Source organism: Cyprinus carpio, chromosome B4 (genome assembly GCF_018340385.1).
Source record: "Cyprinus carpio isolate SPL01 chromosome B4, ASM1834038v1, whole genome shotgun sequence".
Lineage (NCBI taxonomy): Eukaryota > Metazoa > Chordata > Actinopteri > Cypriniformes > Cyprinidae > Cyprinus > Cyprinus carpio.
In genome coordinates, this window is record NC_056600.1 from 18,685,248 (window position 1) to 18,756,966 (window position 71,719).

At 35.8% G+C, this 71,719-nt stretch overlaps 5 protein-coding genes across 9 annotated transcripts in view; 2 read left to right on the top strand and 3 right to left on the bottom strand.

The window, feature by feature from the left end:
* Positions 1–22,038: 22,038 nt before the first annotated feature.
* Positions 22,039–36,353, bottom strand: LOC109066147 (alpha-N-acetylneuraminide alpha-2,8-sialyltransferase-like). 2 transcript variants are annotated; one of them, XM_042722310.1, is made up of 5 exons: positions 35,409–36,349; positions 34,456–34,600; positions 30,815–30,924; positions 24,748–24,840; positions 22,039–23,133 (listed from the first exon to the last, which is right to left on the bottom strand). In XM_042722310.1, exons 1-5 carry the CDS (start codon positions 35,585–35,587, stop codon positions 22,641–22,643), a joined length of 1,020 nt encoding a protein of 339 aa, XP_042578244.1. In that variant the 5' UTR covers positions 35,588–36,349; the 3' UTR covers positions 22,039–22,640. The 2 variants fall into 2 exon arrangements, with proteins under 2 accessions (XP_042578244.1, XP_042578245.1); XM_042722311.1 differs by lacking the exon at positions 24,748–24,840 and having other exon boundaries at positions 35,409–36,353.
* A 62-nt stretch (positions 36,354–36,415) lies between these two features.
* Positions 36,416–42,240, top strand: LOC109045803 (G2/M phase-specific E3 ubiquitin-protein ligase-like). Of its 2 annotated transcripts, XM_042722313.1 has the most exons (11): positions 36,416–36,457; positions 36,574–36,871; positions 37,198–37,250; positions 37,365–37,379; positions 37,533–38,052; positions 38,175–38,674; positions 38,816–38,994; positions 39,236–39,393; positions 39,523–39,537; positions 40,777–40,977; positions 41,732–42,240. In XM_042722313.1, the coding sequence occupies exons 6-11, from the start codon at positions 38,368–38,370 to the stop codon at positions 41,838–41,840; spliced, it is 969 nt and encodes a 322-aa protein (XP_042578247.1). In that variant the 5' UTR covers positions 36,416–36,457; positions 36,574–36,871; positions 37,198–37,250; positions 37,365–37,379; positions 37,533–38,052; positions 38,175–38,367; the 3' UTR covers positions 41,841–42,240. The 2 variants fall into 2 exon arrangements, with proteins under 2 accessions (XP_042578247.1, XP_042578246.1); XM_042722312.1 differs by lacking the exon at positions 37,365–37,379 and having other exon boundaries at positions 37,986–38,052.
* Positions 42,241–42,346: 106 nt separating this feature from the next.
* LOC122137047 lies at positions 42,347–43,518 on the bottom strand. Its single transcript, XM_042722315.1, has 3 exons — positions 43,153–43,518; positions 42,658–42,876; positions 42,347–42,568 (listed from the first exon to the last, which is right to left on the bottom strand). Exons 1-3 carry the CDS (start codon positions 43,416–43,418, stop codon positions 42,361–42,363), a joined length of 693 nt encoding a protein of 230 aa, XP_042578249.1. The 5' UTR covers positions 43,419–43,518; the 3' UTR covers positions 42,347–42,360.
* A 5,669-nt stretch (positions 43,519–49,187) lies between these two features.
* On the top strand, positions 49,188–54,615 carry LOC109091875 (troponin I, slow skeletal muscle-like). 3 transcript variants are annotated; one of them, XM_042722317.1, is made up of 9 exons: positions 49,188–49,413; positions 49,557–49,584; positions 49,815–49,818; positions 49,917–49,952; positions 50,045–50,086; positions 50,172–50,303; positions 50,420–50,509; positions 52,855–53,037; positions 53,957–54,615. In XM_042722317.1, the coding sequence occupies exons 2-9, from the start codon at positions 49,577–49,579 to the stop codon at positions 54,056–54,058; spliced, it is 597 nt and encodes a 198-aa protein (XP_042578251.1). In that variant the 5' UTR covers positions 49,188–49,413; positions 49,557–49,576; the 3' UTR covers positions 54,059–54,615. The 3 variants fall into 3 exon arrangements, with proteins under 3 accessions (XP_042578251.1, XP_042578250.1, XP_042578252.1); XM_042722316.1 differs by having other exon boundaries at positions 49,189–49,413; positions 49,521–49,584; positions 53,957–54,610; XM_042722318.1 differs by lacking the exon at positions 49,188–49,413 and having other exon boundaries at positions 49,541–49,584.
* Positions 54,616–59,802: 5,187 nt separating this feature from the next.
* LOC109091777 (beta-1,4-N-acetylgalactosaminyltransferase 3-like) overlaps positions 59,803–71,719 on the bottom strand; it is a 12,874-nt gene continuing 957 nt past the window's right edge. The window contains exons 2-20 of the mRNA XM_042722319.1: positions 71,300–71,385; positions 71,143–71,184; positions 70,584–70,673; positions 70,404–70,494; positions 70,202–70,302; positions 66,581–66,648; positions 66,399–66,474; positions 66,242–66,308; positions 65,792–65,935; positions 65,599–65,705; positions 64,922–65,022; positions 64,697–64,758; positions 63,987–64,167; positions 63,267–63,490; positions 62,297–62,447; positions 62,126–62,204; positions 61,841–61,994; positions 61,502–61,628; positions 59,803–60,421 (exon numbers count right to left, since the gene is read on the bottom strand). Coding sequence (XP_042578253.1) covers positions 60,319–60,421; positions 61,502–61,628; positions 61,841–61,994; positions 62,126–62,204; positions 62,297–62,447; positions 63,267–63,490; positions 63,987–64,167; positions 64,697–64,758; positions 64,922–65,022; positions 65,599–65,705; positions 65,792–65,935; positions 66,242–66,308; positions 66,399–66,474; positions 66,581–66,648; positions 70,202–70,302; positions 70,404–70,494; positions 70,584–70,673; positions 71,143–71,184; positions 71,300–71,385 — 2,054 coding nt within the window. The 3' untranslated portion in view covers positions 59,803–60,318. The remainder of the gene's footprint in view (positions 60,422–61,501; positions 61,629–61,840; positions 61,995–62,125; positions 62,205–62,296; positions 62,448–63,266; positions 63,491–63,986; positions 64,168–64,696; positions 64,759–64,921; positions 65,023–65,598; positions 65,706–65,791; positions 65,936–66,241; positions 66,309–66,398; positions 66,475–66,580; positions 66,649–70,201; positions 70,303–70,403; positions 70,495–70,583; positions 70,674–71,142; positions 71,185–71,299; positions 71,386–71,719) is intronic.

The window sequence follows — 71,719 nt, forward strand, 5'->3', positions numbered from 1 at the left end:
AAAAATGGATTTGCTGAGGTGCCATTTTATATGTTTTGTCGGAAAGCTGATGGCATTCATGAGACCTAACATATAATTGGCAATCTTTTTTTTTCATCTAAACTATGATAGCAGCAGTTCTGAGAGGGGGTTTCCAAGCCTTTCATTTGAGTCATTCCATATATAGACTAAAATACTGACATCACTGAAATACTATACTAGTATTCAAAACAAACTATTTTTTTTGGATGTTCCCAAAACTCTATGGACACATTAAGGACAGTTATTTAATCCACATTTGCTGTTTCAGGTGAAAACCGAAAATGATTCTTTGACAGCAACACACTTCTGTAAACATCTTTAAAAATCAGTAGCTGTGATTTTATAGAGGGCACAGACTGCTACTGTACTCAACAGTACAATATTGCATTATACACTGTCAGCTGTTTTGTATTATTGATGGCAATGCACCTAAATATTATTTTCTCTCTGGCACAACACAGTGGCCTAAAACACCCAGCTACCACATCGACAATATGAAAAATAGAGTAGAGAGAGACAGAGAATGCCTGAAGTGTGTGTGTTGAAGACAGAAGGATGTTTGTGCATGCAGCAGCACAAATATTTGCAATTATGCATGCTGTTTGTCTGTGAGAGGCCATGATGGTGCATAAATGCAATCCACTGTTGTAGGAAATCTCACTGGGTGAATATAAATGTGTGTGAAAGTATAACCAGATCTGTCTAATGAGGTCTATTAATATACCTTAGCTAACCTGCCTCAATTTTCCATATGCCTGTGAAAGTCACTCTCACTCACGATTTTTCCATCTCTGAATAGTGTGGTCTGTGTGATCCTAAAGGGTGTTATCCCTTGATCTTCCGAACACAAACACACACAGAATGTCATGAACATGAACATATATGCAACAAAGAAAAATTCTGTCATATTTTTCCTTCTTTGTCTGAACGAAATGCAAATTCTTACCACAGTCAGTGTTGCCAAATCAGCAGTTTTCCTGCACAATTGGGCTAATTTTACACTGTTGCCAAGGGGTTAGTCTGTGGGTTAAAGTGACCTTTAACCAAAGCTTCTGTTTACACTATGTAAAAATAGCAGTATTGTTTGTTATTTTTTTGCTACTTATTTCAAATAGTGGCACATATCTGCATCTCAGTATTGTAGTACATTATAAAACAGTATTCAATGAAGTATTGAGTTTAAATTGTTTTATTAAAATTATTAAACAGATTCTGTCTTATTGTGACAATAAAGCCCTCCCTACACCTAACCCTACTCAATACTTCATTTTCAAATTTTCAATTATTTTCCTTCATTTTTTATTGAAAATAAATGCCTTTCCAATGTAATATAAGTAAAAAGTGAAAAGGGACAAAAACGAGTTCAACTCGGGTCGATCGGCTCAAAAAGTCTGTGCTATGCATTTTACCCTTACCATTTTACCCATTTTACATTTCCACTTATGCCACTGGATCTGTTGTCTTTTGTAATGTTGTCTTGCCCAACCACATGTTGGTGGGCGAAGTTAGTGTAAATGGTCTCTGCCAACAAGACAGACTTTTTAACAGTTAGTGTAAATAGACACTCCGTTTAGTTTTTGGGCTTTTTTTGATTGGCAGTTGGGCGGTTTTCATTTTTGGGATAAAATTGACTCATTTGTCTTTGCTAATTTTAAGTAAAATATAAAAATTAGATTTAAACATTAAAATAATATCAAAATATCTAATTTTAATTGCTAATGCTAATTTCATAGCAAACACCCTTTGTATAATGCATCAAAATTACTGTTTGATTGGGAATTACACAGAATAAAAGTTCAAAAAGGAGTTTTGGTGAATTTTTAGCATATTAGTGTGAATTTCAAAAATGTTAGATTAAAAAAAAAAAATTCCTATGAAGGTCCACCTAAATGAAAACACATTGATATGGTAAATGTATGAAATAGATCATACAAATTCATATGAATTTTCCAGCAATTATTCAGTAGAATAAAATAGTTATGAATGAAGAGTGTTGAAAGTGATAAGTGATAAGTGAAAATTACGCCTGCCTTTTCTTTTTTCCTGTCTTTAAGGCTTTACCTTTTAGACATGTATGTGTACTGTGTATATTTATTATGTATATATGAATACACACACATACAGTATATATTTTGAAAATATTTACGTTTATACTTTTTATATATTTTATATTATATATAAATATATTTTATATATAAACATAACATATTTTTCTTAAATATATACATGCACATGTTTGTATTTATATAAACCTAATAAATATACACAGTATACACACATGTATTATGTAAACAAAAACTTTTACTTTGGATGCGATTAATCGTTTGACAGCACTAAAAATGACTAAAATTAAAGAAAAAAATAAAGGTTATAGAAATATTTAGGAAATAAAAAAAAATAACAAACAAATTAAAATGAAAATTGAAAATATAAAAATGAAAACTAATTCAGAATTTAAATAAATACTATTTAAATAACACTCACTAACCTTTTTATCACCAGTGTTTTTTAAAACACTGAACTGAGCTGGATATTCAGAGTATCTACAGACAGGGGTCTCTCTCTTTCTGTCTCAGTGGCAAGCATTGATTCAGTAGAGTGGGGCCCAGATTGTATTAGTCCCTGCAGCATTTGCTGATGCTTTTATGTGGATTGATTCCTGTGAGTGCTGGCATGGGAAGGTCAGACTCTATCTACACTCATGCACTCGCTGTTCTCTCTCCAGCACAAAGCCATTCCTTTGGCAGGTATATTGGCCCACGTCCACCACTGCTCGGCTTTCACTGGCAAAGAGCTTGTTGGGCAGGGACTGTGATTTGTTGCCTGCCAAATAAGGGCAATTTTTTCTCTGCATGGAGAGACAGAAAGAGAGAGTGAGTGAGCGGCACAGAGAAAGAGAGAGAAAATGAACATGTTTGGGGCTTAAGATGACAGTGCACCTCAGAAAGGGAAAGGTGAAATCAATAGAGGAGACTATGAGGTTGCTGGCTGTATCTGTTCACCATTAAAGACACAAACTTCTGTTTCACTTACAAGACAGATATTTGAGACACTTAAAGAATTGTTTCAATATCCCCCAGGGGATGCATTTAACAGACTAAAACAAAAGTAGTAATTGTACTGAGAAATAACAAGCACACCTCTCATCAACAAGTTTCAGAGATATTCACTGAAAATATTCACAATTTAAGGTATCATTCATGTAATCGTCACACAAAGGGTTAGTGACAAGATGAATAAGCAATAACAGAGATGCCTGACTTAGCAAACACCACTAATTACAATGAAATGCCACTAATTATGGTGTGAATCATTGTGTAAAATGGCTGGCAAAGACATTAAACTTTGAAATCATACTTGTCAACCTAAATTATATGGATGGCATGCATTTAGTAATGATAGGTATATCAAAAACTGTCTGTGCCACCAATGCCATAGCATGTACCAAGTGTACTGTGTTTCTGCATTAAAGCAACTGACAGTATTTGTGTTTCTATGGAATAAGGGATTAATGTAATATAATATAATATAATATAATATAATATAATATAATATAATATAATATAATATAATATAATATATTGGAAATTACTCTTAATCTGTACTTAATTGCACGTCATAGTGCAATTATTAAGGATCAACAACTTAATTTGTACTAAATTGAACTTTATTATTTAGGATCAAGACCTTAAAGGGTTAGTTAGATTAAAATTTGGTGTTAGTTGATGGGTTATTTGTTCTTAAGTCATCCTAGGTGTATATTAGGGCTGTGCGATATTGAAAAAAAAATGCGATATGCGATACCTTGTTAAAAAATTTGAAATTCAATATGCAATACGATATTGCTTAAAGTGTGAAAAATCAATTAAAATTATATTTTAAAATATTTAAAAATACAAATTATATTACCAATTTGTTTCACATTCTTTCTTGGAAAAGAAAGAATCACTATAACTTCTGAAAGTGAACAGCAGTGTTTTAGAAGTACATAAAAAGTAATGTCACAAATCAGAAAATGTAAATTTAACATCAATGTGAACATGCAAACAAAAAAATTAATGACACAAATTTTATATCATTGTGACTTTGCTTTCCATACACTTAAAAAAAAGTGTTTCACATGGCTCCAGGGGGTGAACAAAGGCCTCCTGTAGCGAATCGATGCATTTTTGTAAGAAAAATATCCATATTCAAAATGTAATAATCACTTTAATGTAATTACCCTCCGGAGCCATGTGAGACACTTTTTTTTTTTAAGGATGGGCACTTTTTATTTAACTTCTTTTGGACTGATGCACTGCAATACCCGCTGAGTGGCATTAAACAGCTTGAAAGGTCAAAGACAATTTTTTTATATAACTCCAACTGGATTCATCTGAAAGAAGAAAGTCATATACACCTAAGATGACTTGAGGGTGAGTAATTTATGGGCTTATTTAAATTTTTAGGTGAACTAACCCTTTAAGGTCTTTGCACACTGAGTCTGAAATTCTCATCCAAAATTTTTACACGTTAAAAAATAAATATGACCTTATGTTGTGTCAATCCCGTTTACACACTGCCTTCGAAACCTATGTCCGTCATAAAAAAATTGGACCATGTTTGATTTTCTGCATTTTCGCATCCATAGCAAGCATTTTGATAGGAAAGGTTGACGAATAAGAAAATAAAAACCCATACGAAAATTTCGGACTCAATGTGCAAGGACTTTTACTGTCCCAAATCCCTCAGCATTTTGTCTTTTGCCTGCTCTCAGAAATGACTTAATGTCTTTGATGCAGTAAAGAAAGACTAGCTAGTGTAGCCAGAGTTGATTAGTAGTGCATAAAAGAATTTGCACTTTCACAAGCCCTTCCAGAACAGTCAGACAGAGAGAGAGAGAGAGAGAGAGAGAGAGAGAGAGAGAGAGAGAGTCCTTCTTTGTAGTCCTGCTCAATCAGGACAATTGGTTATAATGGGTTCTTTCTCAATGACCTCTGTGACCTGGGACACTCCTCTGGAGAATTCACTCTGCTGAGTGCCAGAAGCTGCACATGGTTGAAACAAGGGAAGATGATGTAGGCAGAAGGCAGTTGGGGGCCAGAAAGAGAAAGTATGCCCAGATGCACCTGTCAGTGTCCGGCATAATGTTTAAAGATGAATGGCAGTGTGTGAATTGCCAGCATCTGCTCCATTGATCTCACTTAATGATCAGATACATTTATTTGCCAGTTCAGTATACTGCTGTCTGGTTTTTGCTTAGAGCAGTAAAGTGCTTTTATTAGAGATATATTCCTAGTCCTTTCTACCACCATTACTCTGTTGGGTAAATAAAACATTACTTATTACAAAAAAATTCCTGCGGGGTTCCTGTGCCATGCTTGACTCTTATCACATATTTACCTTACGACAAAACTTGCTAATATTATAATTGCAATATACAGTTTATTATTGTTAATTATTTAAACAAACTTCTCCCAATGTTCAAGATACCACTCAGACCACTCTAAAAATACCTAGCAATAAGCCAGAACATCCTAGCAACACCCTACCAATCTCCCAGAACACTATAGTTAGTATAACTGCACAGACAACCCAAAGCAATCAATTCAGCTAGAACACCCTTGTAACAACAGAGTAACGTTCTAACAGTCACCCAGAATACCTTTTTTTTTCCATTTTTGTTTTTTTCCGTTATTGAGCTCATGACTGTGATTTCATAACTATCGGGGTGTTTAAGCGACACAAATTTCAACTAAACCTGAAAACTTTTTATGCATTTTGGCTGTTGATTTACACAACAACAGCGCTTTGAGTAAACTACAAAAATGTGAATTTGCAAAAATTGTGAGGTCATAAGTATGCTTATTAGGTGTTCGGTCTATAGAAATGCATACGTGTGGAGACGCATAGTGTTTTTTACAGATTGACATCACCAACTACTGGCCTGGCATGCATAATGCATCGTTTCTAGTAATTTTCACAGATCTGTGGGAATGGTAATCATTTTGACACTGTTGTCTGTACACAAAAATCCATGGAAAAACTTTTCCATTTTTTTTAGTACATTGTTTCCGTGTAAACACACCTTAATGGCAAAGTATACTTAGGCCGTCAGTCATTTTTAAATCAAGCAGCTTTCTGTTGGTCAACACTAGTGGTCGCCTGAAATATATATATTTTTTTTGACAGCCGATGCTGATATCTTTGAAAGCAGGGTGGCTGTTGCCCAATATAATAATAAAAAAAATGTTTAATTAATATTTAAGAAATATGAAATCATTTGAAAATGGATTAAAAAATAAATGTGTAAAATAAACTAAAATTAATGTGTATACTTTAGATGACAAAGTATTTTTCACAAATAAATAAATATTTAAAAAAATATGTTTAAAAATAAGTTTTAAAAAAATATAAGTAAACACTGGAACCAACAGGGCACCAGGGCATTGGGAATCGTAAGTTTGCAAGGTTTGTGAAATTAAATGTTTATTAGATATTTAAAGATCTTTTTTAATGATATAAATGCGTATTTGCTGAATGCTGACGGCAAACGAGAAAGTATTATAATGTTTGCCTTTCTATTACTAATGATATAAAAGCAATCATTATAATACTTTTTGTATAAATTTTAATTCCTTTGTTTAACAGTTCTATTTAAAAAACTTATCGGCCAATGCCGATATTTAAAAAATGTCAAATATCGGCTAATATATCAGCCATGGCGATATATCGGTTGACCACTAGTCAACACAACAAATTTGTGTGGCCAACTAGAACACTGGAACTCACCATCACATGAAACTTCTGATTGCGTGGATTCCTGTTAAAATTACTTGATTTTGCATATGAATTTCCAGCTTGCACACCTCAAGGCCTGTATACACCACCTTTTTATGGCTCAGATTTTTGCTGTGATATGAAAAAGTCAATGCTAGTTGCTGTAAGTCAGAGCCAGTCTGCAGATTTTGGGAAGTCAGAGTAAAATTGAGTAAGTATATAAAGGGCACAGACTCTAATCTTTTACCTTCACACTATGATTTCATCCAGTCAGATAATATCGAACACATTTGCTACTTTGAGTCCATTTTAGAACACATAGTAAACCATGTATCATGCCAGAGCACTTTTACCCATCCATGACCAGATCCGAATGCACTTGCCCTTTTATTTTATTTTTCGCTTAGTGTATGATGCCCAGTTTTTCTACATAACAATTTACAAAGTCAAGAGGTTTGATGCCTAGTGTTTTGAAATCTGTTCAGTAAAAGTCATGCTGTGAATTACATCCCTGCATTACAGCTGAGCTGGATCTAGATCTTCATGAGGACTCCCTTGATGACTCTCATTTTAGCATTCTTTTATTTCTGTAGACCTGACAATGACTGAATTATAATGGTCCATCCTTGGGACGCCAGATAATTGCCAGATTAGTTGCCAAAGGCCAGAGGATGATGTGGCCTAGTAGTTTAAGATCTGAGCTTCTAAACCAACATTACTCTTGTGGAACTGTACTAACAACATAATAACATCCCTTTTTCCTAGCAGGATTTATATTTAATTCTTAGATGTTTTTATATGCATATAAAAATATGAATTTAAAGACGAGATGCCCAAACTCCTAGGCGTAGTAAACGTTAGTGCATTAAACAACAGATGCGGATGGAGGAAACAAGTACTAGACGGCTGTCAGAATATTATATTTAACTTTATAACTTCAGCAACAAGCTGAACTAATCAAATTTCAGAATTAGTTTTTGCCTGATAACAGAGGAGAGGGAATGCTAAATTGCACACATGGGTAATATGTAATCAAATCTTGCTTGTTTGGAGACTTATCAGGTTAGTGGGGTACTATCGAGATTCTGCAACTCAGGCCCGGATTGCTAGAAAATTATAGTTGGGTGTGTTTGATTAGGGCTGGAAAAACTCTGCAGAACAGTAACCCTCCAGGCCCATTTCTGCTTTAGCCCTAATTAAGCACACCTGAACCAGCTAATCAAGTTCTTCAGGATCACTACATACTTTGAAGGAATAGTGTTGGAGCTGAACTTTGCAGGTAAGGCCTTGTTTACACTAATCATTTTTTGTTTGAAAACATATATTTTTCTCTGTGTTCTGGCTTTCCATCCACACAGAGATGGTGTTTTTGTCATGAAAAATTTAGCTTTTTGAAAACGCTCTCCAAAGTGGATACAACATTTGAAAACGCTGTTTCCGTGTTGTAGTTTGGGCTGTTCAAATGGAGGCTTTTGAAAAAAATGACGCATTTTTAGGTCACGTGATGTGTATTGCACTAATAAATTTTTATACCAGTATTGTGCCTGGTATGTGCTATTACCTTTCACACTGTTGCTAAAGATGTGTTACTTTGTAAACTCTTCGTATCACAGTCCTGAAAAGATGACAAAATGTACTCCGATTTGCTGTCCTGCAGCAAAACAGCAGTTGGAAGTTGTATTTTAGATCAAACCTCTGATGGTAAGCGAGACCTGGACACGTCAGTGAATGAGAAATTTTCTTAAATAAATCCTGCCATAAGAATTGCATAAACTTCATCTCAGTGAACTTTTATGAAGTTTAACACATGCAGTAAGGTGAATTTAACAATGTTTCAGTGTGGATAAGAACATTTTTGGGAAATGCTTGAAAACGGCAATGCGGACAGAGCGTTTTAAAAATGAAAATGCTGTTTTCAAATGTTTCCGGATTAATGTAGACATAGCCTAAGTTCACACTACAGGACTTTAAACGTCGGCAGATCGCTGTGCTGTTCAGACTACATGACTTGATTGTTTGTCTTGAAGTCATTGTGGTGTTCACTCTATGCGACACTATGTAAATTATCCACAACAGGGGGTGACACAATACACGAGCTCTACACAATCCTCAAACCACGTTTAAAGTTGAACAGGATCGACACAAATCAAGAAGTGTAACCAAGGGGTTGTTTATTTGAAAATGGACATAGGGAAGAAATTAGTACTGCAAGCTGTTTGCGTGATGATCTGTTCTGAAAAAAATTTGCTCCATTTCTTGTACACACGAATCAAGAAGTGAAACCAGGAGTTGTTTATTTGAAAATGGACATAGGGAAGAAATTAGTACTGCAAGCTGTTTGCGTGATGATCTGTTCTGAAAAAAATTTGCTCCATTTCTTGTCTCCAAACATCTCTTAAAGCCATGTTGCTGCTGTTGTTTTTCTCTTCCACTGACCTCAACCCATGCCTTGCTCTCTCTCTGGCTGTAGCTTGTCGAGACACCTGACACCACGTGATGTCGAGTTGGCCGACTGGTCCAGATATTTAGCAGGCTAGATATTCGTTTGGCGTCTGCGGGGTGACGCATCAGCGAGGCTCCAGGATTTTTTTTGATGGGGGTGCTAAGGGGGAGCTTAACAGTTCAGAGGGGGTGCTAAAAACCTAATTAAACTGATTGAAAGTAAGAAACGCTTATAAGCTTCAGCTGTCTAAATAGCATGCAAATTAAGTCACCTTGTGTTTTTTATATACAGCAGCTTCGAAAAAGGCAAATCTTACATTTTTTTTTTTGTGGTATAAAACTTCTCATATGCCACTGTTATTAGTAATATAACTTCTAATGCCAACTGCCAAATATGACACTTATAAATGAATACAATTTATGAATGCACATAGAAAATAATTTTTTTTTCACCTTTTTTTTTTTTTTTTTTTTCTCTGACCATCAAATGTCAGTCTCTCTCAGTGCCAACTGGCAGGAAAACATGGAAAATTCTAAACTTTTTTTTTTTTACAATAGTTAAAGTGGTGACAATTCATACAACTATTTCCACACAGTGGCATAGCAGAGGGGCACACACTGCGGTGGGGCCCCGCCCCGCGATAACCTCGCTGTGCTGAGATGTCGTATCGTGTCAACGATAGCCAGAGATATTGTCAAAAACATCAAAAATGGGCAATAATAAGAGGATTTAGCATTTCCAATTAATGTAGGCCTGTTACATTTTAGGTTACTTTTATTATTAAATTACTACATGAAATTAGTACACAGGAACATCATTAGAAAATCCTTGGCAGGGCCCCGCCTTAGCGCCACCACTGGTTGTTGAATAGTTAACCCACAAAGACTGGCGAACGCTGATCACAGCCCGACCTGTCGGTGAGCTTGTTAACTTGCAAATTGGGCTTAAAATCCTGTAGTGTGAACTTAGTTTAAATTGTCCTGCTGGACACCCCAGTGGTAATTTTTTTTTTTTTTAAATGGGTTTGGGTATGACAATTTATGTTGCAGAATAAAATATGAATATCTAATGTAATGACCTAATTTTACTCATAAATTGAAAGCCATCAGTCTGAAAACCAACATGGAGAAACAACTCAAAAATGATAACTCTCTTTTGGGATGGAGGATAACAAACCAAACAGCTGTTTTTATTACTGATTTTAAGGCATTTTAGGCCTTGGAAGTAGAACTGATGACATGGATAACAACGTTATGAATTAAACATTTGTTATGGTGGTTGAAATTGCCGCTGTAGGCTTTGAGTGTGCCACGGTGGTAAGAAATCCATGTTCTTGTTCTGAGTGTGTGCCAATGTTATTGGAGAATTAAGGTCAGGAATCCCCAGGGCTAAAAGGAGTGTTACTGCAGATCATTCAGCTTGGCCCTGTTTTAAACATAAATTAAATCAATTTTATATCCTCTTTTACATGGAAATACATTGTAGTAAAAATTGATTGTGAACAGGGTTTCATGTTGACTTCAGGGCAAGCCTTCATTATTTGCGTCGCTGGTGCAATGCCAGTTGATTATGGCCTATGTGGAAGCGTTATTGATTTTGCATAGCTGGAATTTAGATTCATGTGTGTTCATTCATCAGTGGTCTGTATTCAGGCAAATCTCAGACAGATTTCTTCTAAAATGGTATTTGAACAGTTAACCTTTTTCCATGGCCAATGTAAAACAAGCAATTTATTTAGCAACTGGAAGCAAGCATTTAGCAGATCAAGAATGGTAAAGTCAAAGTCTTTAATACTATAATTTAGCATTTCTATTTATTTCAATGGCAGTTACTCCTAGCCGTTCACCTAAAAAGTGGCAAGCCACATGAACTAAACTGACATACGTTCATGTTATGATATGGGGTTTCAAGATATTGCCAGTTTTATGGCAGGCACTACAAATAAGTTTGAGTCTAGGGTGTAGTTTAGTAGCTTTACAGAAAGTCTAATGTCTTTTTGGAATTCAGTTCTGGGGATAGCAGGAGAGAAAAAAAAAAAAAAATATAAAAAAAAGGATTAGCTTCTAACATTTTGTAATGAGTAGTCCACTACAGGCGAGCGTAGATGAACCCAAGCGCAGTTTATTTACAAAGTGCAATCCAAAATCCAAACAATAAACAAAGACTTGATGAGGTAAGGGTGGCTCCAGATGCCCAAACAAACAAAACCCAAGAACTTCAGGAAGGTGGCAGTGTGGAGGCGGAACAGGGGGAGGGATGGAGGGCCAGGCTTGTGAATCAGAGGCAGGTTCAGACTGTGGAGCAGAGACAGACAATGGAACAGAGGGGGACCTGGGCCATGGAGCAGTGACAGACAATGGAGCTGAGGCGGAGTGGTCCTAGCGGGGAGCCACGCCGGTGCAGGCCTAGCAGAACGGTGGAGTGGCACTGGCAGAGCAAGAAGCCAAGGTGGAGCAGAGACATGGACAGACCACTTGTCTATGGCAGAACAGGCAGAGAGTTTTTGAACGGCCTCCGTGGCCATGACAGGACAGGCAGAGAGTGCAAAGGTGGTCGCCACCACCTCGGGAGGTTCTGCAGCGGACGCTGCCACCTCTGGGTGCACTGAAGTGAATTCATGGTCAGGAGTGGCCTCAGAAGCAGACTCGGAGACAGGAGAGATCTCTGGAGCACAGTGTGCAGCCAACATGCTCAAAATGACGACTGCCATTACTGGAAGCACTGAGGGGACTCTGGCGTGGCCTGACATTGGTGAGAGCACTGAGGGAGGGTTTGCTGGCGTGGTGGTCAAAATTGGCTGTCATGACGAAGCTCTGGAATGGCGCCCCATGTCGTGACAAGACCGAGGATTGTTTTTCTCTGGAAGTTCAGCTGAGATGTGAGCTAGAAAGTTTATCCTCTGGAAAGGGCAGCCATTTTGTAGGGAGACTCCTGTGTGGCAGCCATCTTACAACGAAGCTCTTCAATGGCAGCCATGTTGTGGAGAATCTCTTGAGAGCAGGCTCTGGCTTGGCAGACGTGAAGAGGACTTGGCGTAGCAGGTTTGGCAGGAGTGAAGAGGATTTGGTGTAGGATATGTGTGTGTTGGTAGATTATGGCTTGCGTAGCAGATATGGTGTTAGTAGATTCTGGCTTGGCAGACATGACTGGAGTAAACTGGAATGGCGGCCCATGTCGTAACTTGCAGCTGTTGTGAGCAGGGCAGCCTGGAGTAGCAAGAAGCAATGGATGTTAGCAGGCTTTGGTATAGCAGACAAGGCGTGAATAGGCTGTGGCTTGGCATGGCATGACGTGAGCAGACCTCGGAATAGCAGGCGTGTACATGATTGGAGTAAACTGTGACTTAACTTGCATGTTGTGAGCAGGTCCTGGAGTAGCAGGCATGACATGAACAATTTGGGGCTTGTTATTCGGGATGTGAAGAGTTTATGGTGTGCTGGGCAATGTAGGATTGTGATCAATGTATTGTTCAAGTGACCAGTGTGGAGTATTGCGTGGCATTAAGTGTTTTTGTTTAAAAAAAAAAAAAAAAAACGGAATGTCCTTGAGGAAAGTATCATTAAAATCTACTAGGTAGCATAGTTCACAAAAATCTTCCACGTAGTCCTCAGAGCGATTACCTTGACGGAGGCTCACTAGGCGATCTGCTGGATTTGTTTTCTCTGGTCGTGTATTCTGTAATGAATGTCCACTGAAGGCGAGCATAGATGAACCCAAGTGCAGTTTATTTACAAAGTGCAATCCAAAATCCAAACAATAAACACAGACTTGACTCCCCAACAGCAGGTACATACGTTAACATTAATACACGACAGCCCACAATGGCAAAAACCTGAATACTTATAACAGACAAAGATGGACACATGACATGAACAAACCAATGGGGAACAAGGCACATGACTAAGACAACCAATGCATAAACAGAAGTATCACTACTTACTGTAAAAATAAGAGATTAATGTTTAGACTTTTGCATATTATAACCTGGAACTTGGATGTGGGAAATAATAACAAAGATAGTTTTAGCAACGTAGCACAGACGCTACAGAACACAGTTAGCTGACTAGCTATGTGTGCTACGCTAATATATAACTTCACAGTCATTACTGGCTTGTACTTTTACATCCAGAATATTATAGATTTATTTTTATACTTATTTTTTATTTTTTTTTGAGTTTTACACTGCTGTAATTTTTAAAGACTTCGTTTTATTTTAAGGTGAGCTTAAAGGGTACACTACTATAAAAATCACAGCTTATACATATTAAAATATGTATAAATTTAATATATGACCTAGATTATTTATTTAGCAAAATATTGTCTTTTTAAGAAATGTTACATGAAATTTATAAAAAATGGTTGCTGATCCAGTTAAGCTCAGTTTTCTCTCTTTAAGGTCTTCCACATTGTATATAAATACTTCATAAACAGACTTTAAATATTAACTGATGGTTGTCACTTTAAGTTAATCTTTAAAAAATGGGTAATAACTTATTTTCACAGCTTTAAGATGACAAAATCTAGACATAAATATAGTTTATGCCCAAAGATGAAAGAAACCTATTGTATCTGTCCAAAAAAGCGACTAAAGGCTGGAATACACTTTTAAAATGTGAACAGATTTTTAAAACACCAGGCATCATACACTTACCGACTTTGTAAATAGTCACAAAGGAAAACTGAGCATCATACACTAAACGACTGAGGATCTCTACACATGACGAATAAAAAACAATGTGTTCTAAAATGTGCTGAAAATATAAAAACATGTCTGATCTCCTCCGACTGGATGGAATCAAAGTCTGAAGCTAAAAAAATCTGTCTGTGACCATCATACACTATGTGATTTTTCTATGGAATCAGTCGATTCAAATCTGCAGACTGGCTCTGACCTTTGGCAACTAGCTTCAACTTCCCCAGACTGTAAATCGGTGGAAAATCAGGGCAAAAAATTGTGTAGTGTATTCCAGGCTTAAGAGACGATAGACAAGTTGACATCCATTAATAAGAGGCTTCATAATGAGGCTAGTTTCCGTGTTCATCCCCATAAATTACATTTTTTATTGGTTTGTTTTATTTTGGGGGGCAGCTGTGGCCTAATGGTTAGAGATTTGGACTTGTAATCAAGTCTCGGTGCCGGCAGGAGTTGTAGGTGGGAGGGAGTGAATGAACGGCGCTCTCTTCCACCCTCAATACCCATGGCTGAAGTGCCCTTGAGCAAGGCACTGAACCCCCAGTTGCTCCCTTGGCGCTGGATATAGCTGCCCACTGCTCCGGGTGTGTGTTCACGGTGTGTTCACTTCTCACTGCTGTGTGTGTGCACTTGGATGGGTTAAATGCAGAGCGCCAATTCAGAGTATGGGTAATTTGCGTGTGTTTTGACTCTGCAACTGCTGTCATTGTAAAATGTAAACACAAAGGATAGTGTTTACTAATGTTTCTAATGTTTATGTTACATAATGTTTCTGCTTTTCTGTCCCCGAGTAAACTCATAAGAGAGCTCATTAGGAGAACAGATTATATTGTGGTCTTAAAAATAGCCCGAGGGATCATGTCTGCTGGCTCACAAACCCACAAAGGAAATCTGCAAGGCCTGTGCACTGTGCACTACACCACGATGCTTTGCAATAATAAAGGAATTGTATGCAGCAGACCAAAGAGCTCGGCTTCGAAAATAGTGTGAAAAAAGTAGATAGCTGCTGAAAACTACAATCATGTCCCTTATGAAAAAGAAGTTTATTCAAGTGTGCTATTAGTATACTTCTTTTAAACTAAAAATAGGAAAGTATCCTTTTAGTTTACTTTTTATGTACTTCTCAGAAATGGGCTTTATGTACTTCTCAGAAATATACTTAAAATGACATTTAAGTATACTTGACTTATACTTACAAAAAGTCTAAATATACTTGAACTTTACTTAAGTATACTTAATAAAATAAACTTGAAGTATACTACTTTTTGGTAAGGGTAGTTGTGCAATGATGCCATCGTGTTCGATTGTCACAGAGATGATTGCATTCTGTTGTCATTTAAGAACTTGGCTTGGAGTACAGTATGTACAGTAGGTTAAGTCAAGAGTGACTGCTGACACAACTGCATTTTTTGTGTTGTGACCTTTTGCCATCCACCATACATACAGAGATCCCGCAGCTAATGTAAGCGAGTTCAGCGTACAAGTCTGTTGGTCTACTGGGAAACTGCGAAAGATGTCCTGTGTCAGTAGTCTTTGGAGAAGCACAAGAGTTCATTTCTGCTTTGTCATCAAGAGCTCTGCTGACCCTTCAGACATCATTGCTATTTACATATAAAGGGAAGATCTTTTTTTTGTAATATAACATCTAACTATAAAAATTCCTAGTACTCATGATGTGATTACCTGAAGGTATAAAACAATAGATGCATATAATTATACACAATGTTAGTGTATTTGCACTAACATTTATCCCCCCACTTATCCTGAATTGTGGAACACAAAAAGAGCAACCACTGAAATAGGTCAGGACATCTTCCCAGCTACTTATAAGAGGGTAAGTGGAGCACAAAGTCTGCCACCACCTCTAGGGCAAGTGCTGAGTATGTTGAACTGATCTCTGCCATGACAAGGAAAGCAAAAGGAAGTGTCTCTTTCACTCTCACGTCATGTCTACAAGGGCAAATTATAGTCTGTGAGGCCTGGGGGGCACCAGACTCTCTAGTTTCTCTTGTCAGTGTTTTCTAAAGTTGCAGTCAAAAGAACAAATACACTGTGTGCATAATATATTATATAAAACACAACAATATTGTTGCTGGTATATAACATCAAAGTTTCATTAAATGCGTGTTCACATCTACTTTTTTTTTTTTTTACAGGAAAAATCTAGGAATCCATGTGATCAGGAGTTCTGCATTGTTACTTGGTTTGAAAGTATCTTCTGTGTGAACTGTGCTTCATACATCACTACATTATGAAAGAAATGTACACCTGCTCCTTACCACGTGTAAATGGTGCGTAAAATGTTCTGTTCTTTTTTAGCAAACTGATAACACTGAATTTTGATGCACTGCCATCATAATATTGTACAAGTTCGTTTGCGTATTTTTTATTTTGTAGCTGAGAGTTGATAACTGTTTAGCTTTGGGTTAATCACAGCAGTTATTGGTATATTTTGGAGACCGGATGTGAGCGCAGTGGAGAGTAGGGAAGTGTAAACTGTCTGAGGTGCATTTCCCAAAAGCAACTACGGTCGCAAGTTCCTTCATTACAAATAGATTTCAGTTGATCTAGCTACCATAGTTAGCTAATGACGCTTTTGGGAAATGCACCCCTGGATGGTGTCATTTTTTACCCAGCCGTCCAATCAATGGAGGAGGGGCGGGACAAACACTACACCGACCAATCATCCTACTTGTACAACAACTGAACAACAATAGAGAAGTTAATATTGCTGGTTACTGGATGTTTATATTCAGTAATATTCTTCAAAATGAGGTGCTAGTAAAATGTTACTGCCGTGGATATTCCAAATGATAGCAATCAAAGCGTTTCAGCTGGAAAAACGCTGTGCCACCGAAGCGTTCTCAAACGCCACCAGCCGGTCAATTTAAGAAGACTGCCTGACAGTTTTTCAACTGGCTAAAAACACTTTGGTGAACAGGTTAATTGAATATTTATTGTTAGGCATATTGCCTATTAATCTTTTTTTCATTTATGCAATATACTGGAGCCAAACCTGAGAAAGTAGACCAGAATATTCCACTGTGTTCCTGGACATGCAATTTGCATAGCTGTAATTCATCAGTGGGGATTATGCTAACTGTGAATGAGCGTGCACATGCGCCCTATTTACGAATGATTGGAATTCATTAACATACATATTAAACTGTCAAATCTCATGTCTACGAATCCTTTGTGAATCCGGAGGAGAGTTTTTGGGAAGTATTAAGATGTATGTTGAGCTTATTCACTTTCCGGAAGTAGGCGAAAACATCCGGTATGCTTTTGTAGTGTAGACGCTCATGTCGTCAAATAGCCACTAAAGACCACATACGCTCTTTGCACACCGAGTCCGGAATTCTTGTAAAAAAAAAAAAAAAAAAAAAACTGCCTCACGTTGTGTCAATCATGTTTACACACTACCTCCGAAACTTTCGTCAATCATAAATTCGGATGAGGTTCGATTTTTTTATTTTTTTTGCATTCATGGCAAACATTTTGATAGGAAAGGATGGCAAATGTATAAAAAACGAAAAAAAAAAAAAAAAAAAAAAAAAAAAAATATATATATATATATATATATATATATATATATATATATATATATATATATATATATATATATATATATCATACGAAATATTAGATCAAAAGATAAGAAAAAGACCACACCAGTCCATACAGATCCTCCCTCAAAAAAAAATCAGGAAAGTGGTCAAGAGTGGACAAAAGAGACAGATTAAAACAGCAGGTGTAAATGGGAATGTGAAAATCACCACTTGTGATCCTATTGATAAAAACGCATCTCAAAAGCAGGTGTAAACAGGGCATTTGTGAAAGATTGGTGATGTCTGTGTGTACAAGGTAAGTGTAAGAGGAAGTGATCAGTGACAAAATTTTAATTTTGGGGTGGAGTAACCCTTTAAAATAATTTTAGAAAAACTAGAAAATTTTAGGAGTAGTAGGTAGTAATTCTTCAGTAGTGTCTTGCAATGCTAAAATATGTGTGAGTGGCATACATTACTGTACTAACAAAATAATAACCAATGGTGATGGTGCTTAGTGGAGAGAAGTGGATCTTAGGATCAAGATGTCAAAAATTGGAATTATGAAGGCCTACTTGCCTCTCATGCATGCCATTTCATACGAGAAGGCTGCTAAAATTGTAAAGATTTTGTTTGTGAAGTACAAGATATGCATGTATATGTATAGTAAATATGCATGTGCATTCTGTTGCATGGATCCCACAAAAGATTAGTGCAACATGCTCTTTGTCAGACACTGCTTTTCTCATGCTCATAGTCAGACTCAAATCTTCTGAATCACAAAATAAACCTAAGCATAACAGCTACTCACAAAATTGAATTTATGAAGTGCTAGCTACATTCCAAGTAAAAGTATCTAATCACAATCATATATAACTGTTACTGTATATGAACATGATGAAGTGTATGTCACTACCTAATAATATTGCCAACTGCAAATGGAAAGGCACTTTAGAATAGAATGGTTATGTGGGTGTTTAAATTGCTTCTACTTATTTATTTGCATCGCTATCTTATCACAGTCCCCAGTTGGCCTATTTAAAAAAAAAAAAAAAAAAAGCCATTCTAAACGTTCACCTCACTGGAGCCTCAGTGTAGCTGCAAAACCTCCATTCTGAACACCCACGCCAGTACAAAACCTATTATTATTCCAGAGGACAAAACCTCAGTTAAAGACGTGGAACACTGGGGAATTAAGAATATTGTGTAATAAAGTTCACTCTTTATCTGATTTGTATATGCTGAATGGAATTACACATGTCTTTTTTGTGACCACTTGGATACTTATGTACTGATAATAAAGGAGAATGTTCTGGGTTGAGTAGTGTTGAGAAAACTGTAGTTTCCCTAAATACACACTATATACAAGATGTGATTTTTTTTGGTCACAAAACTATATATTAATGTGTGGCTATTTATTATTAATATTTATTTCCAGCTCTCTTCATTACGTCTCTCAGTAGCCTGTCCAACAAATAACACCTTTGATCAATATGAGTCTTTTGGCCACCCACAAGGAGACAGCTGGGTCCTGACATTAAAAATGTATTGAACAGGAAATATATGTTCGTTCGATTTAAAATGTGCTTCATCTAGACAGACTGTTATTCATAGACTTCACACATACTGCAGCAAATGAGTTGACAGGACGTCTTTATTGTTTGAAAGCAATGTGTTGGCTTTTTTTCTTATCACATTTTCAATATTGGCAAAACCCAGGTGGCACATAAACAACGTCCAGCTCCGTTCCGGTTTATTTTTAGTAGATTGTGACATGCTCCAGTACAAACTGCTTGAGCCAAGAAGATTGACATGATAGGACACGTTTACAGCTTAGTGGAGTAAAACGTACTTAAGTATCTAAGATTCAAGCTCCTGTGAGCTTCATTGAATTTAACAGTGAATAGTACAGTTGAGGTAAGCTCAGTTTGAGAAGGGCACACACCCTCATATGGCTCAAAGGGCGGAACGTAAAATACATAATTGTTTGTGAGTTTCTCACTTGAAATCAGTTTCAAAAACCAATTACACATCACAGTCGTGCATGCCTACTTACAAACTACCTCACTCATTCACAATACTGAACAGCACAAAAAGGTGCAAAGAAAAAAATAATCATCAGCTCCAGCATTTAACACCTTCCCCGGCTTCATGTCTGCTAAAGTTGTGGTTTTCTGGCAATTAAGCAATGTAAAAAAAAAATACAGTAATGTACGTTGGTCCTTTTACAACCGTATGCAAGCACATTTTGAAACTCACATCCATTCACTTATCATAAATCATAATAAATTATTAAATCAATAGGTCTTTCCACATTTCTACACATCAACCTTGGTTGAAAATTCTTAAAAACAATTCTGTGAGGTTATTTATGTTTAAGTTTAAGGGGAAAATTAATAATCCTTAGATTTGTTTAAAAACTTGTCCTTGATAAAATAATGTCCATAGCCTTTTTAATACTGATAAAGGCACTCATTGGCTTAAAGTGTGAAAATATGGTAATGGGAATTTCTGAAGATACTCAGATGAGTGCACACATTTCCTTTGAGTGAGTCTCAAAAAACCTGCAAAGAACAAGTCCGGGCCATAGTTCACCCCATTTTTTTTTCATGATCACTAACACTTCTAGAATTAAGCACAAGCATTTATACTCCATTATTTGTTGTACTGTATTTTATTCAAGCCATTTTTTTTCTTTTCAGTTTTAGATTTTTCCAAACACATTACGATAATGAGAACATGGACGGGAAATGTGCTTAGTTGTCATTATTCATCTTGACTGGAGTGAAATGTGACCTGGTTATGTATTTTGTGAGATTCAACCATTACATAGCTCATAGTAGAGCTTCCCTACATTAATGCACAAGCAATACGTATACACAACAACTTCTATCTAAACTCATTTCAATCAGTTTCAAGTACACAATCTCAGTTTTGCCATGAGGGATGCCATAGTGTAGGAGAATCTCGCGAAGCAAGTTAGTTAAGCTCTTACAGCTAGCTACCTGAATGCTAACACACCTGATATAAATGGCATTTAAAGGCAACTGTTCTCCCTTTAAAGGAATTGTTCACCTTAAAAAAAAAAAAAAATCTGTTATTTACTCACCCTCATGTCCTTCCAAATCCATAAGACAAATCTGAAAGATTTCTGTCCCTCCACTGAAAGTCCATTATACCAAAACTTTGACGCTTCAGAAAGCTCAAACGAAAACAAATGAGGTTTGTTATCAGGCATCAAGAAAGTATGGTTGGGGTTCCATTTACCATATTTGAGATGCTCAAATGCACACATATGTGCATTGATCAATCTTTATGTATATCTTCCCTGCTGGTTAGGTATGTTCTGACGCTGGGATGCTGGTTTATGCTGGTCCTTTGCTGGTTTATGCTGGTCCTTTTGCTGGTTTATGCTGGTCCTTTGCTGGTTTTGTGCTGGTCCTTTTGCTGGTTTAAGCTGGTCCTTTGCCAGCACATGACCAGCATAAACCACCAAAAGGACCAGCATAAACCAGCAAAAGGACCAGCATAAACCAGCATCCCAGCGTCAAAACATACCTAACCAGCGTATGCTGTTTTTTTCAACAGGGTTTAATCTTTATGCCCCTTCAAAAGGCTTGGATTAAACTGCTTGATTGCTTTTACAATGTCCTAGTCTCAGGTTTCATTAACAATATCTCAGTTTGTGTTTCAAAGATGAAAGAAATGGGTTTTTCTTGACATTGGGTGAATAGTTGATGACAATTGTCATTTTGGGGTGAACTAACCCTATAAATACTGAGGTCTCTGGCTTTGAATTAAAATAATAGTGCATCCTCCAACCAGTTATACCTATTACAACTGTCTGTCAGTGATGATATATTAAGCTGGAGTGCATGTGTTACAGCTAGCACCAACAGATTTAAACCTAATTCCCTGTGTGCAGTTTAACAACAACAAAAAATAAGTCAAGGAAACAAGTTACTGGGCAGACTACCAAAATGGCTGCCAATACATTCAGATAAACTATGATTGGAAATAGTAACAAAACTGGTGATTGAGTATTTACATGTTCCGGACCAGGTTTCCAGCACCCTAACAGGCAAAAAACGTTCATCGTATGATTAGTGCCCCTTCAACCATGTGATAAGGGATCATTGCACCACTTCGTAACATCTAATGACTGAATGCAAACATATACAAATAACAAAAATTATAATTAAAGATGCTGCCACAGTAGGCACCGCAAACTCCTGTCATACTTTTTCCATTGGTACACAAACAATTCACACAATCTTCTACAGAATTTGGGCCTCCATCCGTTTTGTGGAAGTCTTCCAACTGGATGTGGTCTCTCAACCCATGATTTCCCACTCCAAGCTTGACAAAACACCATGGTCATGTAAGAAATGAGTCTCATGATGGATCTAGACTGACAAGGTGGTTTTCAGTAAATGTCCTACTTGACATGTCACTGAATGTCAAAAATAAATACAACTAGAAACATACTTGCAATAATACGTGAACTGCAGCCTTCACTTTAAACCCGTTTCAAATTTTTGAAACAGGATTTATTCTGTGGCTGTACATTCAATTCCCATCTTCCCTTTTCCAGGCTAAACCTGTATTTGTACACTGATTTGTATAAATGCGAACACTGCGAGTAAGATTTTCACATTATTCCTTATTCTATTTCCTCAGAACTCCAGAGAAAGAGTGTTCATGACAAAAGGAAACAAAAATATGCCAAACGATCAAAGCATTGCTCTCAATTTCTGAGTTCCCATTTAAAGTTCTTAAGACATTGTTTGAATCAGCCCTTTCCCTATTCTCTCTTTATATTAAGTGAACAAATAGTCCTTGGATTCAAAAGTCCAACTGCTGGAGGATGCAGTTTAAATGGGTCCCATAACACCGGAGTCCCTCAACACCCCGCGACTTCTTCAAACTGACACAACAAGCTTCTAGTGAGTGCATACATGAGGATGGGTACACATGCAAGTCTTTACAACAGTCCTTTGGCAACAAGAGGGTGGGGGTGTGTTGGGAGCAGTTGAGGTTCAAGCATATAGACACCAAAGAGAGGCCCAGCTTTGGGGGTGGGGCATCACCTCACAACCCACAGTATTCTCATGCTAATTACAGGATGGCTGTCCTGTTCCTGTGGGGATATACGGAGTTGCCCTGGCAACACTTCCACTTATTTTTCCTTCTTAGGCTTCTGTCCTTTTTTTGCACAATCGCCGACCCGCATACGCAGCGTGCCGCTCTTATGCAAGTGCCAGAGTTGCAGAAATTCTTCAGGCATGGCGTGAAATCTCGAGGATGGGAGAATGTTGTCATAATAATGGTGGCTGACCGGCCGCTCATCCAGTCCCACCGAAAATGGCCAGAAACCGTAAGCGGTCACCTCTTCACACAAGCCAAGGGCAAGGCTCACCAGGAACAACCCTGTGGACAGGCGTTTGCCATGGACGCCGTGGTTCTTCCAGAATTGACCAACGTTTTTAAGGAAGTCCGGGTTGGCAAACAGGACAGTCTGGTTGGAGGCGAAGTCTGCAAGGGCGTGGTATGCCCGCAGGGAGGGTTCAGTGCCGGGCTTCATGGAGAACGCTGGTATGTAGATGTAGCTGGAACCATATGCCTTCATACTCTCTACAAAGGATTTGCGGGACCACAGTAGGTTCTGAAAGCTGATAGTGAAAAAAAGAGGAATGATAAACATTTTTTTTATGTCAATATGCAGTGATGTGTTCTTTAAGTAAAAAATGTTCTTTCTGTACCCAAACTGTTTCATTTAAAGATACTGTGGCCACAATTAATGAATGAATGGATTCAGAAATCAAATAGACCCCTGAATCTAACTGTCAGTCTATTACTGACACACAGTTAACTTTAGCTCTATTTATTTTCTTTTTTGCTAAACATCCTGTTATTTCCTTGGCATTGTGTGAATAGTCAAGTTATAATGAATAAAGTATCTGAGCTTGAGCTTGTTTCTGAATGTCTCATATACCTTTAGGAACACACACATTATAACACAAGCATATTAATATGCTGTTTTTAATAACATATATATAAAAAAAAATGTTTAATGGGGTCCTATTTTGCTTTTTTACTTTTTAAACTTAAGTTAGTCTGTAATGTTGCTGTTTGAGCATAAAAAAGATCTGCAAAGTTACAAAGCTCAAAGTCCACTTCAAAAGGAGGTATTTTATTTAACAGAAATCACTTTTCAAAAACTACAACGAATGACTCGTTTGGCCTACAACGCATATTCTCTGGGATTTGTGATATCACAAATACAGACGAATGGTATGGGACCTAGTTGAGCTGCACTAGAGAAGGCAACGAGTGTTATCACTATGTCGGAGACATGCTAACTTTTCCAAAGCAGACAAACTTAAGAGTGGTTACAATCATCCGGGTTTAAATTGCACTCAAATTGATTTGATTTTGACGCAATATTTACACTGAAGCTGGCAGGCAATATTTACACTGGCCCAGCTAACCAATCACATCACATTTCATATTTCAGAAGGCAGGCCTTCATTTGATACAGGAACTATTTGAGGCGTTCATGCCAGACTGGGGAGAGAGGTGTTGTAATAATGTAAAATATGTGAAAAGTAATGTGTTTTTCAAACAACCTAGTATGAGAGCCTGTTCTAGTACAACCCCAAAACAAAATCAAGACTTTGTAAAAAAAGCATAATAGGACTCCTTTAAGAAAAATGACCCTGGTACTGACAGGGCACTTTGGAGATCTCCTGCCAGCTAATGCAAGAAGCAAGCAAGCTAACCCACTAAAAAAGGTTGATATTCATCCCTCAAGACATGTAGTCAGCTGTCTGGAAACCTGTGTGTCCTTTTCTGACCATTCAGTCTCATAACCCCCCCTCCCCCCACCTTCCTGCCGCAAACCAGCCCTGAAAGTGCATTAACTCGTGCAACCCCAGTGCTGGGACACACTCACTCACTCATTCACAGACACTCACTACAGCCAATTTACTTTGTTCAATTTCAATTTCAATTTTGATTAAATTCAGTAATGCTGTCAACAAAGCAAAGCCCGCTGTGACAAAAACAAAAGTGTGCATCTATTATGAAAATTACGGATATCTCCTGGTAGAGCAGAATGGTGCGGCCATGAATCTAAATCCTTGTTTCCAATGTTATTGGTATCCACTACTGAAAGATTGTTATTATAATTAAAGTATCACAAGTGAATCCATAACCCCCCTATAGACAAAAATAAAATAAAATAAAATACAATAAAAAATAAGTGAAGAGGAGAAGACACGTACTTCTTTTCAATAATGCTAGGATTCGCGCTCACCAGGTGTGTTCTGGTACCAACATCAGTGGTGTACTCTTTGGACAGAGGAGGAAGGTTACATCTAGAGGTAGAGGAGATAAAGATTGCAGAAAAAGTTTTGCATTGATGTTTTTCAGTTCATGTCACAAGAAAACATTGTTTCTTACAGTAACTACATTAATAAAAGTACCAGGTCTTATTGTGATGCTACTGATACATTTAGCTCCACATTAACACTTTGCCTATCACAGGTTAGCACAGGCCAGCAACCAGTTAATCAAGGTCTTAAGGATCACAAAATCTTCTACGCAGGTGTATTAGAGATGAATGCAAGAAAAGTGGCCCTCCAGCAGCAGTATTGGACATTCTTGAGTTAGCACTAGCAGCAGCATCTAGCCCCTGATTCACTGATACTCTCTGTGACCATCAAGCTCTGAGCTCCTGACAAGAAAATGACCAAAGTTAAAAGACCAAGCTGACCCGAGCAATTATCAATCTCTCCTGTCCTCTTCCTCTTCTGTGTTTCTGCTGTCAAGGCCACATAGTACCAATACATCTCCCAATAATAATCAGTGACCACTTTTCCACACTACACTACACACACACACACACACACACACACAACCAACCACCATCTGCATGCACTCCTCCTATTCTACTCCCATTCCTTAGAACATGATCGTCTCCCATATTCTACAGGAGACTACACTGCTGTTAACTAACTCTCACTCTAATCATCACATCTCTCATGACTGTCAACTTTCCTTCCATAATTAAGTAGGCTAAAAAAGTCTAAACTTGACCCTAGTACTCTCTAGTCTCTCTCTTCCCTTTCTCACAAAATCCCTAAGTATTCAATCAGTACTTTTTCTCTGACAGGACAAGCTATCCAATAACAACCAATCTAGCTGCAACAGCAGACATTCCACTGACACCAACTGGCTGTCAATAAATCTCTACACCTGAAAAGAGAGAATTTCAGATCATATCATTGCTTTGTTGCCTTTAATACTGTAAATAACTAGATTCTCCAGTCCAACAGTTCTGACCTGGGGCCGGTTGCACCAGCTGGACGTACACCCGGTCGTAAGACTAGGCTGGACGTAAAATGCACTTTAATTTGTGTGTCAAATTTATACCCGTTGCACCATCTCGGCGTAGGGCTACGTCTGAGACTAAATCTTATGCCTAGTCAGAGGTAGGTGTAAAGTGAAAAGAAATCTTACTGCAGACGTGAACTGTAATGTTTTTGGTCTTGTCTTTTCGGCCAGGATAAGCGATATCAATCGCGAAGCTCGGTGTTGCCTAACGTTACCACACTGCCGATAGTAATTGAATAGGCTACAAGATATATTTCTGTACAGCATGTAATAATTATGCAGTTAAATATTACATATGAACTGGGATTATTAAAAGAAAATGAACCATTTGACATCTTGCTTGGAAGGACAGTGTAAATGCTTGGAAATATTTCATGTCTTTAATTCCATTCATTATTTGTTGCGTGCCTGCCACCCAATAATCTCAATAAGTTTTGTGCTTTGTTACTTTTAATCAGAAATGAATGGTCAGCTTTCAAATATTTTCACGAAATACAAACTATAAACGTGTTTTTTTTCTGCTAGAGAAAGACACCAGTAAAACACAAAATGTCACGTTAAGTCACATTTACCTCAGGAAAGACAGTCACATAAACTTGATAGTCAACTATAAAAAATAACTCTAGAGAGAAGCATTGTATTACATTTATTATATTTTACTTAACCTTGATGAAATCTGTCATGGGAATGTGCAGGGAGACTTCAGATATAAAAACACGGACTTAAATGTTTACTCAATGAAATCATGGCACGGTGGCTTCACTTGTTATGATGTCTTGAGCAATTCAGTTCTATATTAGTAGTTGTAGCCACTGCGGCGTAATGTCGTCTCAGATTGATCTATAACTGCGGGAAAATGTGTCGGCATGGATGCACATTGTCTACGCTGGACATAGTTGCGCCTGATCGTGGTGCAACAGCTGTAAATATTTATCATAAAGCTAGACGTTGCAAAGCCCAGCATAGGACTTACACCCAACTTTTTTTACATCTAGCTGGTGCAACTGGCCCCTGGGCATCACAGGTATGGCACTTACATGTTTACAGTGTTTCCTTACAGGCAGGTCCTTTATAGGTTTCCGGAGAGGAGGGATGTCTAAACTAAGCACTGGGGTGCCTCAGGGTTCAGTGCTTGGTCCTCTCCTTTTCTTGGTATACACAACCTCACTATGCTTGATCAAACAGGCACACGCCTTTTCCTATAACTGTGGAACTTATATGCAGCTTTACCTGTTGTTCCATCCTGATGGCCCCATACTCTCAGCTTGCATATCTGCTTGCCCTTCAGACATTTCAACTTGGCTAGAGTTGGGGTTGCCCAAACTTGCAACTCCAGAGCTCGGAAACCACAACCAACCAGTTAGTTGACTACCTTGTCACTGTTCAGTTGGATTCATCAACACTAACGCCAACCAGGACAAGGAACCTGGTGGTAGTGTTTGATGACCAGTTTACTACCCACATCTCAACAAAAGCCTGGTCATGCAGGTTAATGTTTTATATTATCAGGAAAACCAGATTATTTTTTTCTGGGCACATTGCGCAGATCCTTAACCAAAAACTGGACTACTGCAATGCTCTATTGGCCAGCCTTCCAGTCAGCACATATAAGCCTCTGCAGATGATCCAGAACTTGGCAGCACATCTACTCTTCAATCAATCAAAGAGGTTCCACGCCATATTTCTGTTGGTTTTACTTCACTGTCTTTCTGTTGCTGCATACTTCAAATTCTCTTTGGGAATTGATACTGGCTTTTTATAACTGCAACTGCAAATGGATCCTCCTACTTAAAAAGTTCCCTTCTGCAATTAGAGTCAATAAATGAGGGACACAAAAAATGTGTTCACAATGAGGCACCTTTACACCTCTGCAATGGGATGAGCTTCCTACCGTCACCCATTACTACTTTTAAGAAACAGTTGATGACAAATCTTTTCCTCATGCACTTTTCTAAACCATAAAAGTTTTCTCTTTCTGCATTTCACCTTTGCTTTAGTTTGCGTACTAATGTACATATTCAAACTTGGCATTATGTGCTGCAAATATTGCTAGATGGATGCATTTTCTAAATTAATATATATATATATATACACACACACACAGTGCCGTGAAAAGGTTTTTGCCCCCTTCCTGTTTTTATTTTTGCATATTTGTCACACTTAAAAGATTTAATAATCAAACTAATTTTAATATTACACAAAGATAACTCAAGTAAATACAAAATGCAGTTTTGAAATATCATTTCATTTATTAAGGGAAAAAAAGCTGTCCAAACCTGTCTGGCCCTACATGAAAAAGTAAATGCCCCCTAAATTTAATAACTGGTTGTGCCACCTTTGGCAGCAATAACTGGAATCAAGCATTTGCGATAACTGGCAAGGAGTCTTTCGAATCACTGTGGAAGAATTTTGAAACACTCTTCTTTGCAGAATTGTTTTAATTCAGCCACACTGGAGGGTTTGAGCATGGAAGGACTGTTTAAGGTCATGCCACAGCATCTCAATCGGATTTAAGTCTGGACTTTGACTTGGCCACTCCAAAAAAAAATTGTTTTTCTTGAGCCATTCAGAGGTGCATAGATAACCCAAGTGCACTTGAGCTCGAGGTTACAAACTGATGGCCGGACAATCTCCTTCAGGATTTTCTGAAAGAGTGCTCCAAAAAAACCTGAACAAAGCAGCACCAGATCATCAGATTACCACCACCATGTTTGACTGTTTGGACTGTTGGTTTTATGCCAGTGTTGGTTTTATGCCAGGTGTAACCAGACACACACCTTCCAAAATGTTAAAACTTTTGTCTTAACACAGAATATTTGCCCAAAAGTCTTGGGGATAATCAAGATATTTTTTGGCAAATGTGAGATGAGCCTTTGTGTTCTTTTTGGTCAGCAATGGCTTCTGCCTTTGAACTCTCCCATGGATGCGGTTTTTGCCCAGTCTCTTTCTTATTTTTGAATCATGAACACTGACCTTAAATGAGGCAAGTGAAGCCTGCAGTTCTTTAGATGTTGTTCTGGGTTCTTTTATGACCTCCTGGATGAGTCTTTGTTGCGCTCTTGGAGTAATTTTGGTTGGTTGGCCACTCCTGGGAAGGTTCTCCTCTGTTCCAAGTTTTCTTTATTTGTGGATAATGGCTCTGACCGTGGTTCGCTGGAGTCCCAAAGCCTTAGAAATGGCTTTATACCCCTTTCTAGACTGATACATGTCAACTATTTTGTTTCTCATCTGTCCTTGAATTTCTTTAGCTCACAGCATGAGGTGTTGCTCTTTAATGCTTCACTTTATCAGAGAGGTTCTATTTAAGTGATTTCTTGATTCAACAGGTCTGGCAGTAATCAGGCCTGGGTGTGGCTAGTGAAATTTGACTCAGCTTTCTAAAATGATGTGGTTAATCACAGTTCTTTCATGATTTAACAGGATTAATAGGAACAGTTACTTTTTCACATAGGGTCAGGTAGGTTTGGACAGCTTTTTTTCCCTTAATGGGGTCATATGATGCGATTTCAAGTTTTCCTTTCTCTTTTTTTAGTGTTACAAGCTCTTGGTGCATAAAGATCTGTAAAGTTGCAAAGACTAAAGTCTCAAACCCAAAGCGATATTCTCTATGAAAGCAGGAAGGGGGCAAAAACCTTTTCATGGCACTGTATATATACATATATATATATTAGGGGTGGAATGATACATGTATTCGTACCGAACCATAATGGTATGGACATCTCGGTTCGGTGCATGAGGCCTTACAACAACTACAGGCAATTCACCCCCAACCCAGAAGGGGGTGCCCGCAGCAAAGCACTGCTGTTTGATAACCATCCTCCAGTAGAAGAACAGCGAATGCCATGAGATGCGCACTTGAAAACAAAGCCCACTAGACAGTGACCATGTGCTGACTCTGAATGCATCTCTCACAGACTGACAAAGGAGTATACTTTAAAGGCTTGTGCACTCAACTGTTTGCGAAATGGAGCTTTGCGTCGTGTATCCTTCCTCTCTCATTCGGCACAAATCCAAATATTCCATAATTGCGATGTAACGTATCTGAATGCTAAACTATTATTTATTATGTAAATTAACATTAAAGGATTTTTACTTCAATCACGTTCCAGCTGTGACACAGAGGTGGATGCGCTGATGTATGGTTCACTGTATTTTATTTTGATAAAGTACCAACTGCGCTGTCGAGTAAGCAATGCTGGAACTGATGTGTTTTGTGTCTGTGTGTGTGTGTGCGCATGCGCCAGGGCGATTACTTTGACTGTTTCTTTATACCAGCAGAATCAACTTTAAACACTTATTGTCTTATTAATAATGCATCACTTTATTAAAGTCTGCTTTTATTTGTGTACACTCACAATGAAAACAAAACATTGTGCTTTTGTAAAATAGAGAAAACAAAACATTGTTCTTTTGTAAAAAAGAGAAAAAAATAGGATGTCGCTTTCTGCCATTTGAGTTTCCTTTCTTTGAACAAATTAAGTGTCACAGAAATTAACTGAAACTCTGCGTATATAGGCTACGTTATGTTTTTTCTCTCCCTTATCTGTAAACTGAATCAAATATATTTCAAGAATTTATTCCTTGTATGTACATATGTACTCCAAATTATATATATATATATATATATATATATATATATATATATATATATATATATATATATATAATATATATATATATATATATATATATATAAAACAATGTAATAATATTTAGTATTTTCACATCTAGGTGGATTTTTTTTTTTTATTTGTACTACTGTCTGTTCAAAATAAATCAAAAGAAACTGAGCATAGTAGATTTTTACTGTTTTTTCCCTGTTGTACCAAAATCGTACCGAACCGTGACCCCCTGAAGCGAGGTACGTACCGAACCGTGACATCTGTGTACCGTTCCACCCCTAATATATATATATATAAACAATATAAACAAATATAAACAAATATTATTTCTCACCTCATGATAAATTCAGCTTGGTCAATTTCTTTTCCACAGCCACTGTGTTTCAGGACCCCTCCATTGCCCACAACTGAACACTTCTTCAGAGGAAGCTGCAATGGTGTATCCTAGCAACACAAAAACAGTGTGATTTACACAAATGGGTCAAAGCAATAAAGAGTCTCACACACACAGTACATTTCCATTTGTTTCTTTTGATGAATACATATTCAAATCAAGGTTACTGCAATATTCATATGCTTCAAAGAGTGGTGAACCTCTAAGTAAAACTGAATCGATGAAAAGACCCATTGTAAGCCCCCTGGCGATTAATTTGCATTACAGGCCACAATTTCATCTCACACATTCATAATTAAACACTCATCTTCAGACATTTTCCTTCTACTGGAGTTATAGGCAAACCAAGAACAAGCCAAAAAATCCAAAGCAGATGACCTTTTTTTTGTTTAAAATTAGTTGTGCTTACAAGTTTTTTAGAATATTGTGGGTACATGGCATGAAGTTGATACACTGTTGCTAAGCTTCCGAGTGGTGGTTGTTTCTTAATGGTCCAGAGCAGAAAGGCTTAGCCCATAGTCTGTATCCCATTATGATCCCTAGTACATATGGCTTGGGTCTACTAAAAATTAACAGACTTGTGTTAATACAGAATGTATCTGTTATGTTGTAGGGCACTATGATTTCTGTGATGCGGAAAATGCAGTCGGAATCCAGTCATAAAAACGGAATTCACAGTTTAATGCAGAATGTCAAGGAATTTTAATTTTTTTTAATGAATTAATCAAAAGTAGGTCATTACACTTTAATTAAATCGTGATATGGATTAGTATCTTTAAATATTAAGGCGCAAAAGTCGATTTAAATATGAATCCTGCATTTTCTGCGAGTCTCTGTTAATGAATGATGCAGACGCGTGGTTTCATTTATTACATGCCTACGCACACGCGTGACGTTTGCGGTGATTTCAGCATCTGCCGTCTCACTAAATGTGGACGTAAACACATGAACAACATCTCCAGAACTGCTCTGAGAGTCACTTCATGAGCATTTGACCGTTTGATTTGAGTAAAACTAGCATCATCAGTATCACATACACAGACCTGTAAAAGTATTCACAGCAACCCGTCAAAAACAAACATTTTTAAAGAGATAATCACAAAACAGTTCTTCCATGTTTTAATTTTAATAGTAAATAGTAAAATAGTTTAATAGTAAAAATTAAGTGATGTGAAACTGATGTGAAAATGTATACATTTAATGATTTTAATTAATTAGACATGCTTTTTGATTAATACAATTTAATTTAACTATTAAAATGTAGTTGAGAAAAATTAAAATGGGAAAAAAAACTAAACTAAAACAAAAAAAGAATCTAGAAAAATGAAAACGGAAAAAATGGAATTTGGAAAAATAAATAAAATGGAATTTAGGAAAAATACATATAATATATATTACATGATTTAAAAAACCTTGCTACACTAACTGAGACTTGTTATAGCACTTGCATATCATTGCTCTTTTGTTGACTTTGATTGCTTCCATTGTCCTCATTTGTAAGTCGCTAAATGTAAATATGCAAGGAGAGTGAAAGAATAAAGATTAACAAAGTAAATTGTTAATCTGTTACCACACCCTCTTCCTTCGTAAAAACGGCCATTTAGTCACAAGGAATATGATAAAAGACTGTAACCTACACTCTTTTCTTTCTTCCATGTAGTTTATCTAAAGCTACAAATTCATACTTACAGGTAACAATCCCTACCATCTCACAGGTAATCTCAAATTGGCATCTATGACACGCAGCAAATTTAATATGGCAATGAATCATGAATGAATAATGCAGCAAAATGCTAGAAAAAGCACATTGGGTTGGCACTTTGGGCTGTCATTGCAAAGGGTTGTTAAAAAGACGAGAAATGCATGCTTCAACTTTTCTTCAGTTATTCTGGCATTCCCACAATAAGAACCAATGTAGTGAAACATCTGGTCAGTTTATTTTCAGTTTCCCACTAACAAAATAGCTAAGAAGGCTGAAGCATAAATCACTGAAAAAAATATGCCTGTCCGGAACAAACAGTGAAGCATTCCATTGTGTTTATACTATATATCAGCACTCTCTAAATTAATTAAAGGACAGGAATGAACTACTGTATATTTTAACCTGTAAATGTTCTAATCTGTTGTTACAGGGTTTGCGATTCTCAAACATTACTGGAAGACGTTTTTAGTTAAAGCAATGATCTACACCTATGATTACAGGTAAATCCACTTTAAAAAAACAAATCTTTTGGACACCAGTTGGTGAAACGTCCTGCAAAAATCCCTAGAAGAATGAAGCTGATCAGTGCTGTCTTATCTGGCATCACTGATAAATAATGTTCTGATAAACATTACAAGCAGATGGTTAAACTCAGTTTCAGTAAGTCTGATGTATGCTGAAACATAATACTGAGAATGACAGTGAACGTACGTGTAAAAAAATATCTTTTTAATGGCTTTTCTGGTCACAAAAGAACCATTAAAAGATGACTAAATGTACTATAAAATTATTCATTGACCCATTTTTAAAAAAACAAAAACAAAAACACTGTATCCATAGTAATATGGCTGCATAACTCATAGATACATCATTGAATAAACGTACTAAGATCACAGTGTAACTACATTAGAGTGAAGCACGGGTGTGTGAGTGTGTGTAGGATATTGTGTTGTGTGTTTGTGTGCCCATCAATAATGAGCATGGGCTCTGAGACAGTGTAGGAGGAACACTGCGACTGAAAGGCAGAATGGTGCCCAGGACAGGACAATCAGGGCCCATGCGGGTGTCTCTCCCATGCCTGTTTATTTTTAGAAGGCAGAGTGCTGTGCTGAGCTTCATGGAGAGTGTGGGTGGAAAGAAAAAAAAAAGGGACCAGCTGCTTCGCTTTCAAACACTTGCACATTAATAATTATAAAAAATTCCAGACATTTATCTGTAAGTTCAGGTAACTGAAAAAAAAAAATGTTCAATTAGATTTAAAACACCTTAAAGGGATAGTTCACCCAAAAATGAAAATTCTGTCATCATTTACTCACCATCATGTCGTTCCAAACCTGTATGAGTTGCTTTCTTATACTGAACATAAAAGAAGATATTTTGAAGATTGCTGGTAATCAAACAGTTGGTGGTTGCCATTGACTTCCATAGTAGGAAAAAAAATACTATGGAAGTCAATGGCAACCACCAACTGTTTGATACCTACTAATACCGAAAGAAACAACAGTAATGGCTCTCTCTTGATTCAGTGTAAAATTCTTGTTTTGGTTCTGCTGAATTTTTGGCTAACCATACTTGTGTGTGCATATTGAGCATATAATCTTGAATTAACAGGAATTTGGAACAGTACACTCTTCTGTCATGCATTAAAAACTGTTAGGATGACAAATTAATGTGAAAATACAAGGAAGTCAACACAAGGAAGTACTATCTGTTTAATATTAGTTTTAATATTTTTAGCCTTACATTGTTACAAAATGTTAAGCTGATACCAGATTTGGATTCAGATAAATAATTGGATTTCACAAGAATCACCAGTCACGCTTAATAGATCTATATCCCAGCATAAAGATGTAGCATTAACTTTTATGAAAGACAGTACCTGAACAAAGATTGGGTAGGTTTCATTGGTGACCGTGTGATAATGGTAGATCTCTCCATCGTACCACAAGACTTTGCCTATTGGCGAGTTCTCCTTAGTAACAGCAAACATCCTCTTTGGGTCGCAGCATTCTGTCAACAGTTTCCTGTCAAGAAAGAAAATTTGATTTTATGACACTGATTATGGGAAGCAGAAGTAAAGGCTTTTGAAATAGTCCATTAAAATTGACTGGGAACAAATACACATTTTTGAAAGCACAAAGTATTTTATTCAGCAAAAAGGAAGTTTGCAAGTCTGCAGGTTTTGTGAAGTAAAAGTTAAGACTTTTTAAGTCCAAGTAAAGAAAATTTAAGGAATTATTGAAAGGGGCCACAATGAAATGTATCAAAATAAAGTGCATCTATGATTACAAGAACAACAAATATCTGCCAGTTTTTGTAAAGGTAAATAAAGACTTTTTTCTTCTTCAAGTAATGTTTTGCAGCAGATATTTTCTATTGTTCAACAGACTTATTTCTAATTTAATAATAATAAAGTATGATATGCTGACAGAACAATATTTTGCTACAGTTGTCGCAACAAATTTTAATACAAAGTCAGAGAAAAATAACTGAATCAGCCTCTTTGTGACGTCACAAAGACCTGCCTTCACTATTGAGTTCAGAGCGGGGACAGATCACGTTTCAAACCTCTCTGCGCATGTGCGTTCTCTTGATCGATTTTCAGGGGAGATTTCTGCACTCTGCGATACTCATAAATCAGCATAAGAGCTAGATTACATGGATGAGATACTGACTGCAACCGCTCCATTTACGTAATTACAGTTACACGTCATTTCAAATCCTGTCACGGGTACCAATTTATCTCAGATGTGTGGCCATGCGCATTACAGATGCGCTCACAATGAATGGCTCTTGAATGCGACGAATCAAAACGCACTGAAATAACGTTACCTGTACAGATCTACTCCGGTTTGGTTTCTGCTCCACGTTTGTCCCTGCCGCAGTACCTCATCCACCATTTCCTTGTCGCTGGGGATCCTGTACACAGGGAAGATGTAGAGCCACAACAACGCCAAAACACCCAGAGTGGCCCATATATACTTGCTCCGGTGACATCTCAAAGACACCATTCTGCCGATCTGATCAGACAAATGCCTAACGTTAGTTCAAAAACGTGCTCACGGCTGAGCCGTTTATTTCGGTACCGCTGCCATTAGGAGCAACACGCCGCTGAGATACCGTTATCCTGCTATTCCCATTACGCGCTGTGAAAGAGGCCAGCAGCGGTGTACCAGTGTTAGATTTTCATGCACGCATCAAATTCCTCCTCATTCCATGCATTGCTGCTTCGCTGATGAATGCGCTCACAATCACGGTCAACTTCTTCTGGGATGCGGCGGATGCGATCGCCTTCATCGGTTCCGTCTGGCCCAGCAGGAGGAATCTCACGGGATTTTATACGGGATCCAGATATCTTCTGCCCCCATCACCCCTAATGCAAACCGTCTTGAACTCTCCAACAAATCTGATCCCTGCGCTAGCCGGATTCATAATGTCTTTAACACCACATCACGGCCCATTTCTGTGTCCTGCTATGCAAATGAATTTTTAGGCAGTCCCTCTCAACCTGGCCATCTCCGATGTAATCTTCCGAGTAAGTGAGAGACAAAGCTTAGTTTGTGACTGCTTTAGTACACATCACTGCCCTCATTATTTGTTACGGTGCTGCCTCCTTCTGGTTAATGTAGTCACATGAAAACGGCTGTGCATACTGCACGTTTTTTTTTTTACCGTGGCCGGGAAGTGCAAAACAACATTACGAAGTGTAAAACACTTTTACGAAGCTCGAGACAAATTTACATTTTGTAAAACATTTTTACCTATCATAAAACACAATTACATGGGAAAAACACTTTTACCAAGGATGAAACAAATTTACATTTTAGAAAACAAATTAACCAAAAGGAAGATTTAAGCCTAAAGAAAGAAAACACGTCCAGGTAAGTTGTACTGACCGTCCTATACAATTTTCCAATGCTCTATATGTATTTGTGTGTATGTGTATATTTATTTTACCTATGTATACATTAATTATATATCTTTGTTATTTTACTAGATAAATGTAGGATTGATGGCGCCACATGAAACTGATGGAACCGATTTAAAACACCCGTTATTTACAGACCCGGAGGTAGCAGCACCTGATCTACTGAAACAAGCTGTACAGAAAATGAGAACATTTAACAAGGACATGCACGAAGGACCTTACGTCCTTTTGTATCCAGACTGCTCAGAGGTGGTCCATGTGCCTGGGTCAGAAAGGCCATTCAAATTGGCAGAATATAAAAAGGAAATAGGAAAGGCATATTCCAGGATCACTTTTTTCATTTGTCTAGAAAAACACTATAAAAGAGGTTAGTGGATCTCATGATTCAATATTTTTACATATGTTGATACACTGCTGGAGGATAGATAATGTTTGTTTGATTAATTTTTTTCTATTTTTTTTTAAATATTTATGTATGTTTGTATTTATTTATTAGATGTACATTGGATTTTATGCATAACATCTTTGTCCTGGTCAATAATTTAGTTGAAAAAGGTTTGTTTAGATTGTTTTGCAGTAACTATTATACAGTAACACAGAAAACCATTCAGCATTGATATATGCTGTATGTGGTAATGGAACAATAATGGAAGCTGTTAAAAATTGTTGATAATTTTATCTGTTTCCTCTCAGGTTTTTGAACCACAAACTCAAAGTACTCCCAAACTCAAACTGGAAGATGAAAGGTAGGTGTTGCACACTTGTACACAAAGGAACTTTCAGGCATGCATGGGTTGAAATTATTTCTTTACTCCTTTACTGGAAATAATAATAATAACTCATATCTTATTGGGCTACAGGGCTTTCACTACCAGGTAAAGGGCAATTTAACTTTTTTTTTTCCATTTAACTCACAAAATTGTGATAAAACTACTAGCAGATATTTCACTACTTATTCACATAAACATTATACATTTATATTGCTTTTTTAGAGATGTTTTAACACTTTTGTTCACCTGGAAATACAGCAAGACCGCACATAAGCTCAACGTTGCTACATGCTATCGGCTGTTTCTGTAACTGACTGAGGTGCCCCCTCGCTCCCTACCTAAAGGACCCACAGCTGCTTGTGTGAGCTTTACTTAATTCACCTGCAAGATCTTATTGGTGTGTCCTAAAAACATAACAATAAGCTCTTGCAGGTGAATAAACACAAATGACAAATGAACCAAACCATTAAAAAAAACATGTGAGAATGAAGTGGGGGGATGTAATGAGAGACAATGTTTTTTTTTTTCTAGTGGTAATCAACCAATAGAAATCTTGGCTGTATCTTGGTATATACATAATATTTACATGATTTGACTGTAGGCCTGAAGGACACCTGCTGGTTTAAGATGTCTAAAACACAGAAAATACCATATGTGACAGAAAATACCATATGTGTAATTTGATTTATAACAAAATAATCTTTTTTTCAGATAGTAATATCTGATGCTGAGGATCTGGATCCACCTGAAAAAAATCCAGAAAAAATTATTGCTACAGGTAAATAATAAAAAAAAAAAATCATAATGACTGACATAATTTAAATTCATTTAACTGATTACATGGGGAGGACATTTTTGTTTGTAAGATGTTTTAACATGGAAATGATAATTTCCCAACAGGAAATACACAGACCTGTATTCACCAAATGTTGAGCAAGAGGACGAAGAGCCGGTTGCTGTCAATGTGAAGAATTTCCAACAGACAGCAATTTAATATGACAGCTTTTGACTAGCACTCCTGTTTTTTCACTGTACAATAGTTCTGATATATCTGGAATATCCACAAATTAAGTCACTTTTTCTCATTACAGAGATGGACATTACATTACCTGACATCGTAGCAAACCTGTCACTTACTATTGATCATAAAAGAGTCCGCAGGTTCAACATCTCAAGGGCTAATGTTTGGGATGGGGCAGTCAGAGGTTTCAAGCGTACAACATATTCTGAAACCTGTGAAATGCTGGTCAAATTTACTGATGATATTGGTGTTCTGGAAGAGGGAATTGACACTGGTGGTCCGAGACGCGAGTTTTTAACTCTACTAATGAAACATCTAAAAGACCGGCCCATTTTTGATGGACCAGAAGGACATCGATTCTTGGTCTACAATGCAAATGGTATGCATATGGGTTAGATGTGTACTATAGGATACTAATGGTTGGTTAATGATCATTGACCATATATATCACATGACAAATGCTTGTATATTACAGTATATAATGCATTGTTTTAATTTTGCAATATGAATTCATTCACAGCGGTTAGGGAGGATGAATACTACCTGGCAGGAAAGAGGATTTCTGTGTCAGTAGTGCACGGAGGTCCAGGACCCCATTTCCTGTCGAAAGATCTTGTACATTATCTTGCAGGCCAGCCTTCATTCAAAGCACCAGTTAATTTAATAACTGATGAAGAAATAGGGAAAGCTTTGCCAGATGTGAGAATAGCATAAGGCTACAGTACAGTAGGGCAGAGTTTTACATAGTTCCTGCAGTGTTTTGAGACAGTTTACTTCCTATATCCAGTACAGAATTTGTTTCATTAATTTATTAGTTTTTTATGGTGTAAGATTACATTATGCTGTGTATGTATCTCATAAAAAAAAAAAAAAAAGGCAAAGAGATACAGTGCTTACAGTTATTGACTGGGGTGTTTATGCTCCTTTTCATGTGTTTCAGATTGAGAATGCTGCTTCATTGGATGCTCTGCACGAATGTATGATGAGACACAGCACAATGTTACAGACAGCAGGTTGTCTGAGACATGTGGCTACTGTGGAAGAAAAGAGAGAAATTGTTTCAGACTACCTCCAATGGTATATTATTGACTGCAACTCATCAAGTCAAGTCAAGTCCGCTTTATTGTCAATTCTTCCACATGTACAGTACATACATACAGAGAATCGAAATTGCGTTACTCTCAAACCCCGGTGCATACAGATAACACTAACAGTAGAGTAATTAACATCTGTAATTGACAGGTAAGATGATATTTGTAGTGATGAGATTTTCTTCTTTTTTATGTATTTATATAAGAATTTTTAGTTTGAAATACCTCAGGGTCCCCATCTTTGGTTTATGCAAGCATGTATATCCGTTACTAATTTGTCACTGTGACAGAATTTGTAACTTAGTGTATTTCAACTATGTGATGTCGCTTCATTCTGTGCCTTGTCAAACTACAGTGCCTTCATTAAGTCTACACACCTTATAGATTCATCTTTTTCCTCATCAATCTACACACAATACATCATAATGACAAGGCAAAAACAGAAATTAGATCTCAGGTTTTTCCTCCTGACTAACTCCTCCACAGAGTTCAAGAGGAAAATCAGTCCAGTTACCTCTTAAAGTGATCCATCCACCTCTACTGCACATCTGGCAGCGGAGTGATGGTTTGAGGCTCACTTGATCCATCAAACCCTTGATAACTTGCTGCTGTTTATCCAACTACCTGCTCCATTCTGTGCCAGTGTCATTTACATCTGAATCTATTCCTGCCCTGATTGGTGTGGTGGGAATTACTAGAATTGTTGGGTCTTTGTATATTATAGAGTGTGGTCTAGACTTACTCTATCTGTAAAGTGTCTTGAGATGACACGTTATGATTTGATACTATAAATAAAATTGAATTGAATTATTGGTTTATTTGTGTTATTATATAATATAACAGCAGATATAATATATAATATAAAATCAGATATAAGAGTGTGCTGATGTTGATGGGTGCGTAAAGCCTGAAGCTTCATACACGAGGAATCAAGGCTGGAATTATTCCAAAGGTGGTTCAACAGCATACTGAGAAAAGGGTTCATTAACAGTGAATGTGATATTTCATTTTTTTTATTTTATTTTTTTTAAATTGGCTACAATTTCTAAAAAACTGTTTTAGCTTTGTCATTGACGTATTGTGCATATACAAAGTTTTGAAAAAGTGAATTTTTTGTGTAGTGTTTGTGGGTTGTAGAGTTTGTAAGTGCTCAATGTCATTCTAGTCTTCTGTTTCTATGTGTAATATCTAGTTTGTAACAATTAACTTTTAATGTGCAATGTGAAAATAGGGTTTTTTAAATCAGTTTTCAACACGATTCCCCCTGCCAAATGTACGTTTGTTAAGGTGGATAGTAATTGTAGAGAAAATAATATTTAATAGTTTTCTTTAAATATAAATTCAATTGCCACTACACAGCAGTGAAACAATGTTTGTGTTCACTCTGTAGATTCAGGGAGGGTCTTTCAACCCTGGAGATTTTGACTGCACTACACCCACACCCTACTTTGCTGGCCCCTGCCCCTGCCCTCACTGCTTTTGACCTTGAGATACTCTTCAAACCTGACCTCAGTCCTTCGGGGAGTAATCGAAGACTTAAAGAAAGTCAAACCATGGGCTACTGGGCAGACTATCTCCTTGATTGTAAAGGGTTGGTTAGTTTTTTTTTTTTATAACTAGTTAAGAAAACACATGGCAATTAAAGCTGCAAGCAGCATTTATCGGGGTTCAAGCATTTCCAGCCTTTAAGCACATAAGCATCAAAAGACATTAAGTTTTATTTAGCAATAATGTAACCACCTAAATCACAGAAGGAAAAGACCATTACAGGCAGTTTACCATAGGAATTATATTGTTTTCAAAGCTTTTTGAAAGTTATAGTGCCACCTATGGTCCGATCTCCATGAAATTTTGCATGCTTCTTTAGAATGTTATGTCTCATATGCTCACCAATTTTTGTGAAATTCAGAGTTTTCGTTTAGGATTTATAGGCTTTTGAGTGTTTTACCACACCCATTTTCTAAATGACCCTGTTATGGCTACCCAAATGGTAAAGTTCAACTTTTTTTAGATAATTATTGATCTAGAGAGCCCAGAGAATTGTACTGCACTGGCTTTGTTGCGATTGGGGAAAAAAAAATGCGATTTGGGAATAGTTTGGGAATGTTTGTTTTTAGTATGTTTTTAAGTTTTTGGTGAATTTTTTGATTGACAGCAATAGTTCTTGAGGCAAAGTTGTTCAGTATAAGGATATCTAACAAATGATATGCATCACGTGATTACAGAGCCGTAAAACTTATAATAATGAAAAACTCCAAGTAATAAAAATCAGTACAATTACAAAAGGGTTTCAGCTCTTCGAGCTTGAACCACTAATTATGTATCTGAATTGTTTTTCTTTGCAGAAGGCCAGGCTGCTGTGTCTGTGCAAGATGTTTTGATGTTTGCTACTGGGCTGTCTTCACTTCCCCCATCTGGCTTGGAACCACTGCCACAAATAGAGTTCCTGGATGACTCTGCGTTCACAATGGCAAATACATGTACAATCTCCTTGAAATTACCACTCCTAGACTCATACACTTTGTTTAAGTCACAAATGGACTTTGGAATTCAAAACAGTCCAGGATTTGGCTGTTTTTAAGCTAAATTACGGATGATCCCTAGAGTTAAAACTCTGAAAACATTGTTGTTGTTAAAGGTTCACTTTAAAGTGCAGTTGCCCAAATTGTTTTTATAATGTAACAGTATGTGAGCATGTTTTTTTTTTCTCACCGTTAACATTTTGGAAATGTTTTAGATTCGTGACTCTCAAACTGGGTTCCCTTTGTGAATCACTGTTTTAGATAAAGAAACAAGTAGTTCAAGAAGTTTTGTTTTCTATACTACAAAAATTTAATAAATACTTTATATACTCTTTTTGATTAATTTACTTCACACTTAAACAATTAAGCTGTGGGTGACAGATTCATAAACATTCTGTTCAGACAGGCGGCAGTATTCCACCACTACAAAAACCCCTCCCTTTTTGATCATTTCATAGCTGAGCCATTTCTTTTAGTTTCATGTACAGTTCTGATGCAGACTCCCAGTTCTCTGGCTTTTGTAACTGATTGCGTTCCATGGCAAAGTCCAAGTACTCCTGCATGTTTGGGTCCCCACAAGGAGCCATTGACAGGCTAGCCTCAGGAAGGGCATCCAGTTCAGCCTGTTCAATTTGAAATCCGCAGTCTCTGGAGCCAAACCTATGTTAAATAGAAGACATAAGAATTTCTTTTCATTTAAGCTAAAACTTTAGAATAATACTTTTATCTGTTTATTACCAATGTATCACCTGTGTGGTAAGTAGTAGAGTTCATTGGGCACTCCTCCTGGACATGCTGCTGTTCTGGAAGGGCGAATCCTGTGACTGTTCCACAGTCTCACACACTCATCCAAGTCCTTCTGAATAACATCACCAAAGCAATATCTCAATAGGCACTGATGCTCATGACTCCCGTTGAAGTATCCGGCTTCTCTAAGGTCTGCAAATAACTCCATCCAGAACTGAGACCTATAGAAATTGATACAAATTGTAGTTATACTTTTAAGCATATACACATATGTTTGAATAATAAAATCAAAGGTTAGTCGTAATGAAATGTATGGTCTGCATCTTTTGGTCATCCGATTTTCTTTTCAGGAACAACTACTTTTCTTGGCGGGCTGTATTTGTTTTACATTTTGTATTGATCTTTATTGTGCTCATTTTTTGTTTTTCATTACTCGTTCCTGAGAAGAAAAATCGAATGACCAAAAGATGCAATGACCCTTTCTGAAGACCACTCACCTTCCCTTTCTAAATATAGACCACCAGGACTCAATACGCTGGTTATTTATAGATGAACCGTACACCAGAGTAGTAGTCACTGTGATGGTGCCGCAATCAGTCCTCAGTCTCATGGGGATGACACCGAGGTTTCGTAGATGCAGTATGTCTGGTGTTTCCGTCTGGTCCGCGTCCTTTAGAAACTCCAAACACCGACCACACGTAAAGAAAAAACGCGTTAAGCTGCTCATGTGTTTGCCGCAAAACATCCCTCCGCCGCAGTCCATGTTCGGTCACCATAAACTTTATTTACGCCATTTACTCCACAACCACAACACGAATTTACCGCGCTCACCAGCAACACCTTTTACCGCGTCACTTCCGGTGTGTGGTACATTCCAACACCTTTTAGAGTGTGTCTTTGTGTGTTTGTTTCATTCCACTGATCTATAATATATAGTTATTGTTAATTTGTTTTCTAAAATGTAAATTTGTTTCGTCCTTGGTAAAAGTGTTTTTTTTTCCCATGTAATTGTGTTTTATGATAGGTAAAAATGTTTTACAAAATGTAAATTTGTCTCGAGCTTCGTAAAAGTGTTTTACACTTCGTAATGTTGTTTTGCACTTCCTGGCCACGGTACGTTTTACACCGTATGCTGCCTAAAAATGGTACTGTGAAACAGTACGCTGTGCGGATGATCAGAAACATTGTACTTTTTGTAACAAACATGTTTTGGTCAGTGCAAAGTGTCTTTTCCCCAGTTTCTATAGGCTAGGCCTCAGATACTTTCCTACTTTGAGTCATACAGTTTAGGGTAAGACGGGGTAAAATGAAGATTTGTAAAAAAAATTTCTTCACAACACATCAGTGTTTTTGGATTTGTGGAACAAAAGTTACAGATTCTTATTTTGAAGTAACAGTAATAGTGTTATTTTTAAATGTCATACTTAGGTAATTAAAGGGGTTATTATTCAGTCTAATATTTCCATGAATTATTTCAAACATCTTTGCTTTAATTAAAGCCTATTGGTTAATTGAGTGAAATCATTAAATCTTCATTCATACTGTTGCTATTATGAAATATTCAATTAAAATATGGGTGATTACAGTACACTTTTAAAAATAAAGTTTCTTTATTGGCATCAGTGGTTCCATGAAGAACCTTTAACATCCATAGAACCTTTCAAATGCAGAAAAAGGATCTTTATGGTCAAAAAAGGTTCTTTAGATTTTTTCAAATGTTCTTCAAAATAATAATAATAATAACAAAGTTCACTGAAAGGTTCTTTAGTTAACCAAAAATGGTTCTTCTCTGGCAGCACTGCAAAAACACCCTTCTGGAGCCTTTATTTTTAAGAGTGTATTATGTAAATATTCATATGCCTGTACATGAGTCATTTACTAATTTTACCTTATTACCAAATTAATCTCTTTTTTGGGATTCTGCTTTGTCTTTCATCGGCTATTTGATTTTACAACTAAATTGTCAAAATAAAATTTTAAATAGAATAGTTGATTCAGTATTTTACATTTAAAAAAATATACAAACATTAATAGGAATTATATCAAAGGTCATTTATAATATTACACATTTGGTAGGGGGTCAACTTAACCATATTGGAATATTTTACATGTTGTGCTATAGCAACTAAATAAGCAAATGTTTTTGTTTATTTCCTATAATAACACATTAGCTTGTCATCCATAACATGCTAAACATATATCTAAATATGTCTTCCCAATTTCCCCCATATTCATTTAATAATTAAAATGTTCTATTTTTCATTTACAATTTATTACATATTTTTTTTTCCAGAAACGGGCATATTATAAAAGCATATTATAATCTCACACAAATATTTTGTGCATCCTACAATATAAGAAAAAAATAGAAAGCAAACAATGTTCTGGAAGATATATATTAGGTTTATAGGCATTTCCTTTAATCCCAAAACAAAGCACAACGCAGCGTGTATTCAAAATACCAGTAAACACATGTGAAAGTTAGCACAGAAAATTGCTTCATATTAACACTGTACTATATTTTAGAGATGTTTCTTATTGTTACCATTAGCATAAAACTGCCTTGATGGCTCTTATGTTTTTTAAGCGAGTGGGTATTTAATTAAAAATAATGAATAAAAACTGTCAACATTATATCCCATTTATTTCTAACATTAAATCTAAATTTTATTTATTAAAAAAAAATAAAAAAAAAAAAATTCTCACGACTGCGTGCTATTGAGCAATTTTAAGATAACACAGACTTTTTTAGTTGTCATGACTCTACTTTGTGACTGTGCCCACTGATGATAATGAATTGTTTGAAATACATTTATTTTTATAAAATTATATAATATATATAATTTAACCTTCTACTTGTTCTTGTCAACTAGAATGCTGCTTATATCCTTTTAGGGTATATTTTATATCCACACAGGATGTAGTGGTGCATAACATGATAAAAAAAAATTCCTGTCGTTAATAACAATGCTGAGAATATCACGTGGATGTATCTGAAAAAATTCTTAAAAATACCTTTAAACGATGCAATGCACTTAACTAAGCTAATTAAATTGCAAGGGGTATATACTCCATACTGCACACTACTCAATAAGAAGTGTACTTAAATTAAATAAATAAATAACAGTAATAAGTGGTTGATATCACTTCTGGTCCATACTACACACTACAAATGAAGGGAAGTGCATTGCATCCCATCGTGAGATACGGTATGCTGGTACACAATAAGATGTACAAAAAATGCAAATAGTACAAATAACAGTAAACATTATTGTACACACCCTTGTCCACCAGCAGAAGGAGATCTTGGACTATAACATGATCAGTCATAATGAGTAATGTAGAGGTTTAGCCTATATTTAGAATCTGAATCCAGGCTGATAGATCATGTAAAAGCTGCCTGACTGAAGATTTTAAGATTGCTTATAATCACAGGACTCTGAATGTGGGTATTGTTAAATGCTGCAGCATGAAGTCCAACAAGTTTGGAACGATGTGAAAGTGAAGAAACGATGACAGAATTATATGTTTTGGATGAACTAACAGCTGCTAATTACTTACTATCTGCTTTTAACTATGTCATAACTAAAATTTAATATATTAATTTCAAGTTTTTATATATATTAAATAGTTTAAAATTTAAAACTATTTTAAATCTTTAATATATTTTTTAAATAATTTTTTTAGTAAAAATGTACAGTAATGTAGTTTTTTTTTACAGTAGTATTGACTGGCTGACTGTACAGTAGTAACATTAAAAAGCTAATTACTGAATGAATACATTTTAAAGCTTCTGATAAAATAAATCCATTATAATATAGACAACATTGTTCATTCTAGTATTTGGCTGTAAAACTGTAGTACTGTGCTATTTAATAGAATAATATATACATAATATACATATAATAATAATAACTATATATATATATATATATATACACACACACACACACACACACACACACACAATGAATCTTTTTATTTATATCTTTTTGATTGAACATCAATACACATTTTCATGTTCAAATAAATGATGACTAAACGTTTTAAAGGCATTTCCAGATTAAATGAAACCTGATATTGTAATAAAGTCATTTTTCTGGTTAAGTAAATACAAGTCAAGTTGATATTGAAAGATCTTCTTACAGTATCTTTTAAAATGAACCAAAACAAAAAAAAAAGGTGTTGACTGAAAAGCAGTTACACTGGAATAGTTACAATGTAATTATGCGGTTTGTTATCTCTTGTGGGATGGATTTTGCACACATATGCTTCTTACATTTTGTACTTATTTTATACAATGAATTAATAACATTTGATTTATCAAAATAATTCATTTTTGTCCAGATCCTTTCCAAATACTTGTTTTACTTAATTGTGAACCACCAAATCCTTCAAATCTTACATAATCTGCCTCATTGTGGTTTTATGTTGACAGGTGTTGAAAGGCAGTGATGCATTGAGCAATTTTTATATATATTACGTTTGACCTCTAGGTTGTTAAACTTCTGAACTGTGCGTAACAGGCATGTGGGTTACAACTGGTACTGCATACCTTTCTGCAAGCTTATAATGATCTTCTCTTGTTAACAGGTGAAAACAATGTCATTTTGACTTTAATCATGAAAACATTTTTCACTTCTTGAGACATGGTTTTAACTGACATGAATCTGTGATTTAGTGAAACATCAACAATACTTTTTTACAATCTCTTTAATTTTAAGTAGTTCCTGTTGCAACAGAAAAACGAAATGGCTGCTGCATGTAATACCAATGATGATTCAGTAAAAGAAGCCTGCCAGAGCCTGCCAGAATGGGCAGGGCCATCTGGCTATATAAGTGGGGATTTCGCCATAGGATTTCAGGTAAATTTGACAGAAGCAAAAAAAATTGAGTCGTGCAGTATCTCAGCGAACCAAGGTTATGTTAGTAACTGAGTACGTTCCCTTTGATACTACACTTGTACTGCATCGCTAGACGCTTGTGCAGAACCAATACAATCATGCTGTACCATGAAAGAGGAATGACTGGGAAGAACTGGCCTTGAACATTTAAGGAACAGAGGGACCAGGTATAAGCAGGGTGAGCCCTGCAGGAGGCAATCATTCCAAATAATTCTGTACAGCCTCAGCACTTCTGAAAGGTCCAAGAGTGTACAAGGAATATACTTGCCCTAAGTGGGTGCATGCTCCTTTAAGCAGATAGGATCCGAGCCTGTAACATCCACGCTATTGAACTTGGTGAATGTGGACAGCGAGGCCCAGCCGGCCGCAGAACAAATGTCTGCCATGGACACACCACTAGACCACGCCTAAGATGATGCCACGCCCCAAGTGGAATGGGTTCTAACTCCTATGGGGCTTTGCAGGAGGAGTACGGTAGCACAATAGCGTCAACTAACCATCGAGAAATTCTCTGCTTTGTGACCGGGGACCCTTTGGTGCGGCCGCCAAAGTATTCAAAGAGTTGTTCTGAATGACTGAATGGGGCGGAATGTTTGATGCAAATTCTCAGTGCACTGACAGGCAGAGAAGATTTAACTCCTGGTCTTTCACCAAAGGAGGAAGCGCCGATAACCAAATTCAAGGCAGGCAGGGCTCAACGTAGGGACGGTAGGGGCAGAGGTGGATTGAATCCCCTGGACCCCTCAGGAAACGAGCAAATAGGTTGTTCCGGCCCACAAACTGTTAGGCTATAGGAGCGTGGAAAACTGCTATAATTGCCACATAGATCTTGAGCATGGAAGGGGAACGGCCCTTATCTAACTGCTCTTGTAGGGTGGACAATATCACCGATATGTCACAGGAAGTTGAGTCTTCATGCCGGGTTGTGCACCAGGCGGAGAAGACCAACCATTTAAGGGCATAGAGGGATCTCGTGGACGGGGCTCTAGCCTGTGATATACAGGTGCATCTCAATAAATTAGAATGTCGTGGAAAAGTTAATTTATTTCAGTAATTCAACACAAATTGTGAAACGTGTATTAAATAAATTTAATGCACAAAGACTGAAGTAGTTTAAGTCTTTGGTTCTTTTAATTGTGACGATTCTGGGTCACATTTAACAAAAACCCACCAATTCACAATCTCAACAAATTAGAATATAAAACAAATTCGATCATTAAAGACCCCACCCACCCCCAACACAGACTGTTCACACTCTTTCCTCAGGACGGCGGTATAGGAGTGTAAATTGCAGGAATTCCAGATTAAGGAACTTCCCCTCACCTATTAGACTCTTAAACAGGTAGCTAGCTAGTGGACTTATCTATCTCAGAGAACAACCGGTTCAAATTGCTTCATCTCATTGAACATTTGTAATGTTATTGCTGTTATTACTACCATTGTATATCTGTTAATATTACTCATGTAGCCTCATCTCAATTTGCACATCTGTTACTGTTACAGCTGCTATTTTTATCATGTAGTTGCACTCAATTTGCACGTTACTGCACTATTGTTTTTTTTTGCACATAAGTTAATACTGTACATTTGCATGTGATGGAGTTGATATTTTGTGTGTATAATGTGTGTTTATGAACTCAACTTCAATCCAAAGAAAAGTCGTTGTGTATTCTTATGTACTGTCGTATAGTCACAGCTTTGCAGTTGGTGATATTTCTGTAGAACACTGCCAAGGCATTCCTGGTGACAGACACTATATCTGCCAGCCAGTGGTGGCTGGACTATAAAATCCCTTTGTCTCAACACCCTGTTGTTCTGTCTTCTGTCCATGACCATCAGCCAGATTGAAACCAGGTATGACATAAATACTTTTAATAACTGATTTAGCTTAAAATTTGTCATAAGTGTCTGTTAAATTTACTGTTTTTTTTGTTATTATTAATTATGCATTAATATTTTAGGTTTCATCTAAAATCTCTGGTTGAATTTATTTTTAGTAGTTCAGCAAGGCGGCAAAATGGGAGAGTAAGTACCTTTAAAAAAAAAAAAAGATTATTCAACATTTGATGTTCACAGGGCATAAACATACAGCATTACATTCTGTGAAACTCATTAGCCAATCAAAATGCATTTTATCACTATTTAGTGATCAATAAATGTTTTGAATTACTTAAGTCAAATAGCTTGATTACTCAAAATGCCTTACTGATGATTATTTCCTCTTTTTTATGTACCTCAACTATTGATACTGGCAGTCCGGTAAGCAGTTGTTTTCAATACTATTTTCAAAACTAATCAAACCAATACTTATTTTCACATTTAAATGTTTCTGCTTAATTTAAATTGTCATTTGCCAGATACGAAGGCCTGGAAATCCAAAAATGGACAACAAAGTATGTCTTAATCATTTTAAAAGGCATTCTAAGCAATATTTTACTCATATGGCTGTGTATCTACATCTCATTTCCCTTTCTTTATTTAACAGCCCAAGTCAAAAATTTCAGCATCTCGAAAACTTTCTTTGAAGGTTGGATTACCTACTTTGTTTTACCTACGTTATTTCCAACTTTGTTGTGAAATTGTTATAAAACTCCTCTTCCTTCTTTAATCAGATAATGCTTCTAAACAGAGCGATAGAGGATTTGGAGAAAGAAAAACAGGACAGGGAAGAAGAGAAAAATTGCTACCTCATAGAAAAACACCCTCCTTTGCAGCTTTCTGGACTCTCTCTGGCAGAGTTACAGGTGATGTACTTAGTCAGAAAAAAACATTTTCTTGAAGACAAAATGTGCGGTTTAGCTTCATTTATTATTTGTCAAATCTCTGACCAGCTGTATTTATGTTGCATATTCATTTTCAGAATCTGTGTGAGCAACTCTATGCCAAAATCGATGTAGTAGATGAAGAGAGATACAACTATGAGGATAAAGTAAACAAGCACAACAAAGATGTAAGTATAAAACCAACCAATAATATATTTTCAGTATGGACTATACTGGGTGGGTGACTCCCAGCCAATATTTCATGTTGAGACCAATGCAAGCATGATATGGGTTTGAGCTATTGGCCCCAAAAATGTTTGTTCTACATCAACCCTATCTTAATCAGCCCATATCTTTTATGGAATTGTACTGGGGCAAATTACCTTTACCTGATGCCCATATTGGCTCCATCAAGAAATGCTGTCCAGTAGAATTTGCCTCCAACCCTGATCAAACACAGCAGAACCTCTGTGGTTCTCCAGAAAATTATATTATAGAACCTTGATATTTTTAGCTGTCTTTTAAGAAAAGTCAAGCTCTTATTCTGTTTATGTATGTATGTATATATATATATATATATATATATATATATATATATATATATATATATATTTATGAGATTTACAACTAAATGAATTAATACTACAAACGTTTAAAAATCATGATAAAGATACTTTAGGTTGTGGAATAAATGTATGATTTTTTTTTTTTTTTACAACAGCATTTACAGCCTGAAATGCTTCCTTTTGTGGGTTTCTGCATTGCTGATTGTTTATTTTAGCATCTTGGACCAGTTTGTCTAAATTCTGCTCTTTGAGCACTACTGTCCTATAGATTTTAGCAAAAGCCACTGGAAGGCAAGCATGCAACCTTTAGCCAAAAATGCGTAACGGCTAATGCTAACACTAAGGGAAGGAGACCTGGGGCCAGTTGCATAAACTTAGCCTTTATGTTAAGACAGTGTCTTAAGAACTAGTAGTTAACCAAAGGGTAATCAGTCTTATATTTTGGATTCAACTTAGACTAATCTAAGTTTTTATGTAACCAAATGTAAAAAAAATTCACCAGTCTTAAAGAAAAAATAATTATATGACTAGTCTAAACCTTTTATGGCCCCAGATGCGTTTCTCTTTTTTTTTTAATGGATGTCAATGGAGGAGGGGCTTTACTATGCTGAATAAACAGCTTTTTTGAGGAAAAACCTCATAATTTAATGAATTTTTTTGATTTTGTGTTATTTTAGGAGTGTTTTACACTAAACAATAGTTTTTGATTGAACTATTTTTAGAGTTTACCAATAAAAAAATAAAGAGAAGTATAAGAGAATATAATATAAGAGAAGTCACTGGCTTTTTGTGACAGATGGGATTCAGCTAATAGCACTACTCATTCATTCCTATGCTATCCGTAAATGGTGATTGAGTGTCGCACAACTCTGACTGAAATTCAAAAACATCAAGGCTGTAATGTGATTGGTTATCAAGGCACACATGATTAAGGTTGACTGTTATGGTGTCTCTAATAGTAAGTAATACAGACCCTCAACTTCTAAATACTAAGACAATCTCTGATTTAGCTTCAACCCTAATTAGAAACACAAGAAATGGCTAATCAAGGTCTTCAGGACATTCACTAGAAACTTTCAGGCAGGTGTATTGTAGCAAGTAGCTAAACTCTACAGAATGTCAGGACTTCAGGAGCAGGATAGGGACACCACTGACTTAATAAGATTTACTAACATTCTTGTATAGTCATCAAAATCCGCAGCCGCTTTGTCTGCCTAGGTTCTTGAAAATAAATTGAACTATTACAGATACTGATCTAGAATGCCTCCCACATGATTATGTAATGCCTAAGGCATGGCTCTACAATCCCAACCCGTGGAGGGCCAAACTCGCCAAACAAGCTAATCAAGATGTTGAGAACGACTTGCAATTTGATTAAATTGGCCAGGCTAAAAGGCTCAAGATTTAGTTGGTTCACATTGTCCAAAGTGCACGTCATACTAATAACAAACTACTTATAATCACAGATTGAGAGCTATAGTTCCGACCACACAACTTTGTGATACAAACTTTGTGATACAAAAAATGGTTTTAGGAAACACAGAATGGCTAAACTATGCTTCTAAACTCGCAGAACCTGTGACCACACAGTAGTTGGCTAACTATGATTTTAAAAAGTGCAAACAAAGCAAATAGGAGACCAGGATTCCACTGGTGAGACTGGCCAGAGACACAGCAACAAGATTGACAATACTGAAGAGACAGAAGGGAGACTGAAAGTGAAGGTCACATGGAGGTGCAAAGCAGATATAGAGCAAGTACCAGTTGCTGATGATTGGCAATCCCCAATGGCAGAATGACCCATGATCAAACCCGAGTTCTGACAATGGGCTGCATACTTCTGAGGGTGCATGTACTAACCAAGGAGCTGCCATTGAAAAAAATGGATGTTATAATCTAACGGATAGCTTTTTTGAGGTATTATGCACCCCACTGGTAATTTAAATTTTGTATTCCACTGATTTTAGATCAATGAGCTGAAGTTGAAAGTTCAGGATCTTGGTGGGAAGTTCAAGAAACCTGCCCTGAGGAAGGTGCGTGTGTCTGCTGATGAGATGATGAGGGCCTTGCTGGGCTCCAAACACAAAGGCTCCATGGACCTCCGTGCAAATCTGAAGTCAGTCAAGAAGGAGGATATCAAGCAAGAAAAGGTGAGGTGAAAAAAAAAACATATGCCACAACTGCAGCAGAAAAGAAAATAGATATTACATATTAAGTAAATGTCATGTTGTTTACATGGTTTTTCGGTCACACATTTTTTTAAGGTCCAATTCTCACTATTAACAAACCATTAAATACACCTTTGCCTAAATAAACTCCTAATTTGCTGCTTATTAATAGTCAGTAAGGAAGTTGTCAAGTTTAGGTATTGGGGAGGATTAGAGTTCATGTATTCTCAGCCTTGGACATTACGCCCACGGACCGTTGGCTAAACGTTTGATGCATATGGGACACAAAATTGGAAACACTTTAGGAGTGTCGAAGTCATCATCAGATTGGTTGAATTCTACAAGATTTCCCAGGAGACGTATGTGTCGCGTTCTTTAACGTTATGTCCCGAAACAAAGATGCTGTGATGCCAAACCCCTTCAAGAAAGAAGAAAGCCGTAGTGTTTACAACTGTGACGACGAGCGCTTATCAGGATCAACTAAATGCTGGAGTTTCAAAAGTATGTGAAATATTTAAAGTTCGCGGCATATAATCTTTCAAATACGTCTGAGAGATTTACATGAAACATGATGCAGTCTGAAGGTCTGGCTACATGAGACTAGGGTTCACTCAAAATATGTGATTTATAAGTACTAATAAACAACCAATATGTTGATAATATGTGTTCCAATAAGCAACTAGTTAGTAGTAAGAATTGGTCCCCATATTAAAGTGTTCCCATTTTTTTCTAAATTTTATACTTGAGTCAAGCTTTTACTATCATTTTTTTAAATTCTGTTTAGTTTCAGTCATAACAGACGCATTAGCTCATCTCCACACTTTGACAGTGAACATAATTCCATGAGTTGATCCATCTCAAATCATGCCACTACAATCCATTGTTGCTTTCTGTCTAATAGGTCTTGACGACTGAGGTAGGTGACTGGCGTAAGAATGTGGAAGCCATGTCTGGAATGGAGGGAAGAAAGAAGATGTTTGATGCCGCTGGGGGAGGCCAGTGAAGCCCTTCGTGAAGCCAACCTGACCTTCTGGACGGTCTTCACAGAGAAGATATAAAATGGAAGGGATGAGACTGAAGTGTTTTCTTACTTTGTTGACCTTTCTGAGCGGCTGTTTTTTACCCATAGTAACTGCAAGTATTAATTGACCCAAAATTTAAATCCTTCAATTATTTACTCATCCTTTTGTTGATTCTCACGTAAGTGCTGGTACTGCGCTTGTTCTTATCCATACAACAAAAGTAAATCATGGGCTGTCAAGATCTAAAAAGCTCCATAAAAGTATATCCCATGATCTATATTTCAAGTGTTCTGAAGCTATGGATTGCTGTTATGTTATGATACTTTCATTTTTTTTTTTTTTTTTTTTATTTGGAGCTTGACAGCCCCTAGCCAAAATTTATTTTCATTGTTTGGAAAAATAATATGTGAACAATATTTTTTTCCCCTTAAAAATAATATTTGACATCTTCATTAAAGATTAATGTGTAGACAGAGACGTAAGGTAACACTTTATAATAACGTTCTGTTATAAGTTATTAGTTAATGATGAATGAATCATTTACAAAACATGACTATATGTTCATAAATGATTAATGAGTGGTATGCTAACGATTTACAAATGCGTTGTAAGTTATCTTAAAAAAAGTTCAAATCATGAAATAAATCAAACTGATCATTAGTAGATGGTTTATAAGTTATTAGTTGATACATTATTTGTCACTTATAAATCATTGAAGTATTTATGTCAAAACTGTTTTGTATAATTATCTCAATAAACAATTGTTAATCATGAACAAATGATGAATAAACCATTAGTAAATGATCAGTATATGATTTATTGATGAAGTTTTTAGCTGGTCTGTGTTCAAACGCACAAACATGCAGGTATGTTAAAGCACTATTTTTAAGAAGAGTAATTCATTTGTTTTGAAGTGGATAAACATTTATAAGTGTATTATTTATTTGATTAGATTTGGTTTTGTTTGTTTTTTTAAGTAATAAGAAGGGAATTGTGCTCTGTGTGGAGTGTGTGGATCTAGTGATGAAGTGAACCCCTTCCACTGAAGCTCACATCAGGTGTGCAGAGTTAAAGACCCCATGTGTGTCAGAGAAGACAGCTGTCTGTACCCTCACCAGTCAGTACTTAGTACACACTACAAAGTGTTCAACACCTGTTATAGATGACGTGGAAACGCATGAATGAATCATTTACAAAGCTTTCTGCATCCCCTAATCTAAAGTGTAGACTATTCATCACTTCTAAATGTGTTACATATCATTTGTAGACCTTCCTGTTACATGATCCATCTCATTCCATCACTTTACCCAAGCTTGAACTTAATTTTTTTTTAAATAAATAAATGAACACTCTGCCACCATTTAATCAGCACTTAATTGTTTATTTTTTATTTTGTTTCCCATGGGAAAGCTGCTCACCATAACATGAAAACGCACCATAAACGTAGTCCATTATTTTGTGCATTTTATTCCAAGTCTTCAGAAGTCGTACGATACCACCGTGTGAGAAAAAGATTTGTTTTCTGTAATATAATCATTATACATTAATAACAGTACATAGCTGCCGTCTCATCCGTTAAAACTTTCAAAATTGGCGCTTCTACACAACGACACTGGTTTGCGGCAGTGACGTCAAACCTTGCTCCTTAATCACTTGTGATTTGTGACCACCATAGATTGTTTGCGACATGCCAAATTGTCTTGAGTGAGATGCAGCGCGCAGTGTTGCCAACTTAGCAATTTAGTTGCTAGATTTAGCAACTTTTCAGACTACCCTAGCAACTTTTTTTTTCCAAAAAGCACCTAGCAACAAATTTAGCTATTTTTTTTTAATGTTTTGGCAACTTTTAGCAACTTTTGTAAAGTGACTCAAATGATAAAAAAAGACACATATTTTCATGTAAATTACAAAAAAAGAGGAAACCATTGAACAGCTTGCCAGCCAAGCAGCACATCAACCTGGAGAGTGCTAAAGAAAGATGCTTAACAGTACAAACATTAAATGTGCATTAAGTTGCTAGTTCCAAATGGTCAATAATAAATGCACATTTATGATACAGCATGTTATTAGCTTGTATATATAATTGTTGTTCAGTTAGGTTCACTGTAAGAACAAAATATGTGGAAAAACTGAAAAGGTACTAGTCATTTTCTGCCAGGATGTTATCCATTAAGTTGTAAACTGTAACCTGAAAACACAAAATGCAATGTGGAATTTAAATATTTAAATTAAAAAATAAATATGTATTGTTCCTTCATATAAACAGTACATTGTGTCCTATTTTTATAGACTTTTGTGTAGCCCACTAACTAACTACCAGTACACTGCTTAAAACTATAATTGTTCAGAATGTGCAGTTTTACTAGTTATAAGAAAATACATAAAACGTTTAACTGTTCAATAATTCAATGTTGTAAAAAATCTGATCATAAAGATGTGCTATTTATGTTACTTTTACAAATTAAAATATTTAGTTTAGAATAATTTTTTTAACAAATAACATTTAAAAAATAGTTTTCGCTGAGATTTGAGTAATATCGTTGTGTATTCTACGTAAAAACGCTGTTTTGTGTAATGGTTATGCAATGGTGTTGTTTAGGTACGACATCACAACGTCATTTAGCAACTTTTAGCAACAAATCGATCTTCCTTTAGCAACTTCCCCTGAAAATTAGTTGGCAACACTGGCAGCGCGACGCTTTGAAGGATGGAAATGCAGATCAGGAGAATGTTTGCATCGATTAAACACTTTAATTTCATTCTGTAACCTACACAAAATTGTTTTGCTGTCAGGACACTGGTAATGTAGCACATGCGTCGTTTTATCTGTTCTTTATACTGCTTTTTGTAATGTTTTAAATAAATTATTGTGACTAACGTACATTTATCTGCCTGTTACACTTTGTTTATTGTCAAAATGGTTATGTTTAAGATTATAGTCACTGTCAATATATCTATATTTAATTTTTATTTTTGTGAAGTGGCTAAAAAGTTGTGTATAAGGAGTGAGTTAGAGGCTCAAAGATATCTATATAATAGTAAAAAATATTTGCATAAAAAATATATAATTTAAATATCATATAAGGGATTTGTATAGATTTGTATATCCTGTAACTGAAAGGTATACCACAACCTTTGCATATGGTACATTTACAAACTGCAGTTTGTACATAATTTATAAAGATCTGCAAATGATATGTAATACATTTACAAGTGATGAATAGTTTACACTTTAGATTAGGGGATTCAGAAAGTGTTATAAATGACTTGTGTACATATACAAATAATTTGTAACAGGTAAGAAAGGCCTGCAAGTGATATGTAACACATTTAGAAGTGATGAATAGTTTACACTTTACATTAGGGGATGCAGAAAGTGTTATAAATTATTTATTCATGCATTTCCACATCATCTATAACAGGTGTTGAACACTGTGTAGTGTGTACTAAGTACTGACTGGTGAGGGTATAGACAGCTGTCTTCTCTGACACACATGGAGTCTTTAAGTCTGTGCACCTGATGTGAGCTTCAGTGGAAGGGGTTCACTTCATCACTAGATCCACACACTCCACACAGAACACAAGTCTGTGCTGATGAGTGAAATGATTTAATACAACCCTCTGGAATCACCTGACTAAGGCATTTATAAATGTTTATCCACTTCAAAACAAATGAATTACTCTTCTTAAAAATAGTGCTTTGGCATACTTGAATGTTTGTGCTTTTGAACACAGACCAGCTAACAACTTCCTCAATAAATCATAAACTGATCATTCACTAATGGTTTATTCATCATTTGTTCATGATTAACAATTGTTTATTGAGATAATTATACAAAACAATTTTGACATAAATACTTCAATGATTTATAAGATAAATAATGTATCAACTAATAACTTATAAACCATCTACTAATGATCAGTTTGATTTATTTCATGATTTTAACTTTTTTTAAGATAACTTACAACACATTTGTAAATCGTTAGCATACCACTCATTAATCATTTATGAACGTATAGTCATGTTTTGTAAATATTCATTCATCATTAACTAATAACTTATAACTGACTTATAACTGAATTAATAAAACATTACTAAAATGTTAACTCATTACTTATTAATCATTTATGAAAGTATAGTCATGTTTTGAAAATGATTAGTTCATCATTAACTAATAATTTATAAATGACTTACAACAGAACGTTATTATAAAGTGTTACCAATGACTTTATTCTTTTTTATTCACAAATATAATTTATGCACCCGAAGAACCGATGACATACATGTATATTTTATTGCCTTTAAAAAAAAAAATGATTAACACATTAATGCACTGAATTTCTTTTTAAGGACAGAGAAATAAATAACAGTTCTTTGTGAAATTGTTAGTTTCAAAGATTTTTAACTGCATCAGATTGCACATAAATGCAAGCACAATAGAATAATATGTTATAACTAATATTTTAACACTTTTTACATGTATTTCTTCATGATAAATGATGAACAGATGTTCATCTGAGAAGACAAGCTAAGCTAGAAGGTTAAGGGATGGGCCATTTAGCATGATGACAGCAGTAAATAAAATGGCTAAGCAGGCCGTTGTTTCAGTACAGCACTGTTCATCCTGTATTTTTAGTCCTGTTGTAACCCATATCTAATCTGACTCAACCTTGAAGAGATGAACATTAGAAAGACGCACACGTCATTGTGAACTCAAAGCGTGCAGGGCAAAATAGCTTTCCTGTTGTCACCTAGATGGATCATTCACACTATCAGATGCACGGAAGTCCAGGCATATTTGTCTATGTAAATAGTGAGGTTTGTGCTAAATTCAAACAAGCAATGACAAAAGAAAAAAAAAACTTCTCCAGTAAACTGATCATGATGTAAGAACATTTAGCCTTATTTAAGAATTTAAGATTCTTTCGACCTCAGCCAGTAAGCCACAACTACATTACTCATCACTTGTCATAATCATTCAATACATCTGCCTTTCAATGCCTTACGAACAATAGCAGAAAATTCCAGCCATTGCCTAGCAACTACTTTGAGCATCCTAGCAACCTCACAACAATACCTTAGCAACCATTCAGAAATGCCTTGCGTCAGGGCCGATAGCCTCGTGGGCAGCGTGCCAACATATTTGCACTTTGGGTGTAGTTGTCTCGAGTTCAGTTCCTGCCTTGTGGACCTTTCCCAATCCCATCCCCCTCTCTCTCCCACTCACTTACTGTCAGATCTCCACTGTCCTACTGTATCAAGAAAAATGCAAAAACCACACACACAAAAAGAAGAAAAGCCTTGCGATTGCCCTACATAAAACCATGGATTAAGATATAGCTATCGGTCTAAATAGGGTAAGTGAGAAAGGGGGATACAGGCTTCAGTAGTAAGTTGAGAAGGTAGTGACATCTAAAGTTGGAATCATCTAAAGTGGCTTGCACTATATTTTTAGACCATTTGTTCATTGCAACTAATCTCACTTAACCTTGAAGAACAATTGAGTGCACAGCTTCCAATATGAACTCAAAGGCAGAAGAGAGAGCAAAGATGGTTTTTATGAAAGCTACAAAAGACCATTGGCCTTCATACATTAAATAAACAAAATCACGTGACACTGAAGCAATGGCATCTGAAAATTCAGATTTGCTATCCCATGAATAAATTATGTTTTGAAATTAATTAAAATACAAAACAATATTTTATTTTAATATTTTACAATATTACAGTTTTTAATGTATTTTTAATCAAATAAATACAACCTTGGTGAGCATAAGAGACTTAAAAACGCTTATCAACACGAAGTGTCTGTTATCTTATATAGTATCTTATTATATATATTTAATCTTATATAGTATCCTATATTATATAGCATCATATATAGTATAGTATATATACATATAGTATCTTAGCGCTAGCAATTTTTCTTTCACACTAAAATTCTTCAGTTCTTAAGATGTCAATAGTCATGTCAGTCACAGAGCTGATTGTCTATACAATGCTGAAACAAATGCTAACCTCTAGCCTTATTTTACACCCTTAATATGCTGGTAGCATATCCTTATAGCTAACAGTACTGGTTGTCGTTATCAGATCCATCCATGACTTTTCTGAGTTGAATCCATGAAGTCTTTTCTTGACAGATGATTGTGTGATTGAGTTGTGAGACCAATGAAGTCGTCTGTGGTGGCAAGGTATGCGCTCAACTGGTTTGGGGGGGGGGGCATCATGCATTTGCTTTTAGCCTTGATTGTTGTTTTCCCACATTCCACGTTTGGAATGAAAATGGTGAAAAAAATTTCTGAGGTGAAGTCGTTCCACCTCTAACCCATTACCTAACACTCTAAAAGAGAGAGAGAAAGAGAAAAAAATATATAATTTTTATATATATATGCACTCAGTAAATTTTGTTTACTTTTTTGACACCTAAAGGTAGTTATTATTATTATTATTATTTTTATTAGTAGTAGTGGTGGTAACAAACTCCATGTAGAATATGAGTATTTACACAACAATGATTGTACTAAAAATTAAAAATTTATTCCTTCACATTCTTGTAAAGTTTTGTGTACAGACGACAGTGTTGTCAAAACAATCGCAGTTCGCACTGAAAAATAAGCGTATTTGTAATATAAAGGGGAAAATTGTATAAAAAAGATATATTTTATTATAGGGGAGTGTTTTTTGTTGTGTTGTGTTGTGTGTTTTCTGAAATTATTGATTTTTGTGTTTTTATTTTTTATGTGGATGTGATAACTGTATTGTTTTCAAAATCTTGCACTTTGAAACGTGTTTTCAAAAGTTTTCAGACCCCAAAATGATTGTCAGTGAAATAAATGGCCAAAATGCATAAAACGTTTTTTAATTTTAGTTTAAAATAGTGTAACACCCCCAAAACTGTTTTTTTTCTTTTCTTTTTTTTTCCCAGATGACTGTTTATTACAGTCTTCAACTCATGTGCATTATGATACTTATTCAAAATACTATACTTTCTTTAACGCCAAAAGACTTTTAATTAGCCTGGTTAAAAATCCTGGTTTCTCCCTAGGTTTTTTCTCCATTCTGTCACTGATGGAGTTTTGGTTCCTCGCCGCTGTTGCCTCTGGCTTGCTTAGTTGGGGACAATTCATTTACAGCGATATCATTAACTTGATTGCAAATGATTGCACAGATACTATTTAAACTGAACGGAGCTGCATGATGACATCACTGAATTCAGTGATGAACTGCCTTTAACTGTAATTTTGCATTATTGATACACTGTTTTGCTAATTAATGTTGTTCAGTTGCTTTGACACAATCTGTTTTGTTTAAAGCGCTATATAAAGGTGACCAATTAGCGGAAAATTACTGAGTGCACTGATGTAACAAACAAAACACTAGAAAATGTGTAATAATTCCAGAGATGATTGGCTTTCATTACCTGTCTAATAACTCCCAGTCTTCACCCCCCCATTTGTCTTTGAATTCTCTGGTGTTCATGCCACCAATACGGTCCATGTCTGACTTGTAGATTCCCATCAGGCCATAACCAGCAACCTCCCAAAAACCTATGGAGTACATCCGCATTATTATTATAACAACATATCTGAACATATACCAAACATGAGCCAGTGACTGCAAAGCAGGAAACAGATGTTTTAGATTATGATAATTATTTTTTTTTACCCGTTTCTTCATCTACCTGGTGAAATCGTAAGTCTGAATACTTTGCAAACATAATGAGGTTTGTAAAACATTAATTAATATTGGAGACCAGTACCAGCTGGGGCTATTGGGGAAGCACCACAATCCAGTCTCATCACAACTGGAGCATAGACCATCTTTCCCTCGACACAATGTTTTCGTATACTGTTTATTATATTCACAGGATAGTAGAGGTGCAGGTCACACAGGAACAAAATACTGTGCTCATCCTGAGAAGGAAGAAATTATATTACAACATATTCCGTGTATCAATTCATTCATCCAAAACAAAAGCTTCAAAGAGCAAGAAAAATGAAACAGGAACACAAAGAGCTTATATTGTAAAAATGAGGTTGCCTACTTCAACAAGGTCTATTCCAGCTTGAAGGCCACCTGATCTTTGTTGATTATTAATATATATTTTTTTAATTTTGTATGTGTGTTTTTGTGTGTTGTGATATTTTTAGATTTTGGTTTTGTGCTGTGTCTTACACACACTTATATAAAAGTTTAAAACAAAGTGTTTTACCTTGGTAATGTTGCCTTTTTGAGTCTTTTCTCAATATCTATGTCAGAGCTGTCGTAATCTATAATTATTACATTAAAGTTTTTGTCCCCAGTTGCTCTGTACACTTTTTCCATTTCCCTGATAAACTGTATGATCCATCTGGCCTGATTTTTCACTATTGGAAGATAAATGAAGGCTGCATTCATAATTTTGTCTTAGGAACATATGCACAGACAATATCAGACATTAAAACAATGGTTCATTCAGGTTGTAATGTTGGCATAATAAGGTTTTGATCAGGAAAATGTTCACATTTTTGTCAACCTTATAATTAACATTTTTAATAACATAATTAACATGTAATTACACTTTAGTTATAAAGTAACTACAAGTGATTTGACATATAACGTTAACACTTTATTTTAAGGTGTCCTTGTTACACATATTACATGCGCTTACTATTTTAATAACAATTAATTACACATATGTAGATGCAAATAACCCTTAAACTGAACCCTAATCCTAACCCTAACCGTAAGGCAAGTACATCTACTCAGTACTTAAGTGTATAATTGCACTGTAACAAGGACACCTTAAGATAAAGTGTAACCACAATAACTAAATGGCAATTGCTTTAACAGTTAGGGTGCCTACACCAAAATAAAATAAATTACTGGGCCACAAATGTACTGGGATGGGTGTGACGCAAAACTAAACAATGAAACAACAGGAACAAATCAACTCTAGCAACAAGCTAAAGATACAGTTAAACAAACAAACAAAAAAATTCTGACAGTTTTTATTGTGTAGGCACCTATTCAGTTTACTTGGATGAGTTGTGTGTTGATTTTGGTGTGTTGGGTGTATTGATTCTAAAGTCATAAGTAGCTCCAGGTCGAATATCAGAGCTGTCATTTATTATTATGGTAATTCCAACAAGACTTGAATGCAGCACAGTTAAAAGACAGATACTGATAAATCTGATTAGTTTTACCTGCCACGATAATATGAACAGTAGCAGATGGGTTCCAGCTGAAGGCTTTTGGACTGCAGAGAATTGTTTTCTTTTCTGAATCCTCAGCTAGTGCATAAACATAATGTGAAACAAGAGCTTTCTGACCCTGTGGGCCCACAAGTTCAAGTTCTACCAGATAACGGCTGCCCACGTCCTTGTCTTCACGCCTTACAACATTCACCACACGCAACAGGGAGTAGCCACTGTGAAGATGAAAAAAGTATTATAGTATAATAAAACACCTGCTTTCTTTATTGTCATGTTGGAACAAAACAAAACAAAACAAAACAAAAAAAATATTATTTTTAAAATATCAACATGGGTGCAGCTGAAAAAGGCAGACATGTTGATCAGATAATGATCAACAGTATGTGTACGCATACTTTTAGGGTTTGCTGTCACTTAAATTGCATAACAGAACCATACAAATATGATTTAAAAAAAGTGACACAACTTGCCCTATTTGGGCGTAAGATGTGTCATGTCAAATTAAGGCATTGAGGAATATGTACAAATTATTTATATTTTAAATATTGATGTTCAAAGAAAAGTTACATTCATTTCTTCAGGTTTCACTAACTTTTTGAGGCTAAAGTAGCTTTTTTCAGTGCATATTTTTTTTCTCATATGTTTGTCTATTAATTGACAAGCAATTTTAAATGAGAAGGGTTAAAAGAAGTAAACACTGGACGAGCTTACCTTGTCTCTTTTCTTGAATGCAATGCATTTAAAAAGGCTCTAACGATTGGCATGGCATGACTTTGGGACATCACAATGTTTCCAGCTGTTCTGCAGGAATTTTCCACAAATGGAGTTTGCTTTGAAGCAACATTGAGGGGTTTCACGTCATAGACGCGCTGCCAGAAAGGACCTTCAGGACCTGAATTAAGCAAGTATTACAATGGCACTATATTTAGTATATAAATTGAGCCTACAAATATAAAAACAAGGTTCTTTTTGAAGCATTCTAGGTTTTAACAAAGAACTGTCTTCATATCAAGAACAGTTTCTCATTGTATTGTAGGGTAATGTTAATGATATGGACTCAAACCATCTCAATGCTTATAATGTGCTTTGTGAATAATTTATTTCCGCTCTTTTTCATTGTTCCAAACATGTCGAGTCAGTTGTTCAAAGTGAATTTCCCTTGACAACGCTGTCATACAGCTTGAGAGGCAGAGATTTTATTCCTGCTGTCAGCATATATAGATCAAACAAAACTAAAATCCCATAACTGAACAAACATTATACAGAAAATTGGCTATTAACATTAACCACTAACAAAAAGAACATTTCAGGGGAATCGTTAACAATAAGACCAAGATTGAATTTTCCCCCACTTCAAGCTTTAAAATTAGTTTTTTTGGAATCTTTATTTTTTAAGATTACTTTTAGAATAAGTGTTTTACCTGTATCTATCTTTTTTACATCAGGGTCTTCAACCTCGGTCAGATAAGAAGCAAGTCCTTTACTAAAAAAGTGAAGACATGTACAATACATATTCAAGTAGCATGCAGTTAGTTGCAAACAGGGAACTGGTAAAGCTTACTTAGTAACTAATGTAAAGACTATGAAACAATATGTGTATTGAAAAGATGTATATTCAAATTAATGTGATACTGTATTCATCATACTCTGCCTGAAATGATGGATCTTGTCTGTAGAAGCACATCTGATCATTGTTTGCATTAGTTTGCCTCGTGTAGTCATTTGGATACACTGAAGAAAACTGAATCTACAAGAACAGAAACATAGCCAATGATACTCATTAACTCTTTATGGATTCAAAGATTTAAGATTTTAGTAACTTTATGAATATACTATTGTTCCTTGATAAGTCATGTAAGTTCATAATACATGAACTAATTCTATTCTATACTTGTATCTAAAATGTATACTTGTATAGTTATACTTCTATCAATACATGTACGACATTAAGATAAATAAATGCTGTAAAGGTGTTCATTATTAGTTCATAGCGAATTGATGTGTTGTTTTTGTTTTATTTTGTGGTTGCCAGTCTTTTTAACGACTTACATTGAATTTAGTATGTAAATCAAGTAAAAAATGACTTGCCATGAATCGTTAACATTAACCTGCTAACATTAGCTGTAATGTTAGCATGGTAATGCAATCACTCTCTTGGACAGTTCTTTGATTAGCATGCTAATGTTAGCGATTTCACTTCTGAAGGCTGTGATTGTTTACATTGAAACCTTCAAAATCAAATTTGCCTACATGGTTATTATGGTTATTATTACAACCACTGATTTGTCCTGAGTTTTTGTCAGATTAAAAATGCTTAACTCACCAGATGCACACCCTCATATCGTCCTATTTGTTTATTGAGTATGTAACTTGGATTGTAAAGGCATTCAGGAAACAAGTCTTTCAGGTAGGATTCATCCATCATTTTGTCTGTATAAACAAAGAGAACATGTTTGGTCTGTTTAAAAAAAAAAACGAATATGTCATTTAAGATTTTCATTTAAGATAATGCTGACATTTATAGATGTGATCTCGTGGGTCTTCTCTGGTTAGGTCTCCTGCAGGATGGGGTGACATGGGAATTGCCTCAAGGAGCCTATCGTAACTCGCTTTCGTTTGAGGTATGTGATCAATATCTCCCATTTGTAGAGAAGATTCATCTGACAAAACAAATGAGTCTATATATTATCAACAAGTCCTGTAAAAGTCATAAAAGTCAATACTGATATGCCTTTACCACACACTTAGTGTTTCGATAGCAAATATATCAACACTGGCAAGAACTTCTCCTTGTTAAGCCTAAATCTCCTTTCTGTTGCAAGCATATATATATATAACACAGTTTTATTCATGCTTGAAAAATGCCTCGCAGATGCCTTCATAACATCACATCAACAACATTCTGTCAGATATTTGGCCATTCCACTTACTGGGTTCATAATTTTGTCATTTAGGGACAAATGTACCTTCATATAATGACAAAAACTCTGAGGTTATCACAGAAAAAGTGCCATTGTCACGGTTTAAACTCCACTGCAGAAAAAAAAAGAAAAGAAAAAGAATCTGAGATTAATAAAATGTACAATTTTAGCCTCATTGTACAAGCTGAATTGTCATACATACAGCTATTTCCAGATGATCCATTCCGCTATTCTGTTTTAAGAGGATTTCAAAAAAATATTTCATGTCTTTCACTAACCTGAGGAAGAGAGAGACCCTACATTATTGCATGATACAGTCTTTTTTTAGAGTATGCTTTTGAAAACAATAAAATAAAAATAAATGAATGAAATAAAAATCCTTACAAAACAGGTTCGGATATCTGGGATGCAAATTTCCAATACTCGCCTGGAGCAGTCCATTCATTTCCTGTCTGATTCAAAACAGAAAAATGTCACTTGTATTCAGATATGTTATAACCAGTTTGTATACAATAACTTTAATAGGACAAAAAAAAATTCTGTGTTCAACCCTCATTGTCATTCCAAACCTTTCTATCTTTTGTGGTCATTAAAAAATATATTTTGAGAAATGTTTTAGTGTTTTCTGTACTTACAATTTATGTCAATGGGCTGTTCATTTACCAAAATTCTTCAAAATAACTTCTTTTGTGCTCAGCAAAAGAAATAACTCAGCAAAGGTATTCGAAAATGATGACTCATGTTCAGCTGTTTCAGTGTGGACAAGCAATTTTTGGAAATGTCTTTAAAACACTAGTATGTCTGAATATGCATACTCGGATTACCTACTACTTCTGGCGAGAAGTGTGCATCCAATTGACACTTTAAAATCCCATGAGTCCACAGGAGAGGAGTTCTGAATGGCAGTAAAATGACGCAACTGACACGGAAAGTCATTAAAGCCAAAATAGTGGATGTAGTATGTGATACTATGTAATTTTGGATGCACATGGCTTCTTCAGATTTGATCTAGATTAACGTGAACATAGCCTAAGACAATGGCCATCTACATCCCAAATAATGTGGATTTGAAAAACCATTTTTTCCCCCCAGCTATTTCTTTTTCTCTTTTATTTACACTGAGAAAAGCGTTTTTATCCAGCAAAAGCTGAGCTTTTTGATGATGCTCTTCCAAGTGGTAATGCATGTTTAGTCATGTGACACATTGTACTATACTGTACTGTATTATCTCAGAGAGTGTGTATGACGTTTTATGCATGCACAGCAAGGTGATTTAAGCATTTCAGAGGTTACACTACACTTTTTTTTTCGCATTAAAAAGGGAAAGTGTTTGTATGCATTTTGGGTATTCATTTACATGACAATGGCATTTTGTGAGCCTTAAGATAAAAACTTTTGAAAATGGGTTTAAGTTTTCATGAAACAATACCACAGAAACACTAATTTTTGCCTTACAAAGGTACATTGCCAACTACTGGCCTGGCATGCATAATACAGCATTACAATTATTGCCATGTTAACATACTCATAGTTCATAGTTCCAATAGTATCATCAGATACACTTTTTTTTTTACATTAATTAAAAAAAAAAATAATTAAGTCTGTGTAAAGTCAATTCTGAGAATTATTTGTAAACACATTATAAATATTAGAAATGCATTGCTGAAACATGTTACAAAGACTGTGAACTATGTAGTACTTAATTGTAGAGTTAGACCGTTAAACAGTTTTTCACCATTTTCAATTTCAGGATTTTTTTTGGGCGGGGCTAAAATCATGACTCGATGACGCAACTGAGCCACTGAGCACGGCCCCTCCCCCAACACTATAAGACGTGTGTTCAACATGAAGCAGCACTGCGCATTGAGTGCGCAGATCGTTCAGTGTATGACATCAAAGTACAGTGAGAGGTATAGAGAGCAGATGCCTCCTTACACTTTCGAATTGCTCTCGTGGTACTTTAATGTCACACACTGATTGTTCTGCGCAATTTCAAATCGAATGCAAGTTCACCCACTCAATCACGATTTACTGTCATTACCTTTAATTAATACAGCCTACAGGTTGCTAGCTAGCTATGCCTTCATCACATAAATGCATAATACCTAGTTTTGATCATTTACAAAACAGCTCGGTCTCCATATTTAAATAAGCTGCTAGAGCAGGGATGTCAAACTCAACTTGGCAGGGCTCCGGCCCTCCAGGAACTTTGTTCCAACCCTGCTTCAACCCAGATATCATGTAGCTTTCAAATAAGCCTGAAGGACTTGCTGGATCAGGTGTGTTTAATTAGGGTTGAATTTAAGCTATGCAGGGCTCCAGCCCTCCAGGAATATAATTTGACACCCCTGTGCTAGAGGAAGACAGTAGAGAGAGACGGCAGCTTTCCCCACGAGTGGGTGTGGTTTCAGTGCCGCCAGTGGACACGCCCCCAGCGTTTAAGAGCAGAGAATACTGCTTATTTTTTCAATATTTTGATACCTTATTTCATTTATTTGGCATTTTTTTAGCATTCAAATTTGGCTGGGTGTTTAATAATACATTTTTTCTGTGGTGTGATAAACTCAGAAACATTTTTAAAATGTAGCTAAAATAAACTGTTTGCAATCACTTTTTTTTTCTAGTGTACCAATATATTGAGCTCATAATCCACACCTGTTGCACATTCTCTGTAATCACTAGAGTGTATTTAATTTCTTTAGTTCATCCAGACCTTTGCCAAGTTCTGTTCTGTGCGTTGGCAAACTGACTCTTTTCTTTGGGACTGTCTCCCATAGGTTTTTCACAGTTAATAATTACCATGGTAAATTATTAAAGGATTGTTCTTGGTTATATTCAGCTTAACACAGAAAATAACCCATTCTAAATCAGTACAAAAACTGTTATATATATATATATATAAGCACTTACATTAATTATTCAGTAATATTATTTGAGCATTGAAAATATGTGGTATCAACGACATCAAAGGTCAATTTGTTTAAGACTATCTATCAGTTATTAATTGGACCACAAATTAATAATGAGTGATAAATAATGACTGAGAAATTTGGGTAAGCCATCATATAGGCAAGCATAAGAAAACACTGTAAAAAGCATGTTGTGCTATCTACTTAAAAATGATGGTAACAATATTATGTACAAAACATTTTTGAGTTTTTAAGCCTTAATATCTATAATGGAATCTACCTGAATAAATCATGTAAAATCTCCTAATTTATTTATTCTATGACAAAATTAATTTAATTTTATGATGAAAATAATATATATTATGTTTTTACATTTTATAATAATATATGATGAATGCGGCTATAGTTTACAGTCTCTCATAGAGTGGCTTGGAGAGAGGGGCGGGGTGAGCAGAGCTCATTAGCATTTAAAGGATCATGAAACAAAATGGCTTGCTGTAAACAAGAGTTTTTGACAGGGTAAAAAGGGTGTTGTTTTACACTACCATTGGATCATATCAAACTGTGGAAAATGGGCATCTGATGACCCCTTTAAAAAATGAGGAAAACATATATTTTATTTGTAAAATGTTCTCAATATTTTCTATACAACACTGACACACAATTTCTTTAATAAAATACACACAGTATTTTTATTTACAACCTTAATTCTTTGAATGAAAATTATAAGACACTTGAATAATTTCTTCTTATTTTTTATTTTTTTATTTTTTTAAGAATGCTGTGTGAAACTGGCCCCTGAAAAATTGTGGTTTATGGTGATCTTGGTGGTCATGCTATTCTGCCCTCTATTGAGCTTGACAGCATGTGGCCATTACAAATCGCCACTCTATGGAAAAGAGCTTTTTTCTGTTCCACAGATTAAAAAAGGTGTTTGGAATGACATCAGGGTGAGTAAATTTTCTTTTTTGTGTCTGTGTTAACTGACACACATTGCATCATTTAAATTGTATTCAGGTGTAATATGTTCACTTCCATTATAAATCTCAACCACTTGAATCACTAACAAATACATCCACGTTCAGACCAGACATACCTCACCAACATAGACGAGACGTTTAAGGTTTTCCGGACTTTCATTTAAACTGAGCCAGAACTCTGAATTATCATCAGAGGAAACAGCAAAATTGTATTCATCTATAAGCAGAACAATATCAGTGCATTTGTTAATTGCATCTACAAATGTTTAATTGAATTCAATAAATAATAAAACACTTTTATTTTCATGCTGGACTCACCAGTTTCTGCAGGATGGAGGTAGCCAAAGATTCTCAGACCATAATTGCTCCACTGAGGTGCTACAGCAAGTCTGCTTACTGTAGTACGCACCTTTAAATAAACCCATGATATTATATTATACTTATACAATGAGACTATTACTTGATAACAATATACAACTAAATATGTATAGAACTAACATTGGGAAATAGCGGATAGAGCAGGTTATTCCTAAGTTGATCAAGGGATCCACCGCAACAGTCTTCAAAAACGTGCACATTCACTCGACCCTGAGGAGGAAATTAAATGCTCAGGTTGTCTTCAGTAAGCCATAACAGAATAAATATTTTTCAACTGGGCAGTTTTTGTATTTGCAGATATTGCTTTTAAAAGTACAATTTAAAATCTAATGCTACAGGGGAACAGTTTTAGGCTCCACAAACCCTTGCCTAGTTTAGTGGTTCTCTATATAAGGTAAGACATTTCATGATCTAAATGTTTACAAATAAACAAACAAACAAATAAATAACAGATTGTTGTATTTCAGAATTTCAGTTAAGTTATATTATTTTAATTAATTAATAATAGAATATTAATCTTATTTAAAAATTAGGTGGATCTTTTTCTTAAAGAATATCTTTTGTATATCAAAACTTTCAAAGCTTTAAAGAATATTACAAAAATGTTAAGAATTCTCTCTTTCTCTCTCTTTTTAAATCACAAAACTTAATAAATTAATAAAACTAATGTTATACACACCTTATATGTTTTGATCGGCTGTTGGTCATCAGCAATATTTTTCTTAGGAAATTCACAAAAAGAAGAAAGTATTAAAATTAGGGGAATGAGAGAGAAATGGTCTTGTATCTTATTAAAATATTTATACAAAAATAAAAAGCCAGGTATACAATCTTACCTGGATCTCCTGTGAATCAGGAGGTTCATCATTAAGTGAGGATTCTCTCTTCTTGATATCTTTGTGGATGTTTGTTTCTGCAGGCCCTAGAGAAAGTAAAATAAAAATTCTCTAATATATATATATTTTTATTAATTGAGATGCACCTGTATTTATATACATTCTTATTTATTTAGATACAAAGGAAGAGTATGCAAATGCTTCTGCATTTGAATGGCTTACATGCTGAGTTCACACATTCAGTGGTGGCATTGCACTATATTGTATGAAGCATTATCATCCTGTACATACAAAGCCATCCTTATCTATGTTTTATAAAGTAAAAAATCACTAATCTTAACAGGAGCATCTTGCCCATTTTCCTGTTCTTCCTGCTAAACCACTAGAAGTTAAAAATCAAATGTCCTAATGGGTGGCGCC

Coding starts and splice junctions, on each gene's coding strand:
- LOC109045803 (XM_042722313.1), top strand. CDS start 38,368: ATGGACATTACATTACCTGACATCGTAGCAAACCTGTCACTTACTATT. Junction 38,995..39,235: donor TAGGGAAAGCTTTGCCAGAT/GTGAGAATAGCA, acceptor CATGTGTTTCAG/ATTGAGAATGCTGCTTCATT. Junction 40,978..41,731: donor TATCTCCTTGATTGTAAAGG/GTTGGTTAGTTT, acceptor TTTTCTTTGCAG/AAGGCCAGGCTGCTGTGTCT.
- LOC109066147 (XM_042722310.1), bottom strand. CDS start 35,587: ATGGTGTCTTTGAGATGTCACCGGAGCAAGTATATATGGGCCACTCTG. Junction 34,601..35,408: donor ACCGGAGTAGATCTGTACAG/GTAACGTTATTT, acceptor CTTTCTTGACAG/GAAACTGTTGACAGAATGCT. Junction 30,925..34,455: donor CCTACCCAATCTTTGTTCAG/GTACTGTCTTTC, acceptor TTGTGTTGCTAG/GATACACCATTGCAGCTTCC.
- LOC109091875 (XM_042722317.1), top strand. Junction 49,953..50,044: donor ATCCAAAAATGGACAACAAA/GTATGTCTTAAT, acceptor TTTATTTAACAG/CCCAAGTCAAAAATTTCAGC. Junction 53,038..53,956: donor AGGATATCAAGCAAGAAAAG/GTGAGGTGAAAA, acceptor TCTGTCTAATAG/GTCTTGACGACTGAGGTAGG.
- LOC122137047 (XM_042722315.1), bottom strand. CDS start 43,418: ATGGACTGCGGCGGAGGGATGTTTTGCGGCAAACACATGAGCAGCTTA. Junction 42,877..43,152: donor TCTATATTTAGAAAGGGAAG/GTGAGTGGTCTT, acceptor CAATTTCTATAG/GTCTCAGTTCTGGATGGAGT. Junction 42,569..42,657: donor CTCTACTACTTACCACACAG/GTGATACATTGG, acceptor TATTTAACATAG/GTTTGGCTCCAGAGACTGCG.